The following is a 72,089-nucleotide window of genomic DNA, read 5'->3' as shown; positions in this document are numbered from 1 at the left end:
CTTATAAGGACCCCAAAGATCCACATGAATAAGCTCAAATTTACAAGTTGCTCTACTAGTACTTCTAACAAAAGGTAACCTATGAATTTTTGCTTGCAAACAAGTTTCACAATCATAATGGTTCATGTCTTTACAAGGAATAGCAGTAATATGCTGCATTTTTGACAATGAAGTATGCCCTAATCTTGCATGCAAGAGATCAACATTACTATGTTTATTACAATCTGATGCCTGAGAACAAAAACAACTAACAGTAGTAACTACTGCATTATTAACAGCTGACAACTTGGCAACTTTATGCTTGAGCTTGTATAAGCCTCTTTCTTGTAAGCCAACACCAACAGGAATGCTAGAAGCAGGGTCCTGGATCAGACATTTGTCCACCAGAAATTTTATCAGCAAACCAGTAGTAGACAATAATTTGCCTACTGACAACAAATTATGTTTAAAAGCAGGAACATATAAAGCATCATATAATCTAATGCCAGATTCTAGAGTGATATGTCCTCCAGAAGTGACTAATTGTGATGAACCATCTGGTAACCCTATAAAAATTGGCCTTTTTAAGACATGTAAACTATCGAAATATTGTTTATGTCCAGTCATATGATCTGTAGCACCAGAATCAATAATCCAAGCATTTTGACAAGCATCACAAGCCTTTTGAGTAGCAAAAGTGATACCTGCAAAATTTACTGAAGCATCTGAAAAATCCAGAGGTGAATCAGCCTTAGCCTGGTGAAGTTGCATCATGTGATTGTATAAAGCAGTCAGCATGGCAGGATCAAACTGAACAGGTGACACCTGCTGAGGAGCATGTTGCTGTGAAAAACCTTGTTGTATTCCCTGCTGATGTTGAGCAGCAGCAACAAAGCTCTGTTGATTCTGATTGTGAGAAGGAGCTCCCTGATTGAACTGTGGGACATACTGAGGAACATACTGTGATGCGGAAGCATTACTATGAAACTCCTGATTCTGCTGACCAAAAGCAGAAGTACCAACACATTATTTAACTCTATCAAAATCTCATATATTCAATTTCTTGCAATATAATTTGTTTCATTCCAACACTATAAAAAGTAGAAAACATGTTATATTTTTCTTTAATATTTCCAATTAAATATGTATGCATTAAGTATAAAATATTGATTATGAGTTTATGACTAGTTAAATATTACTTTTAGTTAAATATTTTATAAGTTATCTTTTAAATACTTTGTACTTAATCCACAAAATATAATATATGAGAAAGTTCAACTAATTTTATTTACAGGTAAACTATTAAACATCATTGTAGAAAAATAATATAATTGATTGTTGTTTAAGAAAACAAAAGGTGCAAATTTATTATAGATATGTTTAACACATAACACTTCCCACATACAATCAAAATATTTGAATAAGTTGAGTTTGAAAGCTATATGTTTGATACATAAATATAACATGTTATACATAAAAAATTATAAATTACATAAAATTATATTCAGATCATTTTGAACAAATATTAATTGATTCGGAACATAATGTATCGTTAAATGATATAATTTCAGAGCTCAATGTTGATCGTTTCAAATAATTTTTCTTTTAGTTAATATGATATTTGACTAGTCACAAATTTATTTATAAAACATTGATCATGCATGATTAATTATCACTTATTAGTTTTAATTAAAATTGTATGTATTTTATTTTAAAACATTGAAATTAAACGTACAAAAAATTAGTTTGAGAAAAATTAATTTATTTTTGTTTATATGTAAAAATATTAAATGTCATATATGAATTATATTATTTTTCTTTAACTATAATAATAAAATTTTAAAACGGGTCGTATAAAGCGCGGGATACTACCTAGTAATATAACAAAGGGGGTTCATAATAAATATGATGAGTACAATTTTTTAGCATCGTCAATTGGACGGGGATCATATTAAAAAAAATATTATGATTAGTAAACGGAATACTAGTTTACCTGAACGGTTAAGGGCAAGTAGGTTTAATTATATGTATACGGGTAAGTTTTTTACCTTCAAAGTCACTAATTACAAATAAAAAATAACTCAAACCAATAATTATAAATAAATATGGCTTAAAACATTATTTTTATAATATTGAACAATAACAAAATTTAAAAGAATAAACCGTACAGATATTACATGAGTTTAAGACTAAGTAACCAATATTAGAAAATAAAATAAAATGGGAACCAATTAATCAATTACCCTACAAATACCCCATCTTTCTTCACTAGGTTATTGCTCACTGTCCCACAATTTTCAAGACAAGATTAATACAACCTCGATTCATCTCCATTTCCAATTAACAAAGTTTGCTTTTATCATTGATTTTATTTTATCATTGATTTTGTAAATATTTTTTTGGTCAAGGATTTTGTAATTTGAGATCTAATTGATTAAATTTATTTCTGACAGATCCTGAAACTCAAACTGCAACTGCAGCTTCTGCAAATCAACATTTACGGCATCCAACTACCAAGATGTTGCTGCAAAATTGGATGCTCACAGAAAGGTACACCTGGTAGCTTTCAGGTACATAATTGAATTTTCATCTTTTAGTACCAGAATTTTCAACTTTTTAGGTTTTAGGGTTTATAATACACTTTGTTGTATCTTTCTGATGTTGTTTATTAGATCAATGTAAGTAACATACAATGTTAAACCATCACTGGAGCCTAATCCACCCAGTAGAACTGTCAGCACGCGAATAGAAGGAAATATGTCGTGTTCCGCAAATGGATGAATCACAACTGTCATATTTTACCAGGTTGTTGTAGCGAAATTATCTGTCCAACAGAGATAAGGTCCACCTTTCCTGTCTTAGGTAAAATTTTATTTTAATTACAGAAGTTGTGTCTCGTATAATGATTTGTTTATACAAAACAACTTGTTTAGTCTATAATTCAGTAGATTTTGTTTTGAGGTTACAAATGCTATGTTCAGAATTACTAACAATAATCATGCCAAAATACAAATAAATCTAACAATAACTATGACAAATACTAATAAATCGTGGCAATATTTTAATAAATTGGGTTAACTGGTATATGTATTGTGGCAATATAAATAACGTAGTTATCTTGCCATTTTGGATCCTTTAAAAACCTACATTTTGATATAAATGTCTTATTGTTTGACTGGAAAGTGGTCTTGATGGGTTTGCTTATCATTTGTCTAGCTTTCTTAATAAAAATAAATAAATAAATAAAATAAAAAAATGCGACCATGATAAAAGTTGACCATAAACAACGTAGGGTCAGTCAAAACCCGGAAGAAAATCAAAATTGGGTGGAAAATTGAAAAGGTAATTCAATCAATTTGTTCAAAAAAGAAATTTTATTTTTGATTGATGAGACTATACGTCTACACTTGATTAATTTGTTGATTGATATTGATTAGATTGACTTGTTTTTCTTTTTTGTTAAGATTATAGAGAGGAGGGAATTGCATAAGAGAATTGTGTTATTGATAGTTGTGATCTCATTGAATACATGGACCCTAATAATACTCGGCCCTAATGGACCTAATATATCCTAACATTTTTCCGCAGAAATTCACTTGATTAATTTGATTTGGGTGAAAATTACATCGTAATCCTCAACTTGTTTTTTTTTGGGGAATAATCTTCAATTTGATTTCATTGATTTGATTGTTGGTTGATTGAATTCGATTTGTGTGTTAGATGGTGAAAGGAGGAAACAAGAACAGCAAAGGAAAAACATCAACATGGACACCATCTCCACCTAAAGACTGGAAATGCGACTTGTGCCCAAAGTAAATGTCTACATAGAAATAATTACACGATCACAAAAATGCGGAACATAAAGTTCAACACAAAGGAAAGCCATATAAGAAATACAGGTTCATAACCATTGTTTTTCCTGTTATTCCGTCTCTAAAAGTACCATGCTCACTCCCTGAGTCTCGGCCTAAAGTAATATTAATTTAAATATGCTCCTCTTAGGTCGGTTTTATATTCAACCATTATGTAAGTGGCTACGAATCTATAGCCAAAAAAACATGTTAAAAAAGAAAATGTAAACTATCTAGGAGGCATTTGGTTCGCAATGGGGAAAGGGAAAGGTAACCCACAATAGAAACCACACACACATGGGGAATGATAACCCAATGTAGAAACCAAACAATCACCTTCTCCACCATTGAAACACACCAACACCCACAACCAACACCTACAATGACAACAACATCGCCCTTAAGTCGCCGGCAAATAACTCCGATGCCCTCTTATTGCCGACGGGCTCCTCTGCTCACCGTCGACCACCACTGCCCCACCCTAAAACCCCCAAACTTTAAGTGATTTTGATGGTAGTTACTAATAAACATCAAAGATCAGTATTCAAAACAAAAGCATTATATACGTTGCACATTTTTCTCAATCCTTGATTTGCAGGATTGTTGGACCTTTAGTCCTAATTAATTGTTTTGATAATGACAGTAATGATTTGTATGTGGACTTAATATATAAACATATGCGTGTAATTGTGTGCTTAAGTTTTAATTTAGAAAGGAACAATTACAAGACGCAAGCTTGAAGTTTGGACCAAGGAGGTACAACTTCAAATACACTTGATCGATGTATTCAAGCAAGATCAAGACCAAACAACAACCACGAGACTCAAGATGAGAGACTTGTGAAGAGACGATTCGTGTACTGAAGATCTACTGAAGATTAGATAGTATAGGTCGTCATTCGGTAATGGTTTTACTTTGTTTGATTTAAAGGTTAGTGAAGTTATGACCTAATAGACATAACTTCATTGCTAGACAAAAATGATGCGTTAATTTTTGGAAAATATATTTTTAATGGTTTTTAAAAATAAGAGAGTATTTATTTGGTTGGAATTAATTAATTAGAATTTAAGTTAAATAAACTATTGGTTTGTAACACGATATTTATATCGTCATGCAACCTAGGGCTTTAACTAAATTCTATCTCGATTTGTTGCGGGCTAAAGAAGCAAGTATTGGACCGATGGAGGCCTAGAGGCCGGCCAAACCCTAGAGGTCGAAACCCTAGGTGGGCCGAACCCCTAGGAGGCCGAAACCCTAGGGTGGCCGAATCCCTAGGGAGGCCAAACTCCTTCCTCTTGTTTCTTTCTTGTTCTTCAAGTTTCATATTTCCAGAACATTCCTATGCCCTAGTTCCAGAATATTCCAAACCCTAATTTACTCTACTATAAATACTCTCATTCATTCAACATTAATTGTTGACACACACATCTACAAAATTCAAAGAGAGAAAAATATTTTAAGCAAATTCATTTGAGCTTTAATTCTTATTTTCATATTTGCTTATACAAAAATCACGCATCAAATTTGTCAATCACTCGAAGAAAAATCGTTATTGGATATTAAATACACAAGGATAGTATACTCACTCGCATAACGTGAGATTAGTATTTATCGTTGTATTTTTCTTATTAACGTAAGAGCAACCTAGAGTATTTAGCGATACTCAATCTGAGTTATAATCATATAGTTGATTATACGAGTGGATTGGTAATTTTTGTAATCCGGAGAAAGGTACTAAAAATTATTAATCGAGAATAGTGGACGTAGGTTTCGACTTGTGAAACTGAACCACTTCAAAATCCTGTGTGTCTCTCTTTCTCTCTCTCTTTATTATTGCTATTTCGATTTTGCATTTATTGTTAATAATTTAATTAGTTGATTTTAATCAATAAAATCAAGTAATTAATTTATATCATATATTTCGAAAAAGCGGTCATCGTTTTTAATACTCAATTCACCCCCCCTCTTTCGTATTCGATCAATAGACTCCACAATTGGTATCAGAGCCTCGTGCTCTTGATAGCCTAACAGCTAGAGTTGATCGATTTTTTGTAGTCTATTTATTGTCTTTTCCGCTGCATTTATTTTTTATCAAATGGATTCCAAACACCTAAAGTGTCCTATATTCAATGGGAAGAACTACGGTTTATGGAAAAATATGATGACCCACTTCATTAAGGGAAACGACTGGGAGTGTTGGTTGATTATCAAGAATGGTCCGAATAAGATCTTACTTGCAACCAGTAATGGCACTACCGTCGAAAAGAAAGAAGAAGACTATATTGAGGCGGATTATAAAAAGGCTGAGAAGAATTCAAAGGCAATAAGCTTATTGCAAAACGGTATGATTGCTACCGAATTCGATCGTTTCTCAACCAGTTCATCTGCCAAGGAAATATGGGATGGTCTAGAATTAGCCTATGAGGGAACCACTGTTGTCAAAAAGCAACGTATGGCATTGCTAATGCGAAAATACGAGCTGTTTGCCATGGAGCAAAACGAGTCAGTTGATAGCATGTCCTCTCGCTTTTCTAGCATCATCAATGAGCTAAAGAATTTAGGAAAAACTTTTGACTCAGGAAATTGCTAGAAAAATACTCGAAGTATGTCTCATGAGATGGAGACATAAAGTATCTGTCATAGAAGAATGTAAGGACCTAACTTCATTATCCTATCAGGAGCTACTCGGAACCTTAATGGCTCACGAGATTACTCTTAATCAGGATGAGGAGGAAGTCGGCACAAGCAAAAAGATGGCCTTACAAGCTGAGTCTAGCAAAGTTGATGATTCTTCAGATATTGAAGATGAAACTGTATTGTTTGTTAATCGTCTTAGGAAAAAGCCCTTCTTTCAAAATCAAAATAAGACAAATAACAAATCAAAACAAACCCCTAAGAAATCGTTTGAGTCAAAAGGGTCTTTCTCTAATCGTGGATGCTTCAAGTGTGGTGAAGATAATCACATGATCAAAGATTGCCCTACATGGAAGAAAATTAAGGACAAAAATCTACGTGACAAAACAAAGAAGGAATTCGGGCAAGTTATGATGGCATCTTTGTTGGGGAGACTTGGACTTTGAAGATGGCGAATCCGAAGATGAAGAAGAAAAACGCCAACGTTTGTCTAAGTAACGTCGGTCTTGACCTATTCTCCGAAAGCGACAATGAAAGCAATCTTTGAGAGATGTCTTATTGGAAATTGATTGATTCGAGAGGATGATGAGGTAAATTATCTTGACCTTAAAAAGCGTGTTAGGAAACTTTCTAAAGATAATTTACTTAAGTGTTGTGAACATTCCCTTGATCACTGTCATGAACAAAGTCTAGAGTTAAAAGACCTTAAGGAACAGATTTTAGATATTGCTGAGGAAAACCAACTTCTGAAAGCCAACGCCAAAAAGCTCAAATCTAAAGTTATGGCTACTCCAGCTGCAACTTCAGACATGACAAATGCTGAGAAGAAAGCTCTTGAATCAAAAGTTAAGGCTAGTGATGCTATAACTTCAGAGCTCAAACTTAACATTAAGAATCTTCAAGCTAAAGTTACGGCTAGTGATGCCATAACTTCAGAGCTTAAACTCAACATTAAGCATCTTCAAGCTAAAGTTACAGCTAGTGATGCTATAACTTCTGAGTTGAAGAAAGTCAATGAGATCTTAAAAGATGAGCTTAATGGCAAAGATAGTGTGGTTTCCGAACACAAGAGAGAAATTGTATTTCTCTCTAAGCAATTGGATGAAACTAGTGATAGCATGTCCAAACTTAAGGAACAACATGAAATTGAGAAACGTGTCTTAAATGAACGTTTTGATAAATTTCGTGAAAACTTTGAGAAAGGTAGCTCTTCCAAGGATTCAAAAGAAGATCATTCAAAATGTGAAAAAGAAATTGAGTCCTTGAAAGAATTACTTTTACATGCTCGAAAAGTTCATGATAAGTGGGAAGGAAGCACAAAGGTTTTAAACTTCCTTACTGAACAATCCGACAATAACATGAAGATGGGACTTGGTCATGAATGCTACAGTCGTAGAGACCATGATAAATGCAAATCTAATCCTTCAAAAATGATTTCGAAAAAAAGAAAATACGTCAATCTTCCGAGAATACTTGATTTGCAATTACTGTGGCTCTACTGGACATATTCAAGTCAATTGTGTCAAACTTGCTTGGGATAAGAAAAAGAATGTTGAAACTGTTAAGACTTGTGATTTCATAGTAGAAGATGATGTCTCTACTATAGATGAAACCAACGACAATGAAGAACGCAATAATGAGTTTAGATGGACTTATGATATGGCTTTTGATTACTCATCTATTCCTTCAAAATCAACCAAAATAAATGAGAATCGAAAGCATACATTCAAGCCCAAAGTTCAAAACCCTAAACCTAGAGCGTCTCATGAAGGTACTAGACCTAGAGCTACTTTTGTTAGAGCAAAACCTAAAGTACCTTATGTTCCGATTGTTAGACAACAACCAAGACAACCCAATGTCAAACCCAAAAGAATAACTAGACAAGTATGGGTTAGAAAGGATCAAATATATAAGATTACTAACCATAAAGGACCCAACCTAGCTTGGGTACCTAAAAGTTGTATTTGATTCATCTGCAGGTAGAAGTGAAAGAAAATAATCTATGGTATCTCGACAAAGTGGATGCTCGAGACACATGACAGAGACAAAATCTTTTTCTTTCACTAGAGCCCTTCTTTGGTGGCAAGGTTACCTTTGGAGATAACAAGAAGGGTACGATTATTGGAGTAGGAAAAATCGGAATTTCAGCCTCTCATTCAATTGATAAAGTATATCTGGTAAGTGGTCTTAAACATAATTTACTTAGTATTTCTCAATTATGTGACAAAGGAAATAGAGTTGTTTTTCATGCCGATGTTTGTCGTATCATAATTGAAGGTACTAGTAATGTTTTACTTGAGGGTCACCGTATGAGGAATGTGTATATGATTGACTTAAATGTTGTCAATACAAATTCCTTTGCGTGTATGAAAGTAACTTCCGATGAGTCTTGCTTGTGGCACAAGAGGTTTGCACATGTTAGCCCAACTATTTTAAAGAAACTTAAGTCTATGGATTTAGTTGAAGGCTTGCCCTCAATTAATTTCGAGCAAGAGACAATGTGCGACTCATGTGCCCGCTGCAAACATGTTAGATCCTCTTTTAAACCTAAGAGAATAGTTAGCACTAAACGACCACTTGAGATGGTACACATGGATTTATGTGGACCTATGAGAGTTAGAAGCCGTGGTGGATCAAAGTATGTATTTGTTCTAGTCGATGATTACTCAAGGTACGTCTGGCCAATCTTTCTTTCTTCCAAAGATGAAACTTTCGATGAATTTGTGGTATTAATGAAGCTTGCCCAAAATAGATATGACAATAAGCTTATTTCGATTCGGACGGATCACGGCACGGAATTTGACAATCAATTATTTATAGAATATTGTCGGGAAAATGGTGTGGGGCATAACTTCTCCGCACCACGTACCCCACAACAAAATGGTGTCGTGGAACGTATGAATCGAACCCTAGAGGATATGGCTCGTACTATGCTTTTGTGTAGTGGCCTTCCTAGAAGCTTTTGGGCGGAAGTCTGTTAGTACCGCATGCTATGTGCATAATAGAGCTATGATCCGACCTGTTACAAAAAGACTCCCTATGAACTTTTAAGAGGGAGAAAGCCCAATATATCACATCTCCGTTGCTTCGGGAGCAAATGTTTTGTTCATAATAATGGAAAAGAAAATTTAGGAAAATTTGACCCCGAAGTGATGAAGTTTGTCTTTTCCGGGATATTCGGATCATAGTAAAGCTTACAAAGTGTTCAATAAAAGAACGTTGCGCATAGAAGAAAGTGTTCATGTTCGCTTTGACGAAGATAATATGCTTGATAAAGCTGAACAGGAAGAAGAGGATCCAGATGAGCCCGATTTCTTTCTAGCAAGAAATGAGCCTTTAAATGAAGAAGAAGATATTCAAGGTATCAATGATGAACTAGAAAATTCTGCAAACAATCCTAAGAGAAGTGATGAGTCCATAGTTAATGATACTATCGACCCTTCCTTGGATAAAGAAAGAGATCTTGAAGTTATACCTAATGATGTTGTAACTTCCGATCCAAATCATGATATTTCTAATGAAGTTAGTGATGCTTCTGAAGAAAATCCCGAGTCCAACTCAGGGGGAACAAGTCATGATTCTTCGTCTGCAGATGATGCTAGTCCATCAAATGATAATGAGCCTAGAGTTCTCAAAAAGTGGAAACATCAAAGCTCCCACCCTTTGGATAAAATCCTAGGGGATCTAGAGCAAGGCATTAAAACTAGAAGGTCCTTGAATAATTTTTGCTCGTTCTTTTCGTTTCTATCAACCATTGAACCTACCAATATTAAGGAAGCTCTTGCTGAACCTGATTGGATAACCGCTATGCAAGAAGAGCTTCAACAATTCGAACGCAATAAGGTATGGCACTTAGTGCCACGACCTAGTGATCGAACTGTTATTGGTACTAGATGGGTGTTTAGAAACAAATTGGACGATACAGGACTTATTACAAGAAAAAAGGCACGACTAGTTGTCCAAGGCTACAATCAACAGGAAGGGATCGATTATGACGAGACCTTTGTACCTGTAGCGAGACTTGAGGCTATACGTCTCATTATTGCCTTTGCTGCTCATAAAGGAATGAAACTATTCCAAATGGACGTTAAGACAGCATTTCTTAATGGTTATTTGGAGGAAGAAGTCTATGTAGAACAACCTCCCGGATTTTTAGATAGCAAGTTTCAAAACCATGTCTATAAATTAGACAAAGCTTTATATGGTTTGAAACAAGCTCCAAGGGCATGGTATGACAGATTATCCAAGTTTTTGTTACAAAATAATTTTACAAGAGGATCTGTCGATAAAACCTTGTTCCTAAAATCCGAAGGTTCAAATTTACTTGTTGTGCAAATTTATGTAGACGATATTATATTCGGTTCTACTAAGGAAAAATTGTGCAAGTATTTTTCTGATCTAATGACTTCTGAGTTTGAAATGAGCATGATGGGAGAACTGAAGTACTTTTTAGGCTTACAAATTCAACAAACAAAGGATGGTATAAAGATTCACCAACAGAAATATATCAAGGAACTAATCCGAAAGTTCGGTATGGAAAATGCAAAATCATACGATACACCTATGGTACCAGAAAAGAAGATGACTATAGATGAACATGGTAAGTGTGTCGATGAGACTACATATCGAGGTATGATTGGTTCACTTTTATATTTAACTCGCAAGTCGTCGATATAATGTTTAGTGTATGTGTCTGTGCTCGATTTCAATCGTGCCCTAAAGAATCACATATGATTGCGGTTAAACGTATCTTGAGATATTTAATTGGTACATCTAATTTATATTTATGGTATCCACTTGAGTGTAATTTCGATCTAGTAGGATATTCGGATGCAGATTATCTTTGGATGTTCTTTAGATAGGAAAAGCACTTCTGGGTATGCAACGTTTGTTGGACCCTGTATTATCACATGGGGATCAAAGAAGCAAAATTCAGTTGCAATGTCTCTCTGAAGCCGAGTATGTGTCTCAGGATCGGTATGTTCTCAATTACTTTGGTTAAAGCAACAACTATGTGATTATGGTATAAATGTAGGTCGTATGCCTATTATGTGTGACAATACGAGTGCTATAGTAATTTCTAAGAACCCTGCCCAGCACTCGAGGACCAAACATATAGATATTCGACACCATTTTCTACGGGATCATGTAGAGAAAGGCAACATTTCACTTGAATTTTGTAGTACTGAAAGGCAATGGGCTGATATCTTGACTAAGGCATTAGCTAGAAAACGCTTTGAGTTATTGAGACTTGAGATTGATTTAATTAGTGATAATTAAATCCGTCATAATTATGTCCGGGAACTGAATGATCGCTAGGAAGATAAGATTGTACGATTGTGTCCGTATATTTTTGTTGCAAGTTTAATTATGTTAAATAATATTTATTTTACGTGTTATATCTTGCTTATGTGTATGGTAATATTTTATATTCTGCATAATCACATTTCCTTACAAAAATCGACAAAATCTACAATAAATTGCCTTAATATAATAAAGATAATTCTATCTTATTATATTCCTCCACAAATCCTACCTAAACTCCATCAAAGATTTTCTTTCCTAATCTTATATCAAATAGGAGATAATGCCAAAAACAAAAAAAAAAAAGGAAGTGCGGAAAAAAAAAAGAAAAACGCACGAAACAAAAAAAAAAAGGGAAAGTGCCGTGAAAAAAAAAGGCACGAAACAAAAAAAAAAAAAAAAAAAAAAAAAAAAAAAGGAAAGATGCCGAAAAAAAAAAAAGAAAGGCATTAAAGAAATAAGGAAATTGGTATTATTCTCTATCTTTTAAGGAAACCTATTCTTACCTTAACTCAAATTCCTTATGTTATATATACCCCTTTAATCTCACCATAATTCTCATCAATTATAATCTCTAAACCCTAATTACCTTCTATCTTTTATTTTCATAATGACTAATCAACCTACAACACGTTTTCAATCAAAGAAACATGTTGTCATTAGAAAGAAGGTAAGCCAATCACCACCTCGCACCCGCTCCACCTCACCGGCCGAACCACCCCGTTCCCCACGGTCCAATGCCGACCAACCCTCCAACCTCATCAAGCGACGAAAATTGTTTAAAGCATATGGATGATTACACCAACAATGGACTAAATAATCTTAGACTAACTCAAGGAGAAAGAAGAGATGTCAATCAAGTTGCTCAATATCGCATTCACGCAGGACGAGTATATTCGATTGATTGGTTAAAGAAATACAAAGCACTTGGGTTTTTCAGAAATTTTCTCAAGGATCAAGGATGGGAAAATATTGTTGCTGTAAGTGGTCCTGTCTTTCCTATTGAGGTATATCAATTTTATGCTTCTGTTCATCTTAAGGAAGGAAATTTATTTGTTTGTGGTCAATGAGACTTCCATAAAAGTCTCACTGGTGATTTCTGCGACTTGGCTCGAGTTCCTGAAGGAGGAACTGAGATCAATCCAAGCGTAGAATGGGGAGGTATGTTACCTGAAAAAAAGTTGATAGTGAAACGGTATTTCAAACAAGATGCTACTTCGTCTGAGACTATCCTAGCTGCGAAGTTGTCACCTAAATTGAGGTTCTTTTTGAACTTTCTTTGGAGTACTATTGTCCCTAGAAAAGAAGGTAGAGATAAGTTCGGGGCACATGAGATGATTATTATGAAGGCTTGGCTTGAAGGAGAAAAGGTTAGTCTACCCTTGCTTGTGTTTCATAAAATTATACAAGCTAGTGTAACGGCTAAGATGGAGGATTTTTCTTCTACTTTAAGTCTGCCTTATGGGAATTGGATCTCACGAATTTTAGAGAAGAAAGGAGTAATTGGGAAGCAGAGTTATGGAGTTATCACTAATGACGAGATGAGTGATCTTTATTTATCTTATATGAAGCTCGTTGTTAATGGAAATGAATTAGGTTTTGAGATAAAAGGAGAAAAAGGAGAAAAAGAAGGAAAAAGCAATGTGAATTTTGATATGTTGGATTCAAAGATGGATTCAAACTTTACTTCTATTCTTGGACGGATTAATGAACAAGACAAGAAATTGGAAGAATTGTTTGACCTAATTACAAAGCAAAGGAGAATTGATACTAGTGGACCAAGTGAAGTTAGCAATGCTCACATCAAGACCGTGTTGTCACGGTTTGATACTCGGCTCGAAGGTGTTTCGAAGGCCGCCGTGCGAACTCACTCTGAGTCTGTTCAAATAAAGGAAGGTATGGCTAGTTTGGTTAAATTTGGTGATGATTTTTTGCAATCTGGGAAGGAGATGAGGTCTGAAATGCAAACTATATATGAAGCAGTTAAAGCAATGACTTTGAGGATTGGTAACTTTGATACTCGATTAACTGCTCAAGCTGCACTTCTAGACCATTGTCATGCGCGACTCGAGGACTTGGAGTACCGTACCCGTCCTAGGTCGAATCCACCAAGCCCACGCTACCCTTGACCGATTTGCCCTAATCCATTCACCTTAGCCTTATCTTTTAAATCCTTGCTCAAAATAAAAATCCATTCTTATGGATATTAGCTTTTTCATTTCCGCATTATTCCTTGTGTGATTTCAGTTTATAATATTATTATGCTAATTAAGAACTAGATTACGTTTAATATATTATGTTTTTCATAATTATTTCTTGTCTCATAATATATTATTCTGGTCGTTTTATGTTTGTTCTTATCTTTTCAATGATGCCAAGAGGGGGAATTTTTTTTATGATTTGCGACCGTCTCAGGTTAATTCTCTCATGGCGTTCTATAGTTATAACTTTGAAGAGATCATTAGTTTCTGCGCTCAACTGTTCTATAATTTGGGAAGTATTATGTTGAGGGGGAACTAGACTTAGACACAAATCATAGGAGACTTGTCATCATCAAAAAGGGGGAATTTGTTGGACCTTTAGTCCTAATTAATTGTTTTGATAATGACAAAAATGATTTGATGTGGACTTAATATATAAACATATGCGTGTAATTGTGTGCTTAAGTTTTAATTTAGAAAGGAACAATTACAAGACGCAAGCTTGAAGTTTGGACCAAGGAGATACAACTTCAAATACACTTGATCGATGTATTCAAGCAAGATCAAGACCAAACAACAACCACGAGACTCAAGATGAGAGACTTGTGAAGAGACGATTCGTGTACTGAAGATCTACTGAAGATTAGATAGTATAGGTCGTCATTCGGTAATGGTTTTACTTTGTTTGATTTAAAGGTTAGTGAAGTTATGACCTAATAGACATAACTTCATTGCTAGACAAAAATGATGCGTTAATTTTTGGAAAATATATTTTTAATGGTTTTTAAAAATAAGAGAGTATTTATTTGGTTGGAATTAATTAATTAGAATTTAAGTTAAATAAACTATTGGTTTGTAACACGATATTTATATCGTCATGCAACCTAGGGCTTTAACTAAATTCTATCTCGATTTGTTGCGGGCTAAAGAAGCAAGTATTGGACCGATGGAGGCCTAGAGGCCGGCCAAACCCTAGAGGCCGAAACCCTAGGTGGGCCGAACCCCTAGGAGGCCGAAACCCTAGGGTGGCCGAATCCCTAGGGAGGCCAAACTCCTTCCTCTTGTTTCTTTCTTGTTCTTCAAGTTTCATATTTCCAGAACATTCCTATGCCCTAGTTCCAGAATATTCCAAACCCTAATTTACTCTACTATAAATACTCTCATTCATTCAACATTAATTGTTGACACACACATCTACAAAATTCAAAGAGAGAAAAATATTTTAAGCAAATTCATTTGAGCTTTAATTCTTATTTTCATATTTGCTTATACAAAAATCACGCATCAAATTTGTCAATCACTCGAAGAAAAATCGTTATTGGATATTAAATACACAAGGATAGTATACTCACTCGCATAACGTGAGATTAGTATTTATCGTTGTATTTTTCTTATTAACGTAAGAGCAACCTAGAGTATTTAGCGATACTCAATCTGAGTTATAATCATATAGTTGATTATACGAGTGGATTGGTAATTTTTGTAATCCGGAGAAAGGTACTAAAAATTATTAATCGAGAATAGTGGACGTAGGTTTCGACTTGTGAAACTGAACCACTTCAAAATCCTGTGTGTCTCTCTTTCTCTCTCTCTTTATTATTGCTATTTCGATTTTGCATTTATTGTTAATAATTTAATTAGTTGATTTTAATCAATAAAATCAAGTAATTAATTTATATCATATATTTCGAAAAAGCGGTCATCGTTTTTAATACTCAATTCACCCCCCCTCTTTCGTATTCGATCAATAGACTCCACAAGGATAAAAATTCTTGCCAATTTAAATAGGCAGCTTTACTTGGTGGTTGTAGTTAAATTGGAGCTCTTTTGATGCATAGGTATTATGTTGTTAGTTGGCTGGTATAATATTCACACTGGTGACTCATGATAAAGTGTGGTGTTTGTCTGATGTTTTGAGATACCCCTGTTGGGAGTGGTGTGTGGTCGAAAGTCGTCAACATAAGGGAGAGAGAACGCCGACAGTAGGGCGGTTGTGGCGGGGAGGCGTTAAGCTGGTGGAGGAATAAGTGACGAAGTTGGTGGTTGGCGGTGGTGGTGGGTTTTATGGTGGTAGTCATGTCAAGTGTGGGTGTCGGTTAGGGAAAGAGAATCCCATACCTTAAGGGATGGGGGAGGGGGATCACTGGAATGAAAGTAGAGGGATTTGGGGTATGGGAATGTAGAAATTGGTCAAACAAACAAACAAACAACAACAACAACAACAACAACAACAACAAAAGGGTAGGATTCCTTTTCCCTTTCTTTTAGATCCCCAACCAAGCGCCCCACCTTAATGGGAAGGACTAGCATTCAAACGGAAACAATTGACTCAGAGACAAAAAAAGGAGGCATGATAGAAGTAAAGGAAACACCCTCTTTCTCTCTCTATTACACTCCCAACATATTTTACTCTATCAGCAACAAACATAGAAGGCATGAGCAGCAGCAACAAAGCTCTGTTGATTCTGATTGTGAGAAGGAGCTCCCTGATTGAACTGTGGGACATACTGAGGAACATACTGTAATGCGGAAGCATTACTCTGAAACTCCTGATTATGCTGACCAAAAGCAGAAGTACCAGCAACATTGCCAGAAAACCTAGACATATACTTGGCCTTTAATTCAGGGAACTTGATAAAACAAGCTTCAGGAAGATGTCCTTTCTTATTGCAATGATAACACCACCACTATAAAAAGAATTAAAACAGGCGACTGATTTTGGCGACTGAAATCAGTCGCCAAACGTCAGTCGCGGACCTTAGTGGCCTTTTCTAACTTTGGCGACTAAAGTCGGTCGCCAAATTTGGCGACTGAAAAATCAGTCGCTAAATGACTAAAATGGCGACTGATATGGTAGTCGCCAAATTGGCGACTGATTTGAGGTAGTCGCCAAATTGGTGACTGAATTTGAGTCGCCAAATCTCAATTCAGTCGCCAAATTTGGGTGACGAGCTGATTTAGGTGAGAAATTTAGCGGCCGAAATTGATCCGCCAATTTGGCGACTACCATAAATCGATCGCCAAATTGGCGATCGATTTCGATCGCCAAATCCCAAATCAGTCGCCAAAGCCACTGTATGTTTTGGTGGTTTTTTTCGTTTTCATTGCTAGCCAAATATTTACAACCTGCATACAAACCGATGTTCCACAACACCATACATCCCAAATTTCAACACACACAACACCATACATTTCAACCCAACACCTTCCATTTTCTCAGACTTCATTTCATATATTGAAAATGAAAGTTTTACAAGCTAAGCTATTCTAATGTTCAAGTCTAAAGTTCAAGTTTTACAAGCTTACATACTAAAATCATCTTACTTGGAAGCCAACACCGGCTCCACTCCCCCCATGTGGACCATGCGGATCATTTGGATCGTAGTTGGGTCTAGGTCCGGGGTTACAACCTTGCCACCAATTCTCAAACATTTCCATTCTTTCTTTCATTTGGCGGAATTCTTCATCACGTTTGGCAAGTTCTTCATCACGTTTGGCATCACGTTCATCACGCTCTCTTATTTGACTTTGAAGTTGACTAATAATTCCCGGTTGATACGTGTTCTTTGGAATTGTCAAGTCGATCTCCTACGCGTTTTCTCATAGAAAGCCGGTGTTGAACTTCCGGTACCATACACGTTCCCTTTCTTGAAGCCATCCACCAACTCATACCATATGTCATTATCCGGTTTTTCTGGATTGACAGCTTTTTGTTGTTCAAATGCTTCCTACAATATTAAACAAATGGTTGTAAGTTAATATGGTAACCACCTTATATACGACATTTTAAGGTGGAATAAATTAACAAAAATTAAGTGTTAGGGAAAACTTACATATAATTGCTTGTCTTTTGGCTTAGTCCAACTTCTAACCCCTTTGTGGTCAACCCTGAAATGCGTGTCCAGAAACAGTTCTGCAAATACCGTCAATCAGCTTTGACTTTGACTTCTTCTTTCCTTTCTGAATGAAAAAAAAAAAACATACATGTTAGAAAATCAACAAAAAATCTAACATAAAATAAACATGTTGCATTGAAAACAAAAAAAAGTGTGAAATAATAGACAAACTTACACCCAATACTTTATCCCAGAACGATCGTGAACCACGTAATGAGTAGGCTCGTTCACGGCGTCTTCCTTTCCTCCTCTTTTGTTGAGGGATGCTTGCTTAGACTTCTTCTGAAAAGCTTCACTTTTGGTATGCTTTATTAAGCCTTCATACTTGTCACCTGCAATTACACATATGAAATCATAACTAATAAGTTACTGATATTATTTATAATATAAGAGAGTATATGCTAATTAATACAAATAACAAAACAAGTTAATTAAATACCTTTCATGTGGTCTGGTTCCTTTGGGCGCCTAATTACCTTCCAGATCACGTCCCGATATCGTCGAGTACCGACGTCATTGTACCTGTTACGGACATTCTGTTCTTGAGACGGTGACCAAGCAAATGCTAGCTACAAAAAAAAGCGACAAAATTTCATATTAGTATAAAATAAAAGTATAACCTTGGTTCTTAAAAAATTTATCAAAATTAATTATTTGGTTTCTAAAACAATGAATTACGGAAAATATATACCCGAAAGTTATTGAACCACGCCTCTCTTTGTGCATGAGAAGCTTGTGTCCACAATGTAGGAATTGGACCCACGAAATTAGTCTTCGTGCTTTTCGTGACACCTCGTATCACGCAATCGTCCATAAACCTGCATTTATTTTGAACATGTAAAATTACAAACAATTATTATTTTACCAAAAAAAAAAAGAAATCAAAATAGTAGACTAATAAAGAATAAGACTTACCATAATCCCGCCGGCTCAAGAATCATCCGATGATCCGAAGTGTACCGTATCGGCACCCGTGGTGGCTCGTCGGTAGCGTCAGTCTCCTCACCGTTACCGTCACCGTCTGTCTGCATCGGATCCTCCTGCACTAACTCCTCCTCCTCCTCCGGACGCGTACTCTGTCCAGATCTTGAGCCGCCTCCACGCTTCCTACCTCGACCTGCTCCAGCCATCTGCAGTAATACACATAAAAATTAACACAAATAATGATAAATGAAAATTATACAGACTTCTAAATTTTAATAATTTACTCTTGAGGAATACAAAATTATACCAATTTAATCATATTCATCTCCAAACCCCTCGTCCTTCCTCCTTTTCTCCTCCTCCTTTCTCCTCCTCACCTCATCTTCCCCCCTCCTCTCCTCCTCTTCTTCCCTTCTCTCCTCCTCCTCCACCTCATCCTCCCCCGGCAGTCTCTCTTCCACATCAAAATATTCTTCCTCTTCCATGTCTTCACCATCTTTATTCTCATGCTCATAGTTGATTTCATCGGGTGGAGACAAAAGCGTTTCATTTGAAACGTTTTCTTCTTGGAAAAAAGTTGTATCAACTTGTGACCGTGCCTTTGTCTTAAAGATTGCACACCACGCATTTTGATTTCTATCATTTGTTGTGCTTGGATAAGTAGCAAAATACACTTGATGAGCCTGATGTGCAAGTATAAATGGATCATACTTAGAGTATGTTCTAGTACGATTCACTTCTACAAGCTTGTATTGTTCATGTACTCTCATTCCAGCCACAGAATTATCCTTCTTGTCAACGTTGAATAAGACAGTTTTATAAGCTCGGTCACGTCCACTATAACTAATTTCAAAGATATCTTCAACTATACCATAGTATTCGTTGTCATCAAGAGAAGAAATAGTAACCCCCTAATTGCACCTAGCCTTACCTTTACCGTGGTTGAATGTTTGAAAATTAAACCCATTAACCGAGTATCGATTCCACGTTCTTACCATTTTTGAAGGACCAAAAGCCAAAATTCTTATCAAATCATCTTGAATATTCAACTCAATTACATGTTTCTGAAACCATGATGGAAATTGGTCCTCATGTTTGTCCCAAACATCATCCTTACTTATATTAGGATTCCTTTGAATGAAATCATTAACAAACTGTGTTTTGTATGACTCCAAGAGGTTACAATTAGATAGCACGTAAAGGTGGGCACGATTATACTCCTTATCATCCAAATATCTTGTTTGCCCCTTTGATGAACACCCTTCATCATCTTGAGTTTGAAAAAATTCGGGTAAACTTCCGTCTACTTCATCCGGTTTCTCAACATTCAAGTTTTTTGCTTTGGTTTCTATATGTTTTTCAAAGTAAAGAGAACAAAAGTTTGCAATCTCTTCCGTTAAATAAGCATTGCATATAGAACCTTCCACCCTAGCTTTATTACCAATTTTTTTCTTCAAATGATTAAGAAACCTATAAAAGTTAATGATGAGTTTTATTAATAATAAAGTTAACATATAATAAATAGATTAGTTATTATTATTAATTTTAATTTAAAAGTAGCTAGATTATCTTAATTACCTTTCAAATGGATACATCCACCTATATTGGACGGGTCCCCCAACTTTGGCTTCATATGGCAAATGAACCGGTAGATGCTCCATGGAGTTAAAAAATGCAGGAGGAAAGATCATTTCAAGCTTACACAATATCTGTGGTATTTGCTCTTCCAGACGAATCATGTCATCAACACATATTGAAGAGGCACATAAATCTCGGAAGAATTGACTAATCTCAACAACTGCATTCCAAACGTTTGTCGGCACGAGGTGTTTCAAAGCAACGGGTAATAATCGCTCCATGAATACATGACAATCATGACTTTTCAAGCCTTGCAACTTCAGCTTCTTAAGATCAACACATCGACTAAAATCTGATGCATACCCATCAGGAAACTTCAAATTTTGTAACCACTCACACAATACTTTTCTCTTAGCTTTGTCGAGAGTGAAAATGGATGTTGGCTTAGACCCGTCACCGCGAATGTGTAATTTGGGACGATGACAAAATTTCTGCAAATCTTTTCTAGAAGCAATGCTATCACATTTTTCACCTTCTACATCCATGATCATGTCAATTAGTTGCTCAAAGAAATTTTTTTCTAGGTGCATTACATCCAAATTATGTCTTATCAACATTGTCTTCAATAAGGAAGGTCCCAAAGAATGCTTCTTTTAAACCAACCGTTTTTCTGCTTTTTTAATTCTTTAAATTCTTCCTCGGTACCATCAATAGGGGATGGTAAATCACATACCGTCTTCCATATCTCATCCCCAGGCACTCGTTTCGGAGGGGCATCAAGCACCTCTTTACCTTTTGTGAAAGCTTTCTTGTTCTTCCTATGTGGATTTCCCTCTCGTAAGAAGCATCTATGACAATCAAACCAGCTTATTTTCTTGCTATTGGGAAGCCAAAATGCTTTACTTTCCTCCATGCAACAAGGACAAGCTTTTTGTCCTTGTGTAGACCACCCAGATAGCATACCATAGGCGGGAAAATCATTTATTGTCCACAAAAGGGAAGCTTTAAGTTGAAAATTTTGTTTTTTAGACACATCATAAGTTTCCACCCCAACTTCCCACAAATATTTCAACTCCTCCACCAATGGTTGTAAATAAACATCCAAATTACGTTTCGGACTTTTTGGTCCGGGAACAATAAGTGACAAGAAGATAAATGGTCTTTTCATACATAACCAAGGTGGTAAATTGTATGGTGTGACCATAACGGGCCAACAAGAATACTTCCTCCCAAAATTACCGAAAGGATCAAATCCATCAGTACACAAGCCAAGTCGTACATTGCGGGGTTCCTTGGCAAAATCAGGATACATCTGATCAAATCGTTTCCATTCTTCCCCATCACTAGGATGACTCATCTTCCCCGGAGCACGTGGGTTTTCTTTGTGCCATCTCATTTGTTCGGCAATGTTTTTGGTGACATAGATTCTTTGAAGTCTTGGTGCGAGAGAAAAGTAAAACAATTGGTTACATGCTATTGGTTTCTTACTCTTTTTGGTCCTCTTACTACCGTTGCCTTTTTTCAACACCAAAACTGTATCTCCTTCACTTGTCTCATATCTATCCGCCCCACAATCTTTACATTTGTCAAGCAAAGCATCATCTTTCCAAAATAGCATACATCCTTCAGGACATGCATCAATCTTTTCATGCGGTAACTGAAGACCTTTAACTACTTTTTTGGTAGTATAGAAATTTCGGTTCATGATATTATCATCGGGGAAATATTCCTCAAGGAACGAGGCAATGCCATCAACAGCAACAAATGGCATATTAAACTCACATTTCAAGGTAATTAGCCTAGAAGCGGCTTGTAACAATGTCATTCTGCTTCCTTCATACAAGGGTTTTTCTGAGGCTTTTAACATGTCAAGAAAGGCTTTTGCTTGTGGGTGTGGCGGTTGTTCTTCAGAAATAGTTGTATGGTCATCACTATTAAAAATAGTGGAATCCATAGCATCAACAACCATCTCTCTATATGGGTTCTCATCATTTTGTATTTGTTGGGTGTGAGCTTGTTCATGAATTGGAGAATATGCTTCTCCATGTGAAATCCAATTGTAATAATTTGGCTTAAACCCGTTTATAATGAGATGTTCTTCTACTACAATGTCAAGCTGGTATTTCAGGTTTTTGCATTTGGCACAAGGGCACCTAAGTTTTTTGTCTACCAAGTCATATTCATCTTGTTGTTTAGCAAATTCAATAAACTCGCTAACACCCTTTATAAATCTAGCGGTAGGACGTCTTTTCTTATCGGAATGGTCTAATCTTCCTTCATACATCCATGAACGTTCCAATCTCTTCATTTTAATCTAAAGAAGACCCCACAATAATTTAAACATTTTTTAAAAATAACAATAATATTACATACAAAATTTAAACATTATACTCCACATTATACAATAAACATATGAAAACAATATATAAATATTGTCAATAAGTAATCCATCTTCGAATGGGGTCCTTATCACTCCAACCTAAACCCGTCAATGTACGTTTCAAGTCACTAGCAAACACACTTGTAATTTATTAATGAGGAAAAAATTCGGCAGCAATTCCCTTCAGTTCTCCAAATACACATCTATGTAGAATAACTAATTAATTACTCCACATATACATGTATTCGGAGAACATTAAAGGGATCGCCACCAAACTCATTCCTCATTAATAAATCACAAGTACGTGTTTACTACCTAAATGACTTTAAACGTACAAAGACAATCCCAAAATGGGGACTATTCAAGAATTACTCCTAATGAGTAATTCTTGAACGGGTACTAAGTCAACATCAAATCAAACAACAACACAATCAAGTACTAAATTAATTAAGTCAATCAATAGCCCAATTCAACCACATAATAAAGGCTTCTATCCTAAAGTCCGTAACATAATTTGAACTAAAATTAGTAAATTTAAAAGGTAACTGGTAAGAGGAGGTTACCTAATCAAGTAAAAGCAAAAATGAAAAGAAAACAAGAAGCAACAGCTACAGCGTACGGTGGTGCCTAGCAAACAGTGACAACCCTGAAAAGAGAAAAGAAAAACAAAAATAACAAGGTTATTCTACCTCAATTCATCAATAACATGAATTATCAAACTAAATTTATCAAAATCAAGTCCTAAAAAGGTTCCACTTAGCTAATAGCTAATTTCTCTTAATCCAAAAGACGGTTCCACTTAGCTAATTCCATTAATGCAAAAGACGGTTTCACTTAGCTTAATATTAATAATAATACGACGATTTCACTTAACTTAGTAATAATAATAATAATAATATTATTAATTAAGACGGTTCCACTTAGCTTAATACTAATGATAATGAGACGGTATCACTTAGCTACCCAACACCATACACCACCCACGACCCACCCACCCACGACCACCCCACGACCCACCCACCCACGGCCGACCGCCACCCACCGGACCACCCCCACCCACGGCCGAACCCCTCCCCCCCCCCGCGCCCCCCATAACCCTAAACCTAAAGACAAACCTCATAATCATTCCCTTTTAATTCAAACACAAATTAAACTAAATCTAACTACAAATTAATCTAACATACAAACTACAAATAAATCTAACAAACTAACCACAAATTAATCAAACTAACTACAAATTAATCTAACAAATTAAACTATATAAACTGAAATTAAACAAAAAAAAACTAACCTAATTGAAGAGGGTGGATGTGGCGGTGGAAATGGCGGTGGAGATGGTGGTGGAAGGGTGGTTGTGTGGTGTCGTTCATTGGTGTCGTCGCCGCTGTTTCAATCGCTCGTCCCTTTTTTTTTTTTTTGTTTCGCAAAGAGTAAAGTAGGAGAGAGGAGCGCTGAATGTATTAAAAAATTTGGCGACTGATTTCTTTAATTTGGCGACTGAAATTCAGTCGCCAAATTTGGCGACTACCCTTATTTCAGTCGCCAAATTATACAAATCAGTCGGCAAATTTTTTTGCCTTTTTAAAATAGACAGCCTGGTTTCCATTAAAACAGTTGGCGACTGAAATTCATTTTGGCGACCGAATTTCAGTCGCCAAATTGGCCACTACCCAAAAATCAGTCTCCAAATTTAAAATATCGGTCGCCAAGTTTGATTCCCTTTTTAAAAAAGCCAGTCGCCAATTTGAAAATCAGTCGCCAATTTGGCGACTAAATATATCAGTCGCCAAATTTCGGTCGCCTGTTTTAGTTTTTCTTGTAGTGCACCTATCATCAGTCTTGAACTTCTTATCTTCCTTCTTCTCCTCCCTTTTCCATACATTCCATGGTCCTTTACTATGATTACCAGATTTAGATGCATTCATTGCACTCACATCATGTGAAGGATTGACAATATTAGAAATCATTTTCTGACTTTCTATTTGTTGAATGATAGAATAAACTTTGTTAAGAGGTGGTAAAGGATCCATAGCTAGGATATTTGACCTAGGATGTTCATAAACATCACTTAATCCCATAAGAAAATTGAGTACTTTCTCTCTGAGAGACATATCAAGCATTTTCCTATACAGATTACATGAACACTTATCCATAGCACCACATTCGCATTCAGGTATGACTTCTAATTCATCAATATCATCCCAATTACGCTTTAATTTTGTGAAATACTCAACAAAAGTATCATTGCCTTGAGAAATGTTTCTTAATTCCTTCTTTAATTGAAACAACAAAGGCATGCACGTTGGATTGGCCATACCTCTCACAAAGATCTGTCCAGAGATGCTTAGCAGACTTACAATTAATGAAATTCTCCTTGAGATCAGGATCAATGGAGTTCAATAACCAACACCGCACCATATAATCACTTTGAATCCACTGAGAGTGCTTAGGAGAAGTTAATGCAGGCATAGCTATAGCTCCAGTCAAGAAACCTTGCTTATTCTTCGTACCGAGCGCCATAACTACACACCTGCTCCAAGACATGAAGTTTTTACCAGAAAACTTCGTATTTCCAAGATCCATTGCAGGCGAATCAGAATTCGCTAAAAAAGTAGAATCGTCATAAGGATTGCTGTAAGAAGCATCTGTATTCACAGTTTCTATCGCCATTTTTGTGTAAGTAGAGTAGAATTACAAAAAAAATAGTGAATGATGAAGAAATGATCAATTTTAATTGATTTTGAGCGGAAGCGAAAACGAAGAAACCGCGATTAAAATGCGAAAATTTGGAATTTTGAAGTAAAGATATGCAGAGACAGCCTATTCCTGCTCTGATACCATGTAAAATTGAGCTGTGTAAACAAGAAAGACTCCATTAATGGAGCTTGAGGACGCCATTGTTATGCAATGAGAACTCAGAATTGTAAAATATCTGTAACTGACTAGAGAAAGAATTGATAGAGAGAGAAGGAGAAAATAGAATTTGTAATCACATTAACTTAATGAATCTGTTACAAGGTTTAGTTTATATACAAACTAACTCTAACAACCTTGGTCAATAGTTAGTTACAGCGGTCAACTATGCTAGCTGTCAATCTACTGTGTCAGTTGTACAAAGAAGCTTCTAGAACTTGGATGGATGCTATTAGATCCTGCAGTGTCTTCATCTTCATCTTTGATGACCTGCTGCTGCTGATAGAGCATCTGGTTCCATAAAGTGAATAAACTCAAAAACTCAAAACTTTAAAACAAAAATCAAAATTTTTATTATAATGCTTAGAAACTATAGTATTGGAGGTAGACAGGTAGTACATCAGATGTATAATCCACTTACTGCATTAACCACACTTCGCAACATTGGCTACATTTAGCAAGATTAAGCCGCGATGAGCAGTGGCGGTTCTAAGATTAGATGAAAGGGGTGCGTAAATTTTTTTAACAATGAAAATATCGAGTTATATGGAAAAAAATACTGTTTAGTTGGATAAAATGTATGATATATAACATTAAACAAAAATTGTTCAATGCAAGGAAAGAACTCATGACCTCTAACTAAGAAATAGTCTTAAAAACCACTACACCCACATAATTAATGTGCTTCTTTCTAAAGAATATTGTAGTTATTTTTTGGGCAAGGGGGTGCAGATGAACCCCCTGCACCCACGCCAAAAACGCCTATGGCGATGAGTGTCGATGATTAAAAACCGTGGACGGTAGGGTGTAGAGATGTAGTGTCATAGAGTGTATTATACGTATTTATTTCAATTTGAACATCAACTATCAACGATCATAAATAACCAATATTGTTATTTGATACAAAAGTAGAAATACGAGTATAATCACTTTTTGACTTCATCGTCAGCCATAGCACTATATAATACGGAGTACCATGCAATGCATAGCACTAATTATTCGTTCAGAAAACTATAGTAATTCAAGCTATAGAACTGAAGAACAATAACAAAAAAAAATCATTCGGAACGAGATACCGTAAGGAAAGATGCTTAAAGAAGGAAGTTTGACGTTTGAAACGACACCGTCATGGGTCATTGGAGCTGTTGTCTTTGTTATCATTACCATTTCTTGGGTTATTCGGAAGTTAATCAACCACCTTGGCAGTGTAACTCCTTTTCCTCTTCTCGTCTTCCCAATTGCATGCTTGTTTCGATTTAAGAAAAAAACATGTCGCGTAACACAAAATTTAAAATGTCCCATAACACTCGATATTTTATGTGACATTACTTGTTCCTCTGTTACGCTATTAATTTTAAGTACATTTTTGTAAATTGCTAAGAATAACCGACCGTCAGGCGAAAATGCAGGTATTGAACAACAATAGCAAGAAACCTCTGTATGAGGCCTTGATGGCCATCGAAGAAGGTGACCGAAATATTAAAATATCATTTCAATATCAATTTTTATGGTTTATGAGTTTATATATATTAAAACATTGTTGCTGTTCCAGAGTTGATGTTATTAGGTTTTGTATACCTACTCCTTGCTCTTGACCAAGATCACGCGAACAGATGGTGCATACCGGAAGACTTATCCTTGAAGTGGCTTCCTTGTCATACCACAAACAGTACTAGAGGTCGCCATTTAAATGAGGGCGTAGGGAACTCCGTTTGTAAAGAGGTACGTCCCAGTTAATTATTTACAGTCGATTGTACATTACCCTTTGTCGTTTAGATTAAACTTTCGCGCTAACATAAATTTTGATATATACAAGTATTTCAATTGTCCTTGTAGGGAAGGGTTCCGCTCTTATCATTAGGAGTGATCCATGATCTTCACTACCTTATCTTCGTTTTAGCATTCGTTAATGCAATTAATTGCACTATTACCGTTTTGCTTGGAGAGGCTAAGGTATTGTCAACTCAACGTAACTCTGGAAACCTTTAGTTCACCATGATAAACGTATTATGAATTCTGTTTTATGTTCTTTGTGTGATAATCACAATTCTTCGATAAGGCGATGGCGGAAATGGGAGGAATCCTTAAGAAATAGTATCGATGATGACGGTAATTTTACTGTTCTTACAGAAAGAGCCTTTCTTACAGAAATTCACATATACTCAAATATTAAAGTATGTTCTCGGTATGTTTACGAGATACAGATAGGCCGTCCAAAATCATCGACATAAAATCTCAGGAGATGATAAAAGATCGGTTTCATGGCGTTGATGCTAACAAACGATATTACGTGGTAAGAAAATAACCTTTTCGACACATCGTTTGTTTTCAGTTAATGTTTTCTCCAAATGTCAGTCATCCAGCTAGACATCTGTTTTTTTGTTCTTCCAGTATTCCTTCTTCAAGTACATAGGAGGAGTGGTGACGATAGCAGATTATAAAGCGATTAGAACGGGCTTCATCGTGGTAAAATATATTCTTGACAAAAACCGATTCATCTCTTGAAATGGCCGGATTTTTAAGCAATGTTGTAATATAAGGCTTTTATTTACAGACTCATTGCAACGGAAATCGGAAGTTCAACTTTCACAAATACCAAAACCTTAAGGCGATGGTTGAGGCCCAACTATTATAAATATTCCTATTACGCTCCCTCACTCAAATGCCTGTCGGGCTTGAAGAGTGGTTAGTTGTGCACCGGCTCCCGATAGATGAATCAACTCAACCAAAACCTTAAGGTGATGGTTGAGGCCCAACTATTATAAATATTCCTATTACGCTCCCTCACTCAAATGCCCATTGGGCTTGAAGAGTGGTTTATGATGCACCGGCTCCCCCATACCGTGTGCTGGGGTTCCACTTCGAGTTTTTGAGGGGTTTTGAGGTTGCCAGGATTCGAACCCGTGACCTTCGGTCACACTGGCTCTGATACCATGATAGATGAACCATCTCAACCAAAAACTTAAGGCGATAGTTGATGCCCAACTATTACAAATATTCCTATTAGTATCCATAAGGTATAAGAAGCAACTCTAATTCGACCTATTTACAACATCAACTTCTTACACACTACCTTTCCTTTTTGCAGTTGGTTCTTATGGATAATTGCAGTGATTTGTTTGTCACTTAATATTGCAGGTATGTTGTCCGAAACTCCAATTTTTATTACCACTTCTATGTAGCCGGATAGGGCAGAGTTCAGTTTCAGAGCTCATAGAACTGAACAGAATAGAACTGAACTGAAGTGAACTGAATTCAAACCCCGGAATCATAATAACAGTCGAAAACATGTAGTTTTTATATTTAACACCCCTTTTGAGAGGAATTTTGACATATAATGCCTGATGCAGGTTGGAATACATATTTTTGGTTCTCGTTCATCCCATTCTTTGTAAGTACTACATTTATTTTACTTTTCGCTCATTTATGCTCATCTCGAACTTTTTGGAGGCAAAATTTGTAAATAAGGCTAAACAAACACGATGATTTGCCATAGATGTACTAGTAAGGTGTTAGAAATACTAAAAACTCAAGAAACATGACAAGCGACAACGATTAATATGATTGATATGTTTTGGTTACAGTTCTTACTTATCGATCGTTGGTATAATACAGTAAGATTTTGAGAAGAATGAAAAGTGTATTGATGACTGAAAGGTACAGGGTATTTATAGTGCCAATGTACATCTAAAAAAGGAGAGGAGCCTATGTAATTAGCTAATTGATTTACAAGATTATAAGGTTGCTATATTTACAAGGATATGCTAGCTTAATTGATGGGATTGTGAGCTGGAGATTTTATCATGGTAAGATATTGTTAATACGCCCCCTCAAGTTGGACGTTCTTGTGATAAGGCCAAGCTTGTCCCGTAGTTCATGGAACTGTTGTTTGTGCAGCGGCTTGGTGAGGATGTCTGCGAGTTGGTCTTTGCTGGCAATGTGAGAGATACGTATCTGACCAAGTTGTAGTTGTTGCTTGACATAATGGAAGGAGATTGCCATGTGCTTCATGCGTGAGTGAAAGACTGGATTTTTGGCATAGAGGGTAGCAGAGATGTTGTCACAGAATATTGCAGGCGGTTTAATGACCTGTATGTTGAGCTCGGACAGGAGGTTACGAAGCCATAGCGTTTCTGTGGTGACGGAGGCAATGGCACGAAACTCAGCTTCGGTTGTAGATAGAGCAATTCCTTTTTGTTTCTTGGAGGACCAGGCAATGGGGTTTCGTCCAAGATAAGCAATGTAGCCAGTGGTTGATAGATAGTTGTCTTTGTCACCACCAAAGTCTGCATCACAGTAGGCATGAAGACAAAGAGGTGTTTCTTTGTATAGTTGGATTCCATGTGTTTGAGTACCTTGAAGATATCATAGAAGACGTTTGAGTGCTATCCAGTGATTGGAGGTGGGATGATGAAGAAATTGTGCGAGACGGTTGACAGAGAAGGCAATATTAGGTCGAGTGAGAGACAAATATTGAAGGCTCCCAACGATGGCCCGATAGTCAGAATGCTCGTGAATTGGGTATTGGTCCTCTCGAACGAGGGGTGGTGATGTAGCCATAGGTGTTGTATTTGGTTTAGCGTCTGCCATTTTGTATTTCGTAAGAAGGTCGTGAGTATAGTTTGATTGACTTAGGTGAATTCCGAGGGAATTTGGAGTGACCTCGATACCTAAAAAATAGGATAAAGGCCCGAGGTCTTTAAGAGAGAAACGAGTAGATAGTTTCGTGATGAAGTCTTGTAGGTGCGTGGCGTTTGTTCCGTAATTATAATATCGTCCACGTAAATAAGCATGTAAAGAGTAAGGGTCGTGGTTTGTAAAATAAATAATGATGGGTCGGAAATGGATTGAGTGAAACCAACAGTAATGAGATAATTTTTAAGTTCGGTGTGCCAAGCTCGAGGAGCTTGTTTGAGTCCATAGATTGCTTTATTTAATTTACAAACATAGTCGAGGTTAGTTTGGTTAATGAAGCCAGGTGGTTGCATCATAAACACACTATCAGTAAGGGTACCTTGTAGAAATGCGTTATTGACATCGAGTTGTCGGAGAGGCCAATTTTTGGTTACAGCAATAGATAAGATTAGACGAACTGTGGTGGATTTTATCACGGGACTGAATGTTTCTGTGTAGTCAATGTCAGGTCGTTGATGGAAGCCTTTCGCAACTAAACGCGCTTTATGTTGCTTAAGGGTGCCATCGGGATTAAATTTGTTTCGGTATACCCACTTGCAACCAACCACGTTGTGGGCTGTTGAGCGAGGAACCAAGGTCCATGTATTGTTACGGGTTAGAGCATCATATTCATCCTGCATTGCTTGGCGCCAATGAGGAAGAACTAGATCTTGTTTTATGGTCTTGGGAAGAGTTGTGGGTAAGGTCGATTTGAGAGCGAGCTTTGCATATTTTGGGTTCGGCATGCGGATGTTGTTGTTGAGTCTAGTTGTAACTGTTTTAGCAGGTGGAGGTGGTTTAGTTTTGGGGCGAGGGATGTTGGGAATGGAGGTAGTGGAGGTAGAAGTGGTGATGATGGGTTCGATGGGAATGGTGGGTGTGGTGTTGATGGGGGAAGAGGACGAAGGAGTGGTAGTGGAGGGGGGAGGAACCGAGGGAGTAGAGGTTGACGGAGGTCGACGAGTGTATACTTGTGTAATGGGGTGTATAGAATGAGTAGATTGAGGATCAACGGGTGGAGAAACTGGTTGTGAGGCGGAAGCGGAAGGAGGGAGAATGTGAAGGGAGAAGGTGGTCCATTCTTCGGTGGTAGGCGAATGAGAGGTGGCAAATGACATGTTGGCGAAAGGGTAGATGTCATCATAAAATTTGACATGACGGGAGGTGTAGATACGATGTGTCTTTGGGTCAAGGCAATGAAAGGCACTTTGTGTGGTGGAATAGCCTTTAAAGACACACGAAATGGAACAATCCTCCAATTTATGTTTGGTGTAGGGCCGGAGCCAAGGGTAGCATAGACAACCAAAATTATGGAGGTTAGTATAGTCGGGTTGCTTATTGTGCAGCATAAAATATGGAGACTTACCTTGGAGAGACCGAGTGGGAAGTCGATTGATGAGGTAAGTAGCGGTGCTAAAGGCAAATGGCCAATATTTGGTTGGTAATTTGGCATGTTTGAGGAGAGCTAAGCCCGTTTCTACTATGTGACGGTGTCGTCTTTCGGCATATCCGTTGTGTTTGGGAGTATGCGGAGGAGATGTCGAGTGGGAAATTCCATTATTTAGCAAGGTTGTATTTAATTTAACATATTCTCCTCCATTGTTGGAGAAAAAAAATGTTTGATTTGTTTATTAAAATATTTTTCTACAATTGCCTTAAATTGAATAAAGACTTGGTTTGTGTCGGATTTTCGTTTGAGCGGATACATCCATATATATTTACTAAAATGATCAACGAAAATGACATAGTATTTGTAATGGTCGAATGATGAGATTGGACTTGTCCAAAGGTCGGAAAACATAAGTTGTAACGTTTCGGTTGTACGAAATGATGAATGCGAGAAGGGTAGTTTCTTGCTTTTAATGACATTGCAAGACTCACAGTGAACAAAATCAGTAGAAGAAAATTGCAAATCTTTATTGATAGTTTTAATTACATCATAAGATGGATGCCTTAGCCTATGATGTAAAGAGAGTGAAGTAGGTCCTTTGGTAGCGTTGAAGACTTTTGGTTGCGGAGGACACCACTCATAAATTCTGTCTCTAGCTCGGCCCTGGAGAAGCGTGGTTCCCGTTGCCATCGCCTTAACAAAAAAACAATTGTGTGAGAAAACTACATATGCATTGTTGTCACGACAGAGTTGCGATATAGAAACGATGTTACGGGAAATTTTAGGAACATGAAGAACATTGGTTAATTTGATTCCATTTAAATTAATTATACCCGTGTTGACGATTTGCAGGCCTGAACCATCTCCAATCATAAGCTCGTCGAGACCGGAATAAGGTGAGTGGAAAACAAGTGTGTCAAGATCATGGGTGACATGATGACTTGCTCCACTGTCAAATAGGTAATTAGGGTTGGGAGCCGAGGGACTTGCAGTCAGACCCACGGTGTTTGCTTGAGGTTGCTGCTGGTGGTAGCGGTTTGGTGGTGGGGCAGGGAAGTTTATTTGAGGAAATAGTTTGCGGAAAATAGGGCAGTGAGCGATTACATGACCCGTTTCGCGGCACCATTGGCACCGACCTTTGAAAGGGCGAGGGTTGGATTGGTGAGTTGGTGGGGCAGGAGGTTGGAAATGATTGTTGTAGGTGGCAGAGGGTTGTGATTGGGTGTAGGAGTTGCGGTTATTGGAGCGATGTTGATGTTGGTTTTTGAAAGCATGATTGGCAGAGGGTTGATAATGGTTGATGGTGGGGTTGTGTTGAATGAGAAGTTCTTGTTGCAATAATTTCTCATGCAGTGTTTCAAATGGAATTGGTGTAACACCCCCATACTCCGAGTGCCTTACCAGGACCACTCAGGTATGGAGACATCACCATCTCGGTTGCCCGAGGTATGATAATCAAACAACAGCGATAAAGAAACAACATTTATTATCAATCGTTTAGTGCATGAATACAATCCTTGAAACCCAAACTGATAGTAAGATACATTATTCAAACTGTCTATCAAACTGAAATGTAAATAAAACTAAACTACAGCGGAAGACTCTATCGTCACGTCGTGGCCATCCCAGCTATCCCGTATCATCTCTATACCTGCTCAATATCTGCTCACCATCCCCGAATGGATCACCGCAGTTTTCAAAACAACACCGGGTCGACTAATCACACAATCAAACAGATAACAATAATAATACAAACAGACAAATTGAACGCCACACACACACATCCATCCAACCAACCGTCTCAATCATCATCGATCGTCCACTGGACCCCGCCACGCCGGGGGGACCGCAGCCGTTCCCACCTAAGCCCCGCTCATCGTACGAGCGATAACCCTGTCCATTAATGTGCACATCCCCTTTCGTGGCGGGTTCCACTAAGGGCGAAACTAGGGCGTGAGATCACTCCCGCAAGTGACCCCACTCAGCCGAGAACGCATCTCGAGAACCATCAACAACACAACCACAATCACAAACACAATTACAATCAACGAATCAATTAACTAATTACAGCACATCACCAATATCCCATTATGGGACTAATACGAGTAGAAATCCTACCGGAAAGCACACAAGGCACGGAATCTACAGCTGTCTCAAAACGCTTCCTCTATGAACTCTCCTCCTAACATAAACATACGAATACTACTATTCAATCACTTATTCTCAAAAACCCCCAATTACTAAAATTAGGGTTTCACTAATCTTAACAAAACGTTATAAAAATTATGCTAGAAGCTTACCCTCGACGCAACGAATCCAACGACACAAACTACGATGCAATCCGACCGTCTGATCTCCGGGAATTGTTAAGGACGCGATTAGGAAGATGACTGACTGCTTTCTCTCTTAAACAGGTTTTAGGTTTTGGTAAAAGTGTTTTAAAACAAAGACGAATATGTTTATATACCTTAATCGCGTAATTAACAAAACCCGAGAAAACCCCCGATAAACCGGACACTCGATCGAGTACCCAAGGTACTCGATCGAGTACCCCTTACTCGATCGAGTGCCCCACTACTCGATCGAGTACCCAACAGTCGTCAAAACTGTTTTATTCTGCGACACACCCTTACTCGACAGAGTAAGGGCTACTCGATAGAGTACCCCCAAGACCATAAATACGGAGTATTACAGTCTTCCCTCCTTAAAAGGAACTTCGTCCCCGAAGTTCAAACCACTACCAAAACAAAGGTACTCCCATAAACTTCCCGACTCGAAGGTCAAAATGAACACAACGCATAACATGCTACCTAACCCAACTTATCCCGACAACATACCGACACAACATATACAAAAAGGTGTAAAAACTCTTAAAAACTCTCGCGATCATCTCCTACCCCCCTAAAAGAAACAAGGTTACGTCCCCGTAACCATACATACCTGATCAAAAAGGAAAGGGTAACGCTCTTTCATGATATCCTCCGCCTCCCATGTAGCTTCCTCAGTCTCATGGTTAGACCAAAGGATCTTAAGCAACACTGTCTCACCACTCCTGGTCTTTCTAACTTTTCGGTCTAGGATCTGCTTAGGCACCTCAAGGTACGATAAAGACTCATCCAGCTCTAAGCTCTCTGCCTCCAACACATGTGACGGGTCACTCACATACTTCCGCAATGCGATACATGGAACACATTATGTACTCTCTCCAAAGCGGCCGTAACGCCAAACGATAAGCCACTTCTCCAACTCGCTCTAAGATCTCATAAGGACCTATAAACTTCTGACTTAGCTTGCCTTTCTTCCCAAATCTCATAACTCCGCGCATAGGAGATACTTTCGAAGAACTTTGTCCCCAACCTCGAAACTCTATGTCTCGACGATGTAGATCTGCATAACTCTTCTCATCGATCCCGAGCCGCTCTCATCCGTTCCCTGATCATCTTAATCTGTTCCACCATCTCATGTACCATCTCTGGTCCTAAAACCACTTTGCCTCAAGACTGTCGTCCCAACAGATTGGACTCCTACATCTCCTCCCATACAAAGCCTCAAACGGTGCCATACCAATACTAGTGTGATAGTCATTATTGTAAGAGAACTCTATCAAATCCAACCTCTGCTCCCAGCTACCACCGAAATCCATCACACACGCTCTCAACATATCCTCCAAGGTCTTGATCGTTCTCTCGGTCTGCCCATCTGTCATCGCAGGATGAAATGTCAGTACTCATCTTCAAAGTCGTTCCCAACGATTCCTGCAACTCCTTCCAAAACCTCGATATAAACCTCGCATCTCTGTCAGACACTATGTCCTTAGGGACTCCATGTAACTTAAGCACGTTCTTTCGATAGGCCATAGCCAATTGTGCCTTAGTCCATGTATCTTTCATTGGAACAAAGTGAGCTGACTTGGTCAACCGATCCACTATCACCCAAATCATATTGTTACCTTGTTGACTCTTAGGTAAACCCACAATGAAATCCATGGAAATGGATTCCCACTTCCACTCAGGCACCTCCAAGGACTGAACCTTACCTTGTGGTCTTCTCTGTTCCCCTTTAACTCTCTGGCATGTCAAACAACGGGACACAAACTCAGCTGTCTCTTTCTTCATCCCAGGCCACCAAAACGTTTTCTTCAAATCTTTGTAAAGCTTGTCTCCACCCGGATGAACTGAATATGGTGTGCAATGCGCTTCTGTCATGATTGTCTTTTTCAACTCCTCGTCATTAGGAACACACCACCTACCATCAAACCTCAAACTACCATCTGTATGAATGGAAAACCGGGACACCGTCCCTTTCTCTACTCGACTCTCCCACTCCACTATCTTAGGATCCAAAGCCTGCTTACCTCGAATGTCATCATAGAACTCCATATGTACTGTCATATCACCCATAGCCTCTCCTTTCTGCAACATATGAATCCCAAAACTCGCTACCTCCTCCCTCAGCCTCATCAAAGATAGAGCTGTACACAAAGAGTGTACACTCTTCCTACTCAAAGCATCAGCTACAACGTTGGCCTTTCCTTCATGGTAGATGATATCCATGTCGTAATCACCAATCAACTCCATCCACCTCCTCTGTCTCATGTTCAACTCTTTCTGCGTGAAGATGTACTTGAGACTCTTGTGATCAGAAAATACCTTAAAGATTGCTCCATAAAGGTAGTGTCTCCAAATCTTGAGAGCAAACACCACTGCACCCAACTCCAGGTCATGAGTAGGGTAGTTCTCCTCATAAGGCTTCAACTGCCTAGAAGCATAGGCGATCACTTTACCATTCTGCATCAACACACATCCCAACCCATTCTTCGAGGCATCCGTAAACACCTCGAAATTCTCGCTTCCTTCAGGCAATGCTAGGACAGGAGCTGTGGTCAAACGCTCCTTTAATGTTTGGAACGCCTTCTCACAATTCTCATCCCAACGAAACCTGTTCTCTTTCCTCATCAACGCCGTCATCGGTCTAGCTATCTTGGAGAAATCTTTCACGAACCGTCTGTAGTATCCAGCTAAACCCAAGAAACTCCTCACCTCAGCAACATTCTTCGGTGCTTCCCACTTAGTTACTGCCTCAATCTTCGCCGGATCCACAGCTACCCCATCTTTAGAGATTACATGCCCCAGAAAAGCAACTTTCTCCAACCAAAACTCACACTTGGACAACTTAGCATACAACTCATGATCTCTCAACGTCTGCAACACGATCCTCAGATGCTCCTCATGCTCCTCCTTAGTCTTTGAGTAGACTAAGATATCATCGATAAACACCACCACGAACTGGTCCAAGTACTGTCTAAAGATCCTATTCATCAAATCCATAAACACTGCCGGCGCATTGGACAACCCAAACGGCATCACCACATACTCATAGTGGCCATACCTCGACGTGAAGGCTGTCTTCGGTATGTCCACATCTCTAATCTTCACCTGATGGTACCCTGACCTCAAATCGATCTTAGAAAAGACCGTTGCACCACTCAACTGATCAAACAGGTCATCTATCCTTGGCAAAGGATACTTATTCTTTATCGTCACACGGTTCGACTCCGGTAATCTATGCATAACCTCAAAGTTCCATCCTTCTTCTTCACGAAAAGAACTGGTGCTCCCCAAGGCGATACACTTGGTCTAATGTATCCCTTCTCTATCAACTCATCCAACTGCTTCTTGAGCTCTTCCATCTCCTTAGGACCCATACGGTATGGTGCCTTAGAGATTGGCCCCGTCCCTGGCTTCAACTCAACGGTGAAATCTATCTCCCTCTGCGGTGGCAACCCCTTTAATCTCCTCTCGGAAAGACATCTGCATACTCTCCCACCACTGGTATCTCTTCAACTGCCGGGCTCTCTATCCGATCATCTCTCACATGGCACAAAATCAGAGGACATCCCTTCCTCAGATACGACTTCAAAGCGACAGCTGCAATCAACTTAACTTTGGGTTTGACTAGAAACCCACGGTAAGACACACTAACTCCCTTAGGACCTCGTAGGGACACTTTCTTTTGATGACAGTCTATCTTAGCCTTATACTTTCCTAACCAATCCATCCCAACTATCATCTCAAAACCATTAAAAGGAAACTCTAGCAAGTCTACAGGAAAGTCGACTTGCCCAACTATCAAAGATACATCTCTAAACAACCTCCCACACGATACGGACTCACCCGAAGGTATGAAAACTTGCTCCCTAACGGACTCATATACTCGCAAACCCAATCGCTTTACATGACTCGAAGACACAAACGATCGAGAGAAGCCCCGAATCAAACAAAACAAACGTAGGAACGCCATTAACAAGAAATGTACCGTGATAACGTGCTCGTCCTCCTCACTTTCTTGTCCATCATGAACACTTGCCACTTGACTTCGCCCACCTCCCGGACAAGATCTTGGCGATGCGGTCGGCTTAGCACCCGACCCTTGATTGTTGTTGTTGTTCATCGGTGTCTTCCGATAAGAATTACCGCCGTTGCGGTTGCCTCCACTCTGGTAGCTCGACCTCCACGGTTTGGCCATGATCCCGCCGGTCTTTGCTCGCGAAGCTCTGCGCAGGTCTCTGGAAAGATCCCGGTGCACTTGTGCACTCATGCCTCTTGTGGCCTACGCCGCCACATCCAAAGCAGGTCACTCCCCAGCTGTTGCTCACACTTCCACGACCTCTCCCAAAGGATGCTCCAAAGACTAAACCCGGACCCGGAAAACCCCTTAGACGATTGTGGTTGCCTTTCTTGAAATTAGACCCACCACCCTCGCTCTCTCGAGACTTCCTCTTCTCTCCACCTCGACCTCTCCTTAGCCATCTCCACTAGCCTCTCGGCTCTCCCGGCCCTCTCATATGCTTCCTTCACATCAGTAAGGACTCCCACGGGTAACTTATCCATGATTGTCGTGGTTAGCCCTCTCTCAAACCTCAAAGCAAGATTCTCCTCACTCAAACCCATGTCCTCGATATCTGGATTTCTCATTGAACTGTCTGTAGTATTCACCACGTACATCTCAAAGTCATCTTAAACTTGTCGAACTCTTCCCTCAACTTACTCCTCACATGCTCTGGCACGAACTCCTTCCTCACCGCCCTACGAAACTCCTCCCAAGGTATAGCAGGTAACCCCTGGTTGGTATATAACTCCTTGGCACTCACTTTCACCGAGTCCCACCACTTGCCAGCCGCCTCCCTCGGATAAAATGCAGCTTGATCCACCCTCATCTCATCGGGACAACGAACTAAGTCTAGTATGTTCTCCATCTCCCTCGACCAACTATCAAGGTGGTTAGGCTCCTCAACCCCCTTGTACTCCTTCGGGTTAAACCTCGCGATATAGAGGCTGACTTTAGCATGGTCAACCTCCTTCTCCTTGCTCTTATCCTTGTCTTCATTCACTCTCTTCAGGGTCTCCGTAAGAGCGTCTTGGTGTTCCAACATCTTAACGATGTCATCCGTAGTCATAAGCTCAGCTCTCGCGTACAAGGCATTTCTCTTGGGCGGCATCTTGAAGCTATAGAAGAAAGGGATAAACATAAACACGCGTACTAAACTTGAAACACGAACACGCGTTGCCCAAAGACCTACTCGATCGAGTATCCAAACCCACTCGATCGAGTAACCGGCTACTCGATCGAGTGCCACTATGTACTCGATCGAGTACCCAAACTCCAGAACTAAACAGACCTTCTGATCTCTAACCCACTCGATCGAGTATCTAGGCTACTCGATCGAGTGACCCCCTACTCGATCGAGTACCCCTAGTTACTCGATCGAGTGCCCCAAAACTCGATTCTGGATTCAAAACCGCCAAAAACCCATCCGATCGAGTTAGTCTCACTCGATCAAGTACCCCCAAATACGTACAAGCTACCCGCATGTTATTCGTATACTAACATGCCTACTTTATAAAATCACATGATAACAAAGTAAATATGCTACGCATCTACGCTACCATCGATAAGATCAATTCATCATGCTATTAAAGCCACATTATAAACATCCAACATGTTATCATCTCATTAATATGTTCCACATATCATTATTTCCTTTCACATGCTCAACTTCCTATTTCAACACCAAACAATCAACACATTCATCACTTTGTTGCACAAGTTACTAAGCACACACATGACTCAAACACATTTTCCCCCACGTGACCGGTTCAAAATTGTAGGGCGACCCCTTGCGACTTTAGGACGTCTCCCAAGCCTTTGCACTAGCTCCTACAATTTTTACCCCGGGTTCATTTTAATTGACTCCCTATGTTCATTAAGTTCATTGGTTACAGGTTTCAGGATCGTCGCTCCGATACCATTTGTAACACCCCCATACTCCAAGTGCCTTACCAGGACCACTCGGGTATGGAGACATCACCATCTCGGTTGCCCGAGGTATGATAATCAAACAACAATAAAGAAACAACATTTATTATCAATCGTTTAGTGCATGAATACAATCCTTGAAACCCAAACTGATAGTAAGATACATTATTCAAACTGTCTATCAAATCGAAATGTAAATAAAACTAAACTACGAGCGGAAGACTCTATCGTCACGTCGTGGCCATCCCACTATCCCGTATCATCTCTATACCGCTCAATATCTGCTCACCATCCCCGAATGGATCACCGCAGTTTTCAAAACAACACCGGGTCGCACTAATCACACAATCAAACAGATAACAATAATAATACAAGCAGACAAAATTTGAATCGCCACACACACACACATCCATCCAACCAACCGTCTCAATCATCGATCGTCCACTTTGGACCCACCACCGATGGGGGACCGCAGCCGTTCCCACCTAAGCCCCGCTCATCGTACGAGCGATAACCCCGTCCATTAATGTGCACATCCCCTTTCGTGGCGGGTTCCACTAAGGGCGAAACTAGGGCGTGAGATCACTCCCGCAAGTGACCCCACTCAGCCGAGAACGCATCTCGAGAACCATCAACAACACAACCACAATCACAAACACAATTACAATCAACGAATCAATTAACTAATTACAAAGACATCACCAATATCCCATTATGGGACTAATGCGAGTAGAAATCCTACCCGGAAAGCACACAAGCAGACGGAATCTACAGCTGTCTCAAAACGCTTCCTCTATGAACTCTCCTCCTAACATAAACATACGAATACTACTATTCAATCACTTATTCTCAAAAACCCCCAATTACTAAAATTAGGGTTTCACTAATCTTAACAAAACGTTATAAAAATTATGCTAGAAGCTTACCCTCGACGCAACGAATCCAACGACACAAACTACGATGCAATCCGACCGTCTGATCTCCGGGAATTGTTAAGGACGCGATTAGGAAGATGACTGACTGCTTTCTCTCTTAAACAGGTTTTAGGTTTTGGTAAAAGTGTTTTAAAACAAAGACGAATATGTTTATATACCTTAATCGCGTAATTAACAAAACCCGAGAAAACCCCCGATAAACCGGACACTCGATCGAGTACCCAAGGTACTCGATCGAGTACCCCCCTACTCGATCGAGTGCCCCAGCTACTCGATCGAGTACCCAACAGGTCAGAAACTGTTTTATTCTGCGACACACCCTTACTCGACAGAGTAAGGGCTACTCGATAGAGTACCCCCAAGACCATAAATACGGAGTATTACAATTGGTGTGTCACGATTTCGGACTTGGTCAATGACGGATTTGTATAGTTCGTAATCGAGTCCATTAAGAACTCGTGAGATTACATCTTCAGGGTCTATTATCTTGCCCATAAGGGCAAGTTGATCAACACATGATTTTATCGAGTGAATGTACTCGGTAATTGTTTGATCCGTGGTTTTAGAGATCGAATCAAATTTGGTTTTGATTTGTTGAATGTGAATTCGCGAAGGATTAGCGTAGGTGTGGGCAAGTATGTCCCACGCTTCCTTCACCGTTTTTGCCCTAACTATCAAGGTTTGGAGGGCAGCGGTTATAGTGCCCATAAGGGCACCGAGTATGAGCCCGTCTTGCTTTAACCAAGACATATGGGCCGGGTTTGGGGTTTCTGGTTTGGCAGCATCGAGGGTGGCGGCAGGAGCGGGGTTGCTACCGTCGATGAAGCCTAGTAGGCTAAGACCAAACAAGATGTTGGTTAATTGGAATCTCCATGTAGTATAGTTATGAGAGTTTAGCTTTACTACATGGTTGAGATTTGGTGCCGTAAGAGGTTGTGCGGCATCATGCGGGTTCGGAATCATTGAATCAGTTTGGTTGTTAGTCATGATTGAAGTCGGGTGAGAGAGATGGTGTTTGGAGCGTTTAAAGGTGGTGCGTTTTGGTTTGAGAAGGTTGGATCGCTGTTGACTCGTGGATACCATATAATACAGTAAGATTTTGAGAAGAATGAAAAGTGTATTGATGACTGAAAGGTACAGGGTATTTATAGTGCCAATGTACATCTAAAAAAGGAGAGGAGCCTATGTAATTAGCTAATTGATTTACAAGATTATAAGGTTGCTATATTTACAAGGATATGCTAGCTTAATTGATGGGATTGTGAGCTGGAGATTTTATCATGGTAAGATATTGTTAATAGTTGGCACGAAACTGGAGAAAGTGATCACGGATTTGGCTAAATATGTGGCTTCAAGACATACTGCCATTGTAGGAGAAATAGAACTTAAACCTTCGGATGAGCACTTCTGGTTCCAAAAGCCGAGGATTTTACTCTTGGTGTGAAGAAATCAAAAGTCCTACATGTGAGGGTTGTCCACATTGATAAAAGAGGAGAAGAATTACCACTTTATAAGGCAAGGGGCTACTCCCTCTATTGCCAATTGGTTTTAGAGTGGAATCCTCTCGGGCCTGCGTTGTGGACTCTTTCTCCTCCGTTTGGGTGCGGCCCAGACCCGTTGTTGAATTTAACATGGTATCAGAGCCCATAGCTAAAGACCTGGGTTTCATGGGCCAAAGTTTGCAGACGGACGAGCAAAGTTGCTCAGTTGAATTTGTTCTGGTGTGAAAAGTGGGCCTCACATGTGAGAGGAAGTGTGAAGAAACCCAAAGTCCCACATGTGAGGGTTGTCCCACATTGATAAAAGACTCACATTGATAAAAGAGGAGAAGAATTACCACTTTAGGGGGAGTGTGAAGAAACCCAAAGTCCCACATTGATAAAAGAGGAGAAGAATTACCACTTTATAAGGCAAGGGTCCCTCTATTGCCAATTGGTTTTAGAGTGGAACCCTCTCGGGCTTGCGTTGTGGACTCTTTCTCCTCCGTTTGGGTGCGGTCCGGCCCGTTGTTGAATTTAACACTTGGCAATTCATGCCATCCTATTTATGAACTCATTTGGGTTTGCAGTTTTCTTCTGGACACTGGTATGAGATCCCCCGCCTCAAAGTACTAATATTATTACTTCCAAAGCTTACGAAAACATTGCAATTTATATGTTACAGTTGAAATTCAAGTTCGACTCTTGCATAATGGGAAATCCTAAATTAGCCCTTGCAAGGTTTGCCGTAATGTAAGCACTGATCGTTTTTCTGCCATGATTCTGGCATAAGACGGTCTCAGTTGTAAACCGATTCATACAAGTTTTGGTGATTTCTCTAACTCTTGGGTTTTCATTTACCTCTTTAAGGCTGGCTGTTCAGTTCTTCTGCAGTTTCAGCTCTTTACCACTCTATGCAATTTACCAGTTTCCGTAATTCTCTTATTATATGTATTTCAGTAATAACCAGACAGAAATTGATGTTCTGTTTTGCGTTTCATTGAAGATGGGAAGCTCAGTTAACAAAGAGGGTATGTCCCTATATAGCAGGGCGGCTACTGACAGCGAAAGGATTGCAGACATTGGTCCAGCGGTGACGTGAGCTTTAGATGACCGACGAATAGGAGAGGCAAATAGGCAACGACTGGTATTTAATTAAACTGGTTAGTTATTATTCATCAAAGTAAACGTGATGTATCTAAGGACAAACTATGTTGCAGATATGAAGAACTATGTTTTAACTTTTATGGCGTAAAATAAATGGGCCGTCTTGATTCGTGTATGCAGGTGTCGAGAAATTGATATTTTACAGATCATAGAAACAATTTCTGCCTACATTCTAAATTTACTGATTAAATGGTTTGTCAGATTGTCAATAAAACTTGCACTTTTATAAATTTCTGAATAAATTGTCTGATTGAGTCCAATTAGGAAATCTGACTTGTTAAAAACTGGACTGTTAACGAGTGGCACAAAATATCAAATCCCCTGCCAAAAAAATTTAGTAACAAAATTACCAATTACAGGTCATGAGTAGTTCAAATCCTCACAATCATTGTGATTTACCCGATCCGTCAATACATGTTGACTGTAAGAAAATTAAAACACATTCATAGTTGATCTCACGTCGTAAACATGTCCTATCTAAACTTCCTCATTTACGAGTCCTCGGAATTTTCAAAGGAAGACCAAGACTTAAAAAGGCTGATTATATTAAACAATAAATGACCAGGATTCTTAATTTCGTTGGACAAATTATGATTTAAGTTACAATCATCATGATTCCAATATTCCATGAACATAGTTACGGACAATAAAATTGCTTGATGTTTTAGATCAAATACAAGACAATTAAGAAAATTCTCACATTGTCGCTTTGGCCGAGTGGTTAAGGCGTGTGCCTGCTAAGTACATGGGGTTTCCCCGCGAGAGTTCGAATCTCTCAGGCGACGTTTTTTCCTTTTTCATTTTTAAAAAAACAAAAGAGAGCTCGGTTGGAAGTTCGATTCTTACCCGCAACATATGATTTTTTTTTTTTTTTTTTTTTTTTTTTTTTTTTTTTTGGCAGCTGTAAAAGAAGGCGTACCTAGCTAAGGAGTCATAGCCTTACACGCAAGGCCGCAAGGCTATGAGCAACATTATTAAAAGATCTAGGAATGTAACTAATAGCTAAACAATGAAAGAAAGGAAAGAAAGACTGGATGTCGGCCAGAACCGCCTTAATTTGGTGGTGAGGACGGTCAAGTCCCGCCAGTTGGCAAACAAGCCCTAAGCAATCAGACGAGATCATCAAGTGCCGAATACCATGGTCATGCGCCCACCGAATAACCATTCGCACTCCCAACCCTTCCGCTCATAGAGCGGTTCAGATAATTCTTACCTCAGCTGTCATTAGTTGATCACCAGTTGCCGACAAAGTGACCCAACCCACGCCCGCAATATCCTTCCCTCTCCAACCCGCATCAACCATCACCCGAACAACATCACAATGTCTTATCTCACCTACAAGGCAGCAAGGATTACTTTCACGAATCCATAGAAAGCTCTCCTGTTGTGACGAGTTTATATTGCTGTCTCCCGTGCCAATTTCCTTTTTAGCCCTGTTACTGACCTGATCCGCCGTACCCACAATTTGTGCCCATAAATTAAAAAAACCAATGGGATGAAAATCAAGTTCATGAAACAGGACCCGGTTCCGAATGCTCCACAGGCACCAAATCATTGCCAAAAACCGAATTAGCCTCATTTCCGCATCCTGCAAGTTCTTCAAAAATGAGATCCAGCCAATAATCCAATGGTCAATACGCATAAACGAAGCCATACTAGTACGAATACCACACTCAGAGCTAGCCCACAACCTACGAGACACAGGACAGTCTCGAAACAAGTGTTCCATTGTTTCCATGACAAGTAAATCGGACTTACACAACTTACACGAAGTATCCATCACAATACCCCTTTTCGAAAAATTATACCCAACTGACAAGGTGTCCGTCAGAATTCGCCATAGAAGGATTTTCCATGATTGTGGTCCCGAGAGTCCCCATAAAGTTCTTTTACAAAAGAGACGCACCGTCTCAGAGATCCTCACTTTATCTTTAGTTGTTCCTTTTCTGGCCATATAATCCTCAAGAAGTACCCCATACCCACTCTTTACACTATACTTGCCGTCCAGAGAATGCAACCAATAAACCTCATCCCTCACTTGTGATACGCAAATTGGCTTGGCTAAAACGTTAGTAGCACACTCCTCCTCAAATAGATGATGGACTAAGTTCTCATTCCAAACCACATCTCCTCCATTGTGGCTCCTTGTTGTAAGCTCATGTACCCGTAAATTTCTCAAATCCACTGAGTCAAGACCTAGAATATTATGGCTAGGTTCTGGGAACTCCCCCTCCACCCATCTACTAGTCCAGACATTTAACTGCGATCCTACTCCCGGCTTCCATCCCATATGCTGTCTCAGAAAAAGTAACCCATGTAGAACACTTTTCGCTCCCCATGAAAAATTTTGTCGTTGCACAACAGGAAAATTATCCCCCACCTTACCATTTTGGAGTAGTTTTTTCCGGTAGATTTTTGTGAAATAGCTGTTGTCTCCATACAAAATCCTCCACCCATGCTTGGCTAACATTGCTTGATTTAAACATTCAATATTACGAATCCCAAGGCCACCCTTTGTTTTTGGTAAACTAAGGAAACGTCCACTACACCAATGGATAGGCTTCCCTTGTCTTCTTCCCGCCCACCAAAAATGTGACAGTAAAGAATTCACCTTATTAGTCACACTTACCGGTATTTTAAAAACCGATAGAAAGTAAATGGAGAGGTTGGATAGGACAGAAGAAATTAAGGCCAGTCTTCCCGCAGGTGATAAGAAAATGCCATTCCAAGATGAGATTCGTTTCATCACACTTTCCACCATGCCCTTAAAAATTTCCTTTTTTGAACCTTGAATGTCAGTCAGTAAACCAAGGTACTTCCCTAAACCCTTATTGGCTTTGATGTTCAAAAGCCTCAACCCACGCCTTGCCTTAGCAAGAGTCGTACTTGGGCTAAACTGGATTCCTGATTTGTCCTCATTCATCACTTGGCCCGAGATCTTGCAATAGCCATCAATAATATCCCTTAAGTGCTTGGTAGAATTACTTGTGTCACGAAGGAAGAAAACTGCATCATCCGCAAAGAAAAGATGAGACAAAGGCTCCTCACCACGACACAAACTAATCCCCTTGATCATCCCGCTTTCCTGTGCTCGGATAATCTTCCATGACAGAACTTCCATACATAAAACAAATAAATAAGGAGTCAAAGGGTCCCCTTGTCGAAGTCCACACTTAGGTTTGAATAGTTTTAAAGGCCCTCCATTAAACAGAATCTGGTAAGAGACAGTGGTAACGCAATTCATGATGAGCTTTATGAGACGACTTGGCAACCCAACTTTTATTAAAACCTCCCTTAGGAAGTCCCATCGTACTCGATCGTACGCCTTACTCATATCTGCTTTGAAAGCATAGCAATTATTCGTTTCATCACACTTTCCACCCGCAACATATAAGAAGGACCCTAACTTTCACCCTTTTTCCAGTTAAGGGATTATACTTCAAAAAAATCCAATTAAGAGACTCATTACACTTTCCGTCAACTTTGCCATTAACATAATAGATTGACAAGTCACTGCTATTTGCTGGAAACACTTTTTTAATAATATTCATGCCATCTATATTATTAAGGAACACAAATTCTCATTTGTGATGGCCGATATCCGTCACAAGCTTGTAACGGGTCAAATAAAACTCATATGAGAGGATAAAGACAAATGATTTGTAATTCCCTATATATTTTACTTTTTGTCTAGTCTACAATGTTGGTAATATTTAACCCGTCACATAATCTATTATAACAAACAACCCAAACCTTCACAAAAAAAAAAAAGATTTAACCAAAATTAAAGTCACACAAAAACAGTATGAAATGGAGAAGAGGCAGGATAGTGGGAAGTGACACAACTCCAGGTACATCAATAAAACAAGATCAAGAGACTCCATTAATGCAAGAAAAAGAGGTGATGAAACAATGTTATAATAGCTTTGGATGAAAATGATTTAAATTTTATGCACTCAATAGAGCACTCCGTTATTGTAGATCGATGACGGGTAACACAAATGATACTATTTTTGGCTGTTTTGGTACCGTCGCGACGATGTCGTAAAATGAAGATGCAGCGTTTTGCTATTATCTTGTTGATTATGGTAAAAAAAAAAGAGGAAAACAAGGGGAGAGCAAATTTGAAAATGCAATTAGTAAGCTTTAATGGCTGCTCACCATGGTAAACATGTTCAGATGCTTGGCGTTCATCAAGATCACCGTACAAGAGTGAGAAGTGAATTGGCGAGAATATAATTAAAGTCGTTAATTTAGATAGCCTGTATATAATTTGGATTGTGAGTTATTGACGGAGAAGTTGAGGGAAGGTGTAATGAGTTCCTTAACTGGAATTTTTTGAAGTATAGTCCCTTAACTGAAAAAAGGGTGAAAGTTTAGGTCCTTATCTTACCTATAACTCAGAAAATAATGATCACATTATTAGCATCAAATGTATATAATGTCGTGATAGAGTCCTCGTAATTTTCAAAGGAAGACCAAGACTTAAAAGGCTGCTTATATTAAACAATAAATGACCACAAATTATGGTTTAAGTTACAATCACCATGATTCCATGAACATAGTTAATAGACAATAAAATTGCTTTGATTTATGCGAAAAAATATAAGAAACGTACCCTTCAGATAATTATCAAATTGTCGCTTTGGCCGAGTGGTTAAGGCGTGTGCCTGCTAAGTACATGGGGTTTCCCCGCGAGAGTTCGAATCTCTCAGGCGACGTTTTTTCTTTTTTATTTAAAAAAAAATGAAAGAGAGCTCTCTTACGCCATTCGTGTGGTTGGAGGTTCGATTCAACCCACAAGTCCACAACATATAGTGCGTTATTTGAACCAAAAAAAAAAGAAAATAATGATCACATTAGCATCAAATGTATATCATGTCGTGATAGTTACAACTTATAAATGAGCTGTATAAGTTATCATGTGTATAAGTTAAAACGACATTTGAAGTCGTATTAAAATATGAAATTGGTAAGTGTAGACCAATTAAACCTTTCTTCTAGGGTGACATAGCAGCTGTGGGAAATCTGGGACGCACGTTGTATGTAGCCAGCCTGTAGGTAACATAAGAACATTATAATGCATAACAGTTCATTGCAGAAAATCATAGTAAAACAAACTGCAGAATTGATGAACAATCGGAAAAAATAATCACAACAATAGAATGGCTGGAGGAGGAGGAGGTTCGTCATTCGAATCGACACCAACTTGGATCATTGGAGCTGTTGTCTTTGTTATTATTACCATTTCTTGGGGTATCGAAAGGCTTCTCAAATGCCTCGAAACTGTAAGTCTTCTCCTTCTCTTCATCATGCTAAAACTTCTAAAACAGGCCTTACAGACAATCAAAGAAGGTACTGAAAAGGAAAGTATTAACAAAATTGCAGGTACTGAAAAGGAAGGAAAGGAAACCTCTAAAACAGGCATTGCAGACAATCAAAGAAGGTGATTATAATTTAAAACAGTATGATTTCAGCATCACACTGTCTGCTTTATTTGTCGTATCCGTCTCTCATAACTGTTTAACAAAATGACCCTTGCAGAATTGATGTTAATGGGATTTGTATCACTATTGCTTGCTTTGATCCAAGACAAAACCAAGAAATGGTGCATACCAGAGGAGTTGTCCTTGAAGTGGCTCCCTTGTCATACTGATAGTACTAGCGGCCGTCATTTAGCTGAGGACGATGGAACCTCTATGTGCAAAGAGGTACGCTTCAATTGTCTTACACGCCAAACTAATTTCCTGTCGACACCAGTATTTAATTTGAATTGTCATTGCAGGGGGAGGTTCCACTCATCTCAATAGGAGTGCTTCATGATCTTCATTACCTTATCTTTATGTTAGCCGTTGCTCACGCACTCAACTGTACAGTGACAGTTCTTCTTGGCATGGCAAAGGTAACTTTTTACCGCGATGCAACTCTGAGAAACCAGGGTTGTCTGCATCTGTAAACATGTTATGATCATGATACCTAGTTATAAATCCTCTGTCTGATAATTGTAATTTGTAGATAAGTCTATGGCGGAAATGGGAAGTATCTTTAAGAAAGCATATTGACCTCGAAAGTGGTACTTTTACGACATCTCCACCTGATGTTCATTTATATGAAATAGCTGTAAAGAACCTTTTTTTTTTTTTTTTTTTCCATTTCTTTGGTTCTGGATTTCGGAGGAATAAAGTAAAATGACTGCGCTTCTTATTATTGTGATGGGTTTTATGATACAGATAGGAGCCTAAAAATCATGGAAACAAGATCTCTGACTTTTATAAGGGAACGGTTTGATGGCGTTAATGCAAAACGACATTATGTGGTAAGCAAATAACATTTCACTACAGATTCCTGTTCAGTCAATGTAATCAGAGTACTAGTTCCGACATCAAAACCGCTTGTGATTTCTTTTCAGTATTCGTTTTTCAAGTATCTTGGAGGAGTGGTGACAAAAGCGGATTATGAAGCAATGAGAATGGGCTTCATCTTGGTAAATAGAAGTACTTTTTGAGACTAGAATTGATTATTTCAGCAATGTTCTAATATACGGCTTTTTCAGGCACATTGCAATGGAAATCAAAGGTTTAACTTTCAAAAATATGTGCGATATGCATATGAAGCGGATTTTAAAGAAGTCGTATCCATAAGGTATCCGAAACAATTATGATAGTATGATACCTCCTATACAACTTACAGTATCAACTCATCTCTTACACCTTTTCTTTTCGCAGTTGGTTCCTATGGGTATTTGCTGTAATTTCTTTATCCCTCAATGTTGCAGGTTAGTTTTATTGCAGACTGTATATGTACTGCGATTACTTTACTGTCGTAAACTCCAGGGTTTATCACAATTTTTGTATAGCCAAAGAAGACAAAGTTCAGTTTTAGTGGATTTTTAACAGGTTTAATGCCTGATGCAGGTTGGAATATATATTTTTGGTTCTCATTCATCCCATTCCTTGTAAGTACTAACTATTCGCGTATTTTGGAGGCGAAAATCTGTAAATTAGTCTAAACAGGCTTAAAAGATTTACCACAGCTTCACTGTTAAGGTGTTATATATTATAAATACCCAAAATTCAAGAACCTTGACAAAAACCAACAGTTTATCAGATAAAGATCAGAAGGCAGGTTTGAACGACATTTTTAATCCGATATGTTTTGTTACAGATCTTACTCGTCATTGGCACCAAACTGGAGAAAGTGATCACGGATTTGGCGACTTATGTAGCTCAGAGACATACTGTCATCGTAGGAGAAATACGACTTCATCCTTCAGATGATTACTTTTGGTTCAGAAAGCCGAGGATTATGCTCTTGGCAATTCATGCCATTCTATTTATGAACTCATTTGGGTTTGCGATTTTCTTCTGGACATTGGTATGCGATCCCATCTAGAATATATATCTATTCAATATTAAAATATACCAACAAAACTAACAAAAATACTGCACTTGATATGTCACAGTGGAAATTCAAGTTTGATTCGTGTATCATGGGAAATTATAAATTTGCCATAGCAAGAATTGCTATCATGTAAGATTTCTACAATGTTTCACTACCACGAGTCTTGTATAAGACGGTCTTAGAGGTTTATTGTGTAAACTGACGCATATAAGTTTTTGTGATTTCTCTAACTTATGGTTTTCATTTATTTCATCAAGGCTGGTAGTTCAGTTCCTCTGCAATTTCAGCTTTCTACCACTCTATGCAATTGTAACTCAAGTAAGTCACGCCTTCCAATTTTCCGATTTCTCTAATTCTCTGTTATACAGTAACAAGCAGACCGAAAATGATGTATTTTTTGTTTCGTTGAAGATGGGAAGTTCATTCAACAAAGAAGGTATGGCCCGATATAGCGCTGCAGCTACTCACAGTGCTAGGATTCCAGAACATACTACTGCAGCAGTGACTGTTGATCTCGAGACGCCCAATGAAGAGGAAAAGTAACTGACATTTCTGTAAACTGCAACCCTGCAAGTCAGATATCCCATTGAAGAAATTGATTATACTTTGTATGTATAGCCTTGGAAATGGGTGAAGAACCATGCTTTTTGACGTAGAATGGAGTGTATAGCCTCAGGTTTTCTACAGTCGAGTTCGAGACACAGATTATAGATACGAAATCAAATGGTTTTGAGCCTGAAATGATTTGTCATATTTTCCTTAAAATTCGCCTTGTATTTTGAAGAATAATACTCCGTATGTATTTAGTCCATACCGTACAATAGTCTTACAAACGACCAACTTTAATATAATTGTTGAAACAATTAGTCTCGTTATAGACGGATATATCCGTCTAAAGTGAAAGACGAGTCAAATGTACTTAAAATGATGACATTTTTTGGCCCCACCATACAACTTGTTGCTTGTGTTATGCTTAAAGTGGGTGAATATTATTTGACCCGTTTACGGATATCTCCGGTCTATAATGAGAATTTGGGTGGTTGAAAAGGAGTAGTTCAGTATGTTTTTTTTTTTGAAAAGGAAAATGCGAGAACTTATATTAAATTGATATCCGCCACAACTTGGACGGCCTCAGGAAAATCGGTTACATAGACTTGTTCATCCCCTATATTCTCACATAATCTTGCACACAAATGTGCTACCGTATTACCGTTTCGCTTAATATGACAGAAGCCGCGACAAATTGGATTAGAAGCTAAAACCTGTACTTCTTGGATACAAAGACTAAGCGGACTCCGCACCTCCACTCTTTTACTCACAGCCCGTACCACGTTGAGGGCATCCGACTCAATAACGACTTGTGTAAAGCCATTATTATACGCCAACTCGAGACCATAAGCCATTGCTTTCGATTCAGCGACATCAACATCCCACGCTGCACGAACCCTCTTGCTAGCCACCAGTAACAATACCCCCATGACAGTCTCGAGCCACAACCCCCAATCCCACCGATCCATCCTCCAAGACAGCCGCATCAGTGTTAATTTTTATCACTCCCACATCCGGCTTCAGCCATTGCACCCCACCTATTTCCTGTCTCGGACAATTTGCTCCTCCAACCCGCTTCATATACCCATTGTACTCTTGAACCAGTCGCATAAAGCCCAGCACCGTCACCTCTGGATTCCTCTGTTCATCCTCAAAAATACGAGCGTTGCGAATAGCCCATATTGCCCACACCATAGCCAGGAAATTCCCCTTCTCATCACCATGGAGTTGCTCCAAAATCCAACATAACCAAATAAAAGAGGTCAAAGGTGCAAAGACTCACCGTATCGACAGAAAAACTACTCATCGCCCATTGCACGCTAGCCCATTGGCAAAGATATAAGGCATGAAGTTCCGTCTCCTCAGCCCCGTCACAGAATTCGCAGTGACTATTGGGACAGCAATGCCGTCTATTCAAATTTACACGGACCGCGAGAGTACCGTTGCAAGCTCGCCACAAAAAATGTATAAGTTTTGGAGGTATAGGAAGCCCCCAAAGACGTCTCCACAGCCCGTCATTCCCAACTTGCCCAGCCAACTCTACCTCTTCCAAATGCGGACCCATGCCAAGCCAATACCCCGATTTAACCGAATAAATACCACTCTTATTAGGCCACCAATACATAATGTCAGGAGGTAAGTTTTTATTAAGGAGTATTTTGTGAACCAAACGTACCTCCTCCGCTAAGAGCACACGGCGCAGCTCATCATCCCTCCAAATGCCTTGCTCCTTATCGATAAAAGCTTCTACACGTAAAGACGGATCAGCCTCAATATTCGGACTTGGAATGGTACCACCACGCTCGCCCGGTACCCAGGCCGCCTCCCATACCCCAATCGATTCCCCATTCCCAACTCTCCATTGTAATCCCTCTTTAAGAAGGGATTTAGCTCCCCATAAACTCCGCCACACAAAACTTGGGTCGTGCCCCCTCCTTGCCTCGAGAATGGAGCAAGACTTAAAATATCTAGCTTTCATTACGCGCCCAGCCAAGGTATCGGGGTTCATCAAAAGTCGCCAAACCTGCTTAGCCAAGAGGGCTTGATTAAACACTCGTAAATTTCTAAACCCAAGTCCACCTTTGCTCTTCGGTAGACAAAGTCTATCCCATTTCCACCAATGAATTTTTCTTTGAGTCTCAGTCGAGCCCCACCAAAAACGAGCCATAGTCATGTGAATCTCATCAATGGTACCTTCCGGCAAAGCAAAAAGGCTCATCATGTAAGTCGGTATAGCTTGTGCAACGGCTTTAATTAACACTTCCTTCCCCGGCTTCGATAATAACTTCTTCTTCCATCCTTGCACCTTCTTCCACACTCTCTCTTTTAAACACGAGAAGACCGCTTTCTTTGACCTCCCTATGATGGTAGGAATCCCCAAATATTTTTCATGTCTCTCAACTTCTCGTACTCCTAGCGCAGCAACCAGATTTATTCTCACATTAGTAGATACTTTTTTGCTAAACACCACTTCCGATTTGGAATAATTTATCTTCCGTCCCGATGCTCGTTCATACTTACTGATAATCTCAGCTATTGTCGAACATTCCGATTGATTAGCTCTAGCAAAAAGTATACTATCATCCGCGAAAAAAAGATGGGAAATCCTAGGAGCACCTCGGCACACCCGAGCTCCGTGAAGCTTCCCCAAATTTACTGCCTCATTAATTAAGTGCGAAAAGGCGTCACCACAAATAAGAAATAAGTAAGGAGATATCGGATCTCCTTGTCGAAGCCCCCGCTACTTGGTCGCACCACCCTTGAATTCTGCCCATTTATGAGGAAAGAATGAGCCACTGTAGACACGCAGTTCATAACCCTATTCCTCCACATCGATGAAAACCCTATCTTTTTCATAACTTCATCCAAAAAGCACCATTCCACCCGGTCATATGCCTTACTCATATCAAGCTTCAAAGCAATATTTCCGTTACGTCCTTCCCCACTTCGTTTCATAGCATGAAAAGTTTCAAAGGCTATTTAGGCATTGTCCGTTATGAGCCTCCTCGGAGTAAAAGCACTTTGATTTTCCGTAATAAAACCATTAAGCAACGGTTTTAGTCGATTAGCCATTGTCTTCGAAATAAGCTTGTACACAACGTTACAAAGACTAATAGGACGTAACTCCGTAATTTTTTTTGGAGAAGAGCATTTCGGAATCAACACGACATTCGTCAAGTTTACTGCATCAATACTGCCTCTTCCCTCCCACCAATTTCGAACAAAAGTACATAAATCGGGGCCGGCTATATTCCAATACTTTTGATAAAAAATAGCGTGCATACCATCCGGACCGGGTGCCTTGTTTGGGTGCATACAAAACATCGCCTCTTTAATCTCCTCATCGCATAATGGGCTGTCGAGAAGCTGGTTCATATCTGAAGTAATGACAGGAGGTATACAGGACAATCCTTCGTCAAAATCAGACGGATTTGAAGTGCAAAACAGTTGCTCAAAATAATCTTCAATAACCTTCGATATAGCAGATCCCTCGGTACACCATTCACCATTAGCGTCTTCAATTCCAACAATTGCATTTCGTTTTTTTCTTTGTTTAGCTTTATGGTGAAAATAGCTTGTATTTTTATCGCCATCCCGCAGTTCACATTTACGAGCTCGAGTGTACCAATAGGTTTCATTTTGCCTTCGTAGTTCATCAAGTTCCCCAACAATTTCTCGACATTTATCAAGCATATCCGTCGACGGAGGGTGACGCTGCCACTGTTCGAGCTCGGTTTCTTTGTCCCTAATACGACGTTTAATATTTCCGAAATTTTGGCTGGCCCAATTCGATAATTCCATAGCACAATTTTTGACTCTCCCAGGAATATCCCTATTCGGTCCATACCTCCAAGCCTCGTTAATAATTCCTTCGCATTGCTCGTCCGCCATCCAAAAAGGTTCGAATTTAAATTTTCTACGTCGCCGACATCTATCAATCACGCTTTCTTCCTTTAACAAAATAGCAGCATGATCTGAAGAGTAGATAGGTAAATGTTGGACAATCATATTAGGAAAAAGAGCCTGCCAATCAGTAGTCACCAAGGTTCTATCCAGCCTCTCTCGCACTATAGTCTCCTCCGTTAAGCCACGCTGCCAGGTAAAGATATTACCCCTATACCCATGATCATGTAAAGCGCAATCATCAATGACACTGCGGAAAGCATCCATATGGCGCTCCCTCCGAATGGCCCCTCCCTGCTTCTCGGACATACTTACAATCTCGTTAAAATCGCCAAAGAAAGCAATCGGAATATTGGAAGAATTACAAAGGCTTCTCATTAAGTCCCATGTCTTGTGCTTATTACTCGTTTCCGGCCAACCATAGATGCCAACAGCCCTCCATTTAGGACTATTATTCTCATCTAAAACATCTACCATAATATGATTATTGCAAAAAGAAATAAGATTAACATTAATGTCACGCCACCATAAGCCTAAACCTCCGGCTCTACCACGACTATTAACACATAAACCATCGGTAAAACCACAACTATTACGGACCCTCGTCAAATCTCTAGTACACATCATTGTTTCCATTACGAAAACAATGTTTGGGCTCTCCCTCCAAAACCAATCCCGGAGGGACCCCACCGTCAAGGGATTGCCCAACCCTTGACAGTTCCAACTTAATATTTTCATTGTTGTTCGCGGCACTAGTCCTCGCCAGTCACCGCTACTAACATACGTGTGTCCACATCAATAGTCACCTCCTCCCTTCTCTTCTTAGCAAGCCCCCCATCATCAGTCATGTCCATCGTCTCTTCACCCAATGAACTCTGCCCCTTCCTTTTGCGACTCACCTCTGCTCCCATATCGGTTCTGCTATTCACCTTCTCCCCCGCTTTGTGACAGCCTCTCTTCACCTTAATAGTCTTCCTCCTCGCCTTAGGACTATGCTGATCAGGCCCTACCCCCGTATCACCCTTGCCCCGCTGCACGGGCATGGGCCGAACAGTAGACGAAGCATTCGATGAAACTTCGTCTTCCCTCTCAACCCCTTTCTTTTCCCTTCTGGTATTGGATGTAGCCGTATCATTTGTAGCTATGGAGACACTACGAAGTAATTCGACCATTCGCCCTATCTCCTTTTCCTCCTCAACAGCCCTCTCATCCTCATCGAACATCAGCTTTTTTCCAATTTTTGCGTTTTTCTCATCATTCGACCCACTGTTTCTCGCAAATTTCCATGGCGAGGCTTTCAACCAGTCTCCATACTTTCTTCCTTCCCCAATTGGTCCCGTTCTCTCCCCACAATCTTTCTCCCCGTGACCCAACCTCCCACACACATAACAAAACAATGACGACAGGTTTTCATAGCTAACCCTCACTTTCCATTGTTTACTCCCCTTCCCCTGCATAGTAATGGAACCCACTAGAGGTTTACGAACATCTAGGATCACTCGTAATCTCATTGAACGATTGATAGACGGGTTCACAGAAATATCAACATCAACAAACGTCCCAATCGCATTTCCTATATTCACCGCATTCTCTCTATTTTGCCTACCCATAACAGGCAGGTCGTAAATTCTAACCCACGTAGAATAAAAGAAAAGTGGTATCTCAGTGGGAACAGCATCCCCTTGTAGATCGGTAAGAATCATGAGATGCTTTTCGAAGTGCCATGGTTGTTCCGATAAAACTTTCCTCTTATCTGCCACCAAAGAGAATTCAAAAGTAACGATTTTCCGTTGTTTGTCGACAACTTCTCCGATCACTGTACCCTTCGCCTTCCATGACCTTATCATAGTATCGATTAGGGCATTCAAATTAACATGTCTTTCCGTCCATAATCGACCCACAATACAGCCACTATCGCCTTCGATTCCATCCTCATCAGCACCCAGCCAAGCGACCTTCACACCAACGCCGCCATCCTCCGAATCAGAATTAGGACTTTCATATTTATTATTCAGATCAAAATTTGTATTAGGGTTTGGTGCCTCCATATTGAAAATACTTCAGCACCTTATTCAACAGAAGCAAAAATAGGCTTGTTTATGAGACGTAGATTTAAAAGAGAATGATTGTAGTTGTTTTTTTGTGAAATTTTATGTGGAAATCCTTGTCAAAACAAGGGGAAACCCTAGGCTTTCCTAGGAACTCAAAAACCCTCTCGAGAGAAAACCTAGAGGGAGCTCTCTATTCACTCGCAATTCTTCATTTCATTAGAAAAAGATTACGCATCTGAGGTAGTAGCTCAGACCTTGTAGTTTTTGAGCATATATACATTTTTTCTGAGCATATTACCATTTATAAATATAGTTTTTGAGCAATATTATATTTTTTTAGTGTAATATTTTAGTAAATGTGCTCAAAAACTTTATACTAAAATAGAACTCAAAAACTTTACAATAAAACTCAGAAAATAAATAATAAGAGGTACTACCTCATATGTATAGTCTATGATCTGTCATTTCATTCCTAGTAGTTCAGTATGCTACATCCTCAACAGTACGTGTTAGAATTTGCAATGATAACAATATAAGTATTGCGTGAGTAGATAACCAATCAACAAAAATTATGATGAAGCAATCAACATCAATGCATACCTCAAAAGCCGTTAAATTCACCTAATTTGATCTCCTTTTTTTCAAATTAGTTAAATTTAGTTGAACTCCTAACCCACTTTATAACTACCAAATATTCTCTCTTTTCCCTTACTCCTCCCAAAAAAAACACTATAAATTCCTACACACTAACCTTACTCAAATCACCAATTCCTAAACTTAAACACACAAAATTATTAAACGTCTCCTCTGTCGGTAAGGGATACTCCTCGTCAATCGTCAAAACACAAAAAAAAAAAAAAATGATGAAATTTTTGCAAGGTACTAGTTTGCTAAGCTTGGCTTTGGCATTAATGTTGCTTAATTCATCAACTTATGGACAAATTACTAATCTACCAAATCTACCATGCACATCATCTATGCTTACAAGCTTTACACCTTGTATTAACTACCTTACTAGTAGTTCTGGCACCGGAGGGTCGCCCACGTCCGATTGTTGCAATTCCTTGAGAATGCTTACCAGCAATGGCACCGGTTGTCTTTGCCAAATTGTTACCGGAGGTGTTCCTTTGCGTATTCCTTTTAACCGGACTTTGGCTATCGCTCTTCCTAAGGCTTGTAAGCAGCCTGGCGTTCCTGTCCAATGCAAAGGTGAGTTTTGGCACAGTAATTTTTCCAACACTTACTATGATTCTTACTTGGGTCGAATAAGAGTCGGGTCAGTTTAAAAAATGGTTTTAGTTGATCTTATACTAAGTTACTAACAAATTTTCTCGGGTTTCAGCATCTCCTGGAGCTCCTCTTCCTGCTCCAGGTCCTTCTGCCGCCTTCGGCCCATCTGCCTCTCCTGCAGCAGCGGTCGCTCTTGGACCTTCAGGTATTCTCCATCTAACTCCAAATCAGTTGATTTCTTTTCTAATTCATAATTGAAATAAAATTCAGCAGATACAGTACTCTGTGAATACTAAACAATGCAAGTAAAATTTAACAATGCAGGTAGCACAATTCCTGAAACTGAAGCGCCTGTCTCGGATACAACACCTACTTCTGCTGGATCTGTGCCAGCAACACCGTCAACAGGGACAGGCTCCACATTCACACCATCATCTGCTATACCGTCTCTCAGTGTTTCGCCTTTACTCTTCTTATGTTCAGCTGCCCTCATGATGGCAAAATACTTTTAGATCATTCTTTACAGAGTTGTGATTATACTGTATTATTTATATATAGTTATTCGAGCTAGTCTTTGTATTAATTCGCTGTTGTTAGTGTGATTTTATTATTCATATCAGTGTGTAGTGAATTTTTTTGTGGCACAATATTTAGAGAAACAATGCACATGTATCCACCTATATCTCATGCTTTAGTTGTTCAATAAGCGACTCCATTTACGCTGCTCCGATATTCAGAACGACTAATTATCCTATATTACACATATCAGTTAGCTAGTTTAACCGATAAAGTTATTGAGTCGAGCATTCCGAGAAAGATTTCTAAACTCATGTAGTCAAAAATTCAAAATTGCCTTTCGAATTTCAGTTACACATAAAAATATAATAAAACAATAAAAAAATTAAATAAGAAAAAAAAGGCCAAAAACACAAATATCTACCTTAAGCATACACTTCCATTTTCCCGCCCTTCTGAAATACATAAACCGTTACACAACAACTCCACACATCTCTCCTCAACAACTCTCCCTATGGAACTCTTCATATTATTCCTCATCTACTTTATCATCATCATCATCCTCAATTCCGCTACGGCAACCGCCACCGCCACTCCCCTCCCTTGCTCCTCGACACCGACAACCGCTACTTGCGCCACCGAACTAGTCTCCTTTTCTCCATGCCTCCCTTACACTGCCATCCCCCAAACCAACTCCACCTGCTCCGTCTCTTCCGACTGCTGCAACGCATTCTCCGGAATCCTCGCCTCTGAAAACCGCTCCTGCTTGTGCTCGCTTTTCGATGAACCTCCAATCTTCGGTTTTCCTCTCAATTCCTCCAGAATCTTCTCTCTTTCTTCTGTTTGTCCGCTTGTTCCTGACCTCAATAATCTCACTCTTTTCCATAATTTCACTCTTCAATCCTTATGCTCAGGTTTCTACTTCTTTTCCTTAGATTCTTTGTTTTCTCGAATTACTCGTTATTTTCATTTCTTACTGCGAATTCGTTTATAGTCGTTTTTTTTCTATTGAATTACTCGTTATTTCCGTTTCTTGCTGCGAATTTGCTTATAATAGTTGTTTTTTCTCTCGAATTAGTCGTTATGTTAGTTTCTTGCTGCGAATTCGCTTTTCATCGTTGTTTTTTTCCGGCAAATTAATTCGAATTTATTATAGGATTATTAATAATCGTCTTTCTTTTTTATTTATGAATTGTTGATTTCCGTCTGAAATAAGCAATTCGCTGATAATCGTTGATTTTTCTCTCGAGTTAGTTTGATTTTGTGAATTAGAATGATCGTCTTTCTTGTTTTGTTTCATGAATTATTAATTCCGCAATGTATTAGTAATTCAATTGATAAAATTAGGGATGTTCTTCGCTTCGGAGGTTCTAATTACTTGAATTGCTACAATTTCATGATGATGTACGTGGATTATTGTGAGAATCTATCAATCAGTTATTCTGTTTCAATTAGTTCGCACTTCGTATCTTGAATTTCATGGATAATGTATGCATTTATGCGAATTTTTCAATCATGATTTTCAAGATTTTTATTTTCCAATTATGCATCAAGTACTTCAGCTGATGAATTAGGTTAGATTGAGTTTATTAGATCGTAAATCCGAATCACTTTGTATTGTTTGTTCTTGCGACTACACTTCATAGCATTGTGCTGTGTGCATTATGAAATCTCCGAAAAACTCACAAATTTAAATTCAGTGATTTAACACGTTTTCTTTTCTCGCTTGTTCTTACCTTTGGCTAGCTGTAAAGGCGCCGTCTCCAATGGTGAGCCCTGGACAAGAATATCAGAATCACTCGGACTGTATTTCGCCCTCTCCTGGTATATCTCTTTTTTTTATCGGTTTGCAGATCAGGCCTTCAGTTTATTTCTATACAAAATCACTGCATTCGGCTGCATGAATTCAGTTTTTGTTACGAGTGTGCAGGCTTTGTATCAGTAGCACCAGCAGCAGCACCAACAGCAGCAGCTCCGTCTTCATTTAATAACAGTCATTCAACACCGCTATCAGATGCTCCTTCATTTCCACCGCCATCCCCTCTTAAAGGCTTCCATTTTGGCACTTTTCAAGTTTCATCATCAACAAGGATCATGAAACCTTGGAGCTCTCCTCTCTATCACATTAGGTATCAGTTCTTTCGTCCAGTAGATTCTTAAATGTATCAGTTCATAGCAACGACAGGTTTTGCAACAACACTGAAGGTCGTTGAGTACGGTCATACATTTGTGAACTGTTGACATTGTTTAGTCTTGTGGCTTTGTAAATATAGCTGTTTTCTGTGGATTACTTCTATTTTGATTGTTCTACTGTTTAGAGACACTGGTTCTCGAGTTTAGCCTAGATAACTCGTGTTTTGGGTGTGATCAACCTGTATGTTACAGTAACTCGTACACTAGCAGTATTAAGTTAAAACACATCAATCATGCACTCCAGTCGACTAAGCTTGCGGTATAGGAAGAGTCAATTAAGATACTAAAGACGTCGGTAAAAGGAAGACAGATGGGAAATTAATGCAGAAATATTAGTATATAAAGTATCAACCACGTCTATATGCGGCCATGAGAAGGCTCTCCTTAACGACCTGCAACTTGCTTATGACTTCGGCTATTCTCCTACGAAATTGTGGTAAATGGTTTGAGCACGCTACTCCGACAGTAACAATAGAAGATATGCACTCCAGTTGTTGCTGAACTGTGTTCTGAACTGTCATTGTGTCATGTTAGCGGAATCAACAGACTCAGTCTTGCTCAAAGAGCCGTTGCTTCCAACGTTTACTTTCACCAAAACAGGAAATAAGATATCCCGTATTCCATACATATCATTTGCCATATTCTTTGCCGTAAATATTTGCTCAATATCTTTTGTATATATAGTCAGGGGCGGAACCAGAAATATAATCTATCTAGGGCTAACTATACGTAGGGGCGGAGCCAAAATTTGAACTTAGGCGGCGAAAAATTTTAGGGGGGCAAACGACTAATTTCATAAAACACCCTTGAATTGTTTTTGAAAAATTTAATTAAAACTTTCTAAAATTTCATCCGCCTGCTAGCCCCATCTCCACCACTGAGTATACGATTATACAAGTAGTATGTTTATTAGTTTGAAAATATAACTAGAAATTATCATCATTATTCATTACTATTATGTTTTCGTCTTCATTAAAATATATCTTACATATATTCAACTAGGGTGTGTAAATGACAAAAAGGGAGGGTGTTATAGATTTATAGGAGTATCGATCATTCAAAAACAAATGTGTGTAAATGACTAAAGTCGTGTAATTTACAGCTAGGGCTGTTCACTCAGTGGTCCGGACCAAAGACCAGACCGGACCGGACCATTTGGTCCGGACCAGACCGGATCGAATTTTGTTTGGTCCGGTCCACGGTCCACCTATTTACTCTACTTTGGTCTTCGGTCCGGTCCTGGACCAACCCGAATGGACCGCGGACCGGACCATGGACCGAAGTTATGTAATAAAAGAATTTTTAAATTTGTAATATTATTGATTTTATTTTCTACTTTGTTTACACGTATTATAAGATGTGTAATTATGTAGTTAAATCTCGTAAGAAAATAATGTTGTTTATTTTGATTATTACGAACTTCTCGAGTTCTAGTTTTATATGGTAAAATAGGTCAATGACAATAATATTTGGTCCATTTGGTCCTGTCCGGTCCGGTCCACGTGTTTTTGTGGTCCAGACCGGACCGGACCAATATTAATATGGTCCGGTCCTCGGTCCACCTCTTAACCCTTATTTGGTCTTCGGTCCAGAGAGTTTGGTCCGGTCCGGTCCGGTCCCGGACCATTACAGCTAACTTTTCATTTAATAAAAGGTACTTTGCGAAGATTATGATAATTATATTACTTGATTCATAACAAAAAAAAACTGTAATATTTTATATGTTATGATATTTACTTACATATTTAAAAAGGAGAGATTAAATATGGTGACATATAAAAAATACAAAAAGGAGTATACCTTAAAAAAAAAAAGTATTATGATAGTCAAAATTTGAATGAGTATTTTAGTGTGTTATGAAAGTTGTATGGTAATAGGCTAATAGCTGAGAGCCTAAGACGGTGTATTCCAAAAGAGAATCTCAATGAATAAATGTAGAATAATGGCAAAAAAGAAAACCACTACTACGAGAATCAAACTCTTGACGTGTTGTGGAATCAAGGCAACAACCATTACCACTGTGACAATGAAGCTGATGTGATAATTTTGCACTTGGCAAATTATTTGTTCAAAAGATCTACAGCCTGAATCCGCCCCTGTGTATAGTAACATCCTTTGTATTTACACAATTATTCTGATAATCAACATTAACATTTTTCCCATTAAATATTCATAATCTTCTATCATGGTATCAGGAGATTAGGTTTACTAATTTTCCAATCCATTTTTTTTCCTCTGCCGTTTACCTTTCTACATAATTCATCCAATTTATTATGACCAATTCCGAAGTCATTAATCCACCCAATTCTTCACACACTCGGTTGTTCATGTCGAGCATCCAGGCCGTTCAATCTCTACTGTCACTTTTAATGGTACTAACTATGGTGATTGGTCAAGATCGTTTTACCTCGCTCTTATGGCCAAAGGTAAACTTGGCTTCATCAACGGCGTCATCTAGCAACCCTTTGCTACATCCGATTCCTACGCAACTTGGGAATCCACAAATGCTCTTGTCACTTTATGGATCTTTAATACAATCGCACCCTCGGTACGCAGGCAGATCTCTCGCTTCGACAGGAGGCCAAACAAGTATGGGAGGACATCAAAAATCGGTTATGCCAAACCAATGAAGCCCGTGTGTACCAACTTCAGGCAGAGTTGTTGGCCTGTCGACAAGGCCCGACAGAGACTTTAATGGATTACTACGGGAGAATGACGACAATCTGGGACGCCATCATAGAACATGATCTGCTTCCCAAGTGTTCGTGCAACCCGTGTTCCTGTGACTGGCTGAATCTTATTAATTCCCGACGAGAAAAAAAAAACGGGCACACGATTTTTTAATGGGTCTTGATACATGCTTTCTAATGCCCGATCTCAAATCATTGGTATTACTCCTCTCCCCCAATTAGATGTTGTTTATAACAGGTTGTTACAGGATCAAGGTGTGAGAAATTTGTCTCAACCCAAATCCGAAACCACACCCGACACAATGGCATTTGCCGCCCGTATTCATAACGGACCTCTTGTTTCGGGGGGTGCGTGATTCTCAAAACAGTGCATGACCTTCCTCTGGTTCGTCAAATAATCCGAATCGTATTTTTTGTATTGCTTGTAATCGACCCGGTCACTATTTTCAAAAGTGTTACCGGGTCACGGGTGAATTCCCGGAGTGGTGGGGAAAGCGTCCCCGCGACCGTATCTTTGTTGACCCACATGCCACATATTTAAGCAAGGGCACTTTTGTACCGGATGTACAAGGCCGAGCAAATTGGAATAAACTTCGAAAACAGGGTAAGACCGGTCATCCACCCCGGGCACATATGGCGGCAGGGGGTTCCAGGCACAACACTGTTGGCAGCACCAGTGGTGCGTCCTCCTCCGGTCCTTCTCTATCAACCATGGACAGGCTAGACTTCAATTCAATGACTCCACACCAATTGGATGAAATCACAAAGCTATGGCGTGCTCATCAATCCGCTTCTATATCCGACACTCTTCAAGATAATATTTCTAATTTTCCTTGGATTATTACCGGAGCATCACACCATATGCAAGGTTCTTTATCTCAATTTTCCAATATTCGTACCATTTCTCCGTTATTGGTTGGGTTGCCTAACGGTGATCTCACTATAGCTACTAAAAGTGGCGATATTTGTTTTTCTTCTCGTCTCACATTACTTAACGTACTTTATGCTGAAAATTTGCAATGTAATTTACTTTTCGTCTCTAGCTTGCTTCTCGACACCTCACTTACGATCCAATTTTCTTATAATTTGTGCCTTATCCAGGACCGTTCCTGGAAGAGAGTGATTGGTGCAGGTGAGCAACGCGAGGGACTTTACTATCTTCAAGGTGTCCACGACGAGAAGGCCACGGTTCATACGGTAAAATCCGCTGACAATTCCGAACATTGGCACCGTAGACTTGGACACCTATCTCCCTTTGTTTTACGTTATTTGCATTAGAGCAAAACAAATTTAAGTTCAACATTTGATTTAAATTTGCATTAGAGCAAAACAAACACGAACACCATTTCCGTTAAGTAATTCTACTACTATTTCAACATTTGATTTGGTTCATTGCGACTTATGGGGCCCGTGTGATGAAAACGGTTCTTGTGGATCTCGTTATTTTTTAACAATAGTCGATGATTATTCTCGCTCGACTTGGGTTTATATCATTGTTCTCAGAATCCCGATTTGATCCTACGATTGTACGATTTTACGATCTAAAAATGCTTGAACGATTCTGGATCTTACGATTCTATCATGGTTGTAGAATCTTACGATTCTCTTCATTTGAAAATTTCTAGAGATAGGATCATAATACGATTCTATGATCTTACGATCCAATACATAATAAATAAACTAATATATATTTTTATATAATGACATTGTAAAACTTAAATTTCACGTAAGTTTTAGAAACATGTTCTTACAATGATTTTAAAATCATTAATTATCAAAAATTTATGGATAAATGTTGATATATAAGTATTTTGATCTTCAATTATATGTTTCTACCAAATAAAACACTATATTTAGTGAGTTTGTAGAATCTTACGATTCTACGATCCGATTCTACCGATTCGATCATACACTCTCCATCAATGCAAAGTAGAATCACGATCCATACAACATTGGTTTATATCTTGCAAATTAAAAGTGATGCTAAACAAAATTTGTTAAATTTCTTTGCTATGGTTATTCGTCAATTTAACAAACATATCAAAATTTTACGCAGTGACAACGGGACTGAATTTGCACCTCTCATTCATTTTTTCGAACAAATGGGATTATTTTTCAAACTTCAAACGTTGACACTCCACAACAGAACGGTCGGGTAGAGCGAAAACATCGTCACACTTTAAACGTCGCTCGCGCCCTTCTTTTTCAAGCAAGTATACCGATTTTGTTTTGGGGCGAGTGTGTCTTAGGGGCGGTTCACTTAATTAACCGCACCCCATCCAAACTTCTCAACGGAAAAACTCCGTATGAGATGCTTTTTCAAATACCTCCACCCACGGCTGCCATACGCGTCTTCGGCTGCCTTGCCTACGCTAAAAATCGAACCCGAAATAAACTTGACTCTCGCAGTCGCAAATGTATTTTTCTTGGGTATCCATTTGGGGAAAAAATGTTAGAAACTTTACGATTTAGACACGGAATCATATTTTGAGTTTCGTGATGTCATTTTTATTGAAAATAATTTCCCATACCAAACAATTAATATTCGTGATTCCGACGACGACTTTTCTTCTCCTACACCCGACACCTTTACTCCCATTGACTAAGTGGTCCTTATCAATAAGCCGCCACCTACCGACTCCTCAACCACGCTCCAACAAGAGTCGCTCACGTCCCCTACTGACCAGACCGCGGGTACGTCCCATGACGACCCTCCCCCGTCACCCAATCACGACCAACCTGACCCCTCTCCCTCGACATCGACTACACCCACTTCCCCCACTGACCCAATTCCACCTACGGACCCTGTATCCGCCAATATGGGCCGTGGCCACCGTCTTAAGAGACCAAATTCCAACCTTGACGGTTATGTGTACGTCCCTCGGCGAATTTGCTCACTGCACCAACACATCCTTTAGGTACTCGGTATCCCATTTCTCACTACATCGACTACTCTAAATTTACTACTAAGCATCATGTTTTTCTGTCAGCCATGACTAAACACCACGAGCCTAGTTTTTATAAAGATGCAGTACAGGTTCCCGAATGGCGCGACGCTATGAAAATGGAAGTTGAGGCTCTCGAACGGAACCATACTTGGACACTTAAGCCTCTGCCGCCCAATAAAAAGGCTATAGGATCCAAGTGGGTTTATAAAATCAAATACAATTCGGATGGCTCCATCGAGCGATATAAAGCCCGTCTAGTTGTCATGGGTAATCGCCAAGTCAAAGGTGTTGACTACAACGAGACTTTTGCACCTACTATAAAGATGGTGACGGTTCGGACCTTATTAGCCATTGCAGCTACGAAGAATTGGGTCATTCATCAAATGGATGTACATAACGCCTTCCTTCACGGCTATCTCAATGAGGAAGTGTATATGAAATCTCCTCCCGGTTTTCTTTCATCTAATGATGGCAGAGTTTGTCGTCTCCGAAAATCTTTATATGGGCTAAGACAAGCCTCTCGATGCTGGTACGCTAAACTCGCTTCCGCTCTTACCCAATATGGTTTTCGCCAAAGCCCGTGTGACCATTATTTATTCTCTATCACCAATAATACTACGGAGGTACACGTCCTTATCTACGTCGATGATCATGTTATTTGTGGCAATAATACTACTATGATCGACAATTTCACGCTCTACCTTAAAGAATGTTTTCATATGAAAGACTTGGACTCCCTCAAATACTTTCTCGGGCTCGAAATTGCACGTCATTCATCCGGCATTTCTGTCTCACAGCGAAAGTACGTCCTCGACATATTATCCGAATCTGGTCTGGCTCAAAGCCAAGATCTATTCCTATGGAGCCCAATCACAGGCTCGATACGTCTACGGCAGCCCCTATGCATGATCTACAACCTTACAGACGGCTCGTGGGTCGATTGGTGTATCTTACAATTACACGCCCCGAACTTCTATATTCAGTCCATATTTTAGCACAGTTCATGCACACTCCGACAATCGAACATTAGCAGGCCGCTCTCAATGTTGTTCGCTATATCAAACGCGCGCCTGGGCAAGGTCTTTTACTTCGGTTCGACAATGAGTTATGTCTTCACGCCTACTGCGACGCATCCTATGCTAGCTGTCCTACATCTCGACGATCGCTTAGTGCTTACTTAGTTTTATTAGGCTCCTCTCCTATTTCTTGGAAAACTAAGAAACAACCAACGGTTGCTCTATCGTCAACCGAAGCTAATATCGTGCTATGGTCTTTACTACGTGTGAGCTCAAGTGGCTTAAAGGGTTGCTCGGTTTCCTTGGCATTCAACATAAACAACCCATCAAATTGTTATGCGACAATCAATCAGCGCTCCACATCACGAAAAATCCCGCCTTTCATGAACGAACCACACATATCGAAATAGACTGTCATTTCGTTCGGGATGAAATTTTGAAAGGGACGATAAGTCCAAGTTACGTCCACACCCGCACTCAAATCGCAGATATCTTTACAAAAGCACTCGGACGTAACTTATTTGAAGAGCTCCTTTCCAAGTTGGGCGTTTCATCTCTACACGCGCGAACTTGAGGGGGGAGGGGGTGTTAGCGGAATCAACGGACTCAATCTTGCTCAAAGAGTCATTGCTTCCAACGTTTACTTTCACCAAAACAGGAAATAAAATATCCCATATTCCATACATATTATTTGCCATATTCTTTGCTGTAAATATTTGCTCAATATCTTTTCTATATATAGCAGTAACATCCTTTGTATTTACACACTTATTCTGATAATCAACATTAACATTTTCCCCATTCAATATTCATAATCTTCTGTCATGTCATCATTCTCCTCAGTAAGCTCACTGTCTACAAGCATTGGATCTACAATATGCAAGACTCGATCAGGTACTGCCGCCTCTGCGTACATATGAAGGTTGCAGTTTTCTTGAAACATTTCGTCAGCGGGGGTCTTTCCTGTCATGAGCTCAGGTAACAGTATTCTGTAGCTGTAGATATCACCGCTTGTAGATGCTTCACTTTCGAGACCATATTCTTTACAGGACAATAACTCATTAACAAAGCATTTGTTACACAAACAAATAAAAAACCATTAACAAACCATTAAAGAAAGCATTGCAATGCAGAGATGACGTGTGCTTATATAGAGCAACCTTCATATCAGTAAAGAACTATAAAATGTTACTCTTAACAACACTTGTCATATGGTCGATGAAAATGAGCCTATTCTAGAAAAGGCAATATGATACGTCGATTATCACTTTGATCTATAATTTGCGGTGGCTATGTCTATTTTTTAAATTTTATTAGTATCGTTACTTTTCAAGACGGATATTGAATAGTTTTCTGGAAAGTGTTTGGCTCAAACAATTAGAGCATGCTTGAAAAAGGATTCATTGTCAAACCTAGTAAAAATCGAAAAATGTGAGTTCTTAGAACTTTTTCTTAAAAACCAGTCGAGAAGATTATTCACCTCTCCGGCGGGCTCTCCTCTACTGTTTCCAAAGACAGGGATAATGTACTATTACTCATAAGCATACGAATACATATAGCTTTGAATTATGTTTTATATATGTGAGTATGTGATATGAATTGATTAGCTATGAACTGGTTAATTGTGAATGAATGTCACATACATCTTTTGCTTGGAAAAATACCGCCTATTATGGTCGTTTGTGACAAACGTGATGGCCGAATTATCAAGTTGATGTGTCAATGTCAAAATCAACTTTTCGGAATTATCAGTTTAGTAATTAAGAAGCTATGATTTATAACACTTTTTTTTGTGGGGTTATGAGATATGCATTTAGAAAATTATTTGATGGCATGCTGGAAAAGGGAATTTGGGAAGGGGAAAATGAGTCAGTGAGCATGGTTGAGACTTGAGAGTGGGTAAGCTTGTCCAATTATGGGGAAAAAGGGTAGGAGAAAGAAATGAGTGGACATGATGGAGTGAATATGTCTGCGGCGGTGTAGAATGACACGTGAGCATGCATTTGTATATGTTAATACTAGTGCTTTTATGTGGGCAAGTACAATCAAAGTTCAGGACATCGTAAGCTACAGAGTGAATAACATTAGTGATAATTAGTCTAAAGATATTTTAGTCATCTATGAATTCTGTTTTTTAAACAACTCAACATCTTTATGTTTTAACGAATGTTTGTCACCAAGTGTAGTTCGGGCCTCGGGTAAGGAGGATTAGTACGAGGTATACGTTTTCATTTACTAATTAAGATGTAATTCTTTTATACGAGTAGTATGTTTCCGTTACTTTGCTTACCAGTTTTCTCCGATTGATCTCCTCATAGGTTTATTTGTACTACTACGTTTATCCTCGTTTTCTCTATTTGCTCCACTTAGTTATTTAGTAACCGGTGTGTATATGAACCAGAAACTATATGCAAGAATTAGTTCATAGTTCTTAAGAGGGTTTCATAACCGTAATTATTTCCCTCGATACTGGTTTCGCTAGTTAACTCGATTCATTTGAACGTTCTTTGGTTTCACCAGTCATGCATTCGCGCACATCATAGAGGCTTCCCAAGAGATCACCCCAGTCTACAACTGAAAGTGAAACCGGTGTCTGATTACTTGGCCTACGTGTGTCTGTATGATCATGAGATGGTCAAGTTTTTTCCTTCCACCGTTGCTGTTTCAGCAGTATTCTTTGCGATGTTTATCATCCAGCCTGATAAGCTTTTGTGGGTAAGTATTTGACGATGATTTATTTGTAAGGATTACAAATTATGCTTTCGAAATGGAAATTAAGAAGCTATGTTGCAGGGGTCAACCATGAAGAAGTGCACTGGATAGAAAGGCTGTGAGATTAAGGAATGTGTTCACCATATCCTAAAATCAAAAGAACTTGAAAGTGAAATAACTAAATCATTGAAGATGTTAATGGAGATGCCTAAGGTATATAATTATTCTTTCATCTATTGTCAATTTAAATTATTATTATAAGAGTAGATGATTGAATGATGGATTGAATGACTTGAATTTCTTATAACAGTTCCAATCATTGGCTACCTTACAAGTTTAACCAATATTTTGATGGATGAATTTGAGGAAGCTGATAAAAACTAAGCAAGGATATTCAACTAGGATGTTGAATCTAAATTTCTGATTTATAGCTTGTGTGTGTGGACTATCTCTGGTTTATAGCATGTGCATGTAGACTAATTGTAAATAACTAGTTTTATTATCCGTGAAACTCACGGGGCTATCTATGCTGTCGGTAATGTTATACAAGCTCGAATTTGCAATTGCAATAGCCATGAGAAAAAAAGGTACTTGTAAGACAAAAATAATTTATTAATCAATAAATATATTGTCATAATATATTGTCAAAGTATATTTATTGTTATGTATATGACCACAATTTACTAAACTTTCGTCACAGTTTATTAGTATTTTGTTAGAATATTACTACGTTTGTCAGTGTTTTGCAACGATTATTGTTATTATTGTTTTCTATTTTGTTTATTATACGTATATTTTTTTATTAGAATCGCGTTTTGAAATCGTTGCACGAAGTGCATTTTACTCATGAAAACTGTTTGTTTTTTCGAGTTGTCTGTCAATTGTTTCGAAAACCAATTTGTTTGAAAATCGTCGAATACGTACCATCTAGAAATCTTGGATATGGGATTCCGAGTGGGTGTCCAAATTTACATGTAAGTTGAGGGTGCCAAAAATTCGTATCTTTCTCCCTCTCTTTCTCGTTCAATTCGGCTTTCATGGCCTTTTATTTCACTTGTTTTTATCGTTTTTTAATTACTGTCTCATTTATTAATGTATAGTGATTATGATGTTGTTGATAGATTTATGTGCTGTTACGATTAACATTTTATGTCAATGGCATGTTTAGTATGTTTAATATGTCTAATTTGAATGTTTGTTTAATTATAAACATGCTTAAACTAAGTTATTCTCACATGTTTTAATTTGATTAATATTTAT

At 38.9% G+C, this 72,089-nt stretch overlaps 3 protein-coding genes and 2 non-coding genes across 5 annotated transcripts; 4 read left to right on the top strand and 1 right to left on the bottom strand.

Annotated features, from left to right (window-relative positions):
• Window positions 1-44,323: 44,323 nt before the first annotated feature.
• Window positions 44,324-44,405, top strand: TRNAS-GCU (transfer RNA serine (anticodon GCU)). Its single transcript has one exon. It is a non-coding gene; the product is annotated as a tRNA-Ser (tRNA).
• Window positions 44,406-48,259: 3,854 nt separating this feature from the next.
• Window positions 48,260-48,341, top strand: TRNAS-GCU (transfer RNA serine (anticodon GCU)). Its single transcript has one exon. It is a non-coding gene; the product is annotated as a tRNA-Ser (tRNA).
• A 444-nt stretch (window positions 48,342-48,785) lies between these two features.
• On the top strand, window positions 48,786-51,564 carry LOC141634394 (MLO-like protein 15). The gene is made up of 13 exons (XM_074446586.1): window positions 48,786-48,908; window positions 49,009-49,066; window positions 49,165-49,331; window positions 49,406-49,522; window positions 49,636-49,690; window positions 49,851-49,936; window positions 50,030-50,104; window positions 50,174-50,262; window positions 50,346-50,395; window positions 50,535-50,575; window positions 50,785-50,994; window positions 51,083-51,150; window positions 51,279-51,564. The coding sequence occupies exons 1-13, from the start codon at window positions 48,786-48,788 to the stop codon at window positions 51,562-51,564; spliced, it is 1,425 nt and encodes a 474-aa protein (XP_074302687.1).
• Window positions 51,565-52,473: 909 nt separating this feature from the next.
• Window positions 52,474-56,109, bottom strand: LOC141634383 (uncharacterized). The gene is made up of 3 exons (XM_074446578.1): window positions 54,855-56,109; window positions 52,853-54,102; window positions 52,474-52,800 (listed from the first exon to the last, which is right to left on the bottom strand). Exons 1-3 carry the CDS (start codon window positions 56,107-56,109, stop codon window positions 52,474-52,476), a joined length of 2,832 nt encoding a protein of 943 aa, XP_074302679.1.
• Window positions 56,110-58,288: 2,179 nt separating this feature from the next.
• LOC141628491 (non-specific lipid transfer protein GPI-anchored 21-like) lies at window positions 58,289-59,401 on the top strand. The gene is made up of 3 exons (XM_074441629.1): window positions 58,289-58,733; window positions 58,867-58,959; window positions 59,079-59,401. Exons 1-3 carry the CDS (start codon window positions 58,385-58,387, stop codon window positions 59,264-59,266), a joined length of 630 nt encoding a protein of 209 aa, XP_074297730.1. The 5' UTR covers window positions 58,289-58,384; the 3' UTR covers window positions 59,267-59,401.
• The last annotated feature ends 12,688 nt before the right edge of the window (window positions 59,402-72,089 follow it).

This window comes from Silene latifolia, chromosome 2, assembly GCF_048544455.1.
Source record: "Silene latifolia isolate original U9 population chromosome 2, ASM4854445v1, whole genome shotgun sequence".
Lineage (NCBI taxonomy): Eukaryota > Viridiplantae > Streptophyta > Magnoliopsida > Caryophyllales > Caryophyllaceae > Silene > Silene latifolia.
Note: the sequence above shows the minus strand (reverse complement) of the source record. Positions and strands in the feature narration are given on the sequence as shown.

What these genes read in the sequence shown, in the direction of transcription:
- LOC141634394 (XM_074446586.1), top strand. Translation starts at nt 48,786, where the DNA reads ATGGCTGGAGGAGGAGGAGGTTCGTCATTCGAATCGACACCAACTTGG. An exon ending in TTCTCAAATGCCTCGAAACT is followed by an intron (nt 48,909 to 49,008) that starts GTAAGTCTTCTC and finishes ACAAAATTGCAG; the next exon opens with GTACTGAAAAGGAAGGAAAG. An exon ending in ATAGCAAGAATTGCTATCAT is followed by an intron (nt 51,151 to 51,278) that starts GTAAGATTTCTA and finishes TATTTCATCAAG; the next exon opens with GCTGGTAGTTCAGTTCCTCT.
- LOC141634383 (XM_074446578.1), bottom strand. Translation starts at nt 56,109, where the DNA reads ATGGAAACAATGATGTGTACTAGAGATTTGACGAGGGTCCGTAATAGT. An exon ending in CAAGGCACCCGGTCCGGATG is followed by an intron (nt 54,103 to 54,854) that starts GTATGCACGCTA and finishes GTTCGACAATAG; the next exon opens with CTGAGATTATCAGTAAGTAT. An exon ending in GTAGTTTTTCTGTCGATACG is followed by an intron (nt 52,801 to 52,852) that starts GTGAGTCTTTGC and finishes TGGATTTTGGAG; the next exon opens with CAACTCCATGGTGATGAGAA.
- LOC141628491 (XM_074441629.1), top strand. Translation starts at nt 58,385, where the DNA reads ATGATGAAATTTTTGCAAGGTACTAGTTTGCTAAGCTTGGCTTTGGCA. An exon ending in CGTTCCTGTCCAATGCAAAG is followed by an intron (nt 58,734 to 58,866) that starts GTGAGTTTTGGC and finishes CTCGGGTTTCAG; the next exon opens with CATCTCCTGGAGCTCCTCTT. An exon ending in GGTCGCTCTTGGACCTTCAG is followed by an intron (nt 58,960 to 59,078) that starts GTATTCTCCATC and finishes TTAACAATGCAG; the next exon opens with GTAGCACAATTCCTGAAACT.